The 72,089-nt window shown below is 44.1% G+C and overlaps 1 protein-coding gene across 1 annotated transcript; it reads right to left on the bottom strand.

Annotated features, from left to right (window-relative positions):
- Window positions 1-41,429: 41,429 nt before the first annotated feature.
- On the bottom strand, window positions 41,430-43,138 carry LOC127301214 (UDP-glycosyltransferase 90A1-like). Its single transcript, XM_051331436.2, has one exon. It carries the CDS (start codon window positions 43,055-43,057, stop codon window positions 41,576-41,578), a length of 1,482 nt encoding a protein of 493 aa, XP_051187396.1. The 5' UTR covers window positions 43,058-43,138; the 3' UTR covers window positions 41,430-41,575.
- Between the last annotated feature and the right edge of the window lie 28,951 nt (window positions 43,139-72,089).

Here is a 72,089-nt window from a genome sequence, read left to right as displayed (position 1 = left end):
GACAGAAAGGTCTAAGGTTGTGGATGTGTTGTTGCCACTAGGATAAAACATCGATGCTATGTCTAAGGATGTAGTTGTTGATTACATTACGCACCATACTTAATGCAATTGTCTGTTGTTTGCAACTTAATACTGGAAGGGGTTCGGATGATAACCTGAAGGTGGACTTTTTAGGCATAGATGCATGCTGGATAGCGGTCTATGTACTTTGTCATAATGCCCAATTAAATCTCACTATACTCATCATATCATGTATGTGCATGGTCATGCCCTCTTTATTTGTCAATTGCCCAACTGTAATTTGTTCACCCAACATGCTGTTTATCTTATGGGAGAGACGCCTCTAGTGAACTGTGGACCCCGGTCCATTCTTTTACATCGAATACAATCTACCGCAATACTCGTTCTACTGTTTTCTGCAAACAATCATCATCCACACTATACATCTAATCCTTTGTTACAGCAAGTCGGTGAGATTGACAACCTCACTGTCACGTTGGGGCAAAGTAATTTGGTTGTGTTGTGCAGGTTCCACGTTGGCGCCAGAATCCCTGGTGTTGCGCCGCACTACATCTCGCCGCCATTAACCTTCAACGTGCTTCTTGACTCCTACTGGTTCGATAAACCTTGGTTTCTAACTGAGGGAAACTTACTGCTGTACGCATCACACCTTCCACTTGGGGTTCCCAACGGTCGCGTGCTGTACGCGTGTCAGTCTCCTCAAGATGATGAGGATGAGTTGATGTTTCCTGAATTGGTAGATCGATGCAGTAAGCAGGCAATGGAGGATCAATACATGGAAGATATTGCTTTTGGTGCCAGATTTGATGACACTGATGATGAAGAGAAGAATGAGAACAATGACAACTTCGTTTTAGCTGATTACGAAGGTGATGACTTGCCAACAATTGAGTGGAACAGGGAGGATCCTCAGCTTGCAGAAGGCACGGTGTTTCAAACGATGATGGACTGCCGTAATGCAATTACTACATATTGCATTCTCTCTAAGAATAATTATGAGGTTATTAAAAGTGAGCCAGGTAGGTTCATAGCTAAATGCCCATACATGAGGTGTAAGTGGAGGCTGCATGCATCCACAATGCGCAGAAGCAGCTTGGTTCAGGTACTACGCCAACCAGTTGTGTATTTTATATCACGGTGTAAAATTTGTTATCTATTACTGACATCCCTTATCATTATCTTTCAGATAAAGAAGAATAAGGAGGTCCATAGGTGTCCACCTCTAGGGGGAGAGCCAGAGCTGAAAACAAAGCTAGCGAAGACTAGGTGGTTGGCAGATATAATCCTAGATTGGCTGAGAGAAACTCCTTCACTTGGTCCAACAGCACTCCAGAAAAAGGTGGTTGAGAAGTTTAAAATGAAAGTACCTTACATGAGGATGTTCTATGCAAAGGAAATGGCTCTTGACAAGATCAATGGTCCATGGAATAAAAGCTTTCAGTTGCTTTACACTTTCAAAGCTGAAGTGGAAATGGCTAGTCCGAGCAGTGTTGTATCGATAGACAAGCATACAGTTCCCTACAAATTGAAAAGCGGGAAAGTAATGCACAAGGAATGTTTTAGAAGGGCTTTTGTTTGTTTCAAAGCTTGCTGGAAAGGCTTTTTGGACGGTTGCAGGCCTTATTTGGCCATGGATGCAACAACTCTTCATGGCAGGTTTAAAGGACAACTAGTTACTGCTACTGCAGTTGATGGACATAATTGGATGTTCCCTGTTGCTTATGGAGTTTTGGAGGTTAAGTCAGAGGAAAGTTGGACTTGGTTTCTGCAGAATTTGCGCGACCTTATAGGTCATCCACCGGGACTTGTTATCCACACAGACGCTTGCAAAGGTTTGGAGAGTGCGGTAGAAGCAGTATTCCCTGGAGTGGAGCATAGGGAATGTATGCGACACTTGGTACAAAATTTTACAAAGAAATTCAAGGGTAAAGTTTTTACTGACAACCTATGGCTAGCTTCATACACATGTAGCTCTAGGAAGTATCTGTTTCATTTGGATGTGTTGTATAAACAAAAACCTGGGGTGAAGGAGTACTTGGATGAACATCATGGTAGGGTGTGATCAAGAAGCCAATTCAATTAAATTTGCAAGGTAGACTATGTAACAAGTAACCTTGCGGAGAGTTTCAATTCAAAGGTCTAGTCATTGAAAGGGCTTATGCTGTGGCAAATATTTTATAAGATTAGGCAGATGATCATGATAAAGATCGATCTGCGTCAAAGAATTGCATCCACAAAATATGTTGGCCATCTCATGCTCCCATCTTTGATTAAGTCTTTGCATGACAGGGCAAAACAATTGAGGATGCAATGCGTCGAAAAAGGAATGGAGGCTGAGGTAACCTACACTGACAGTAAAAACAGGTAGTGGAGGTATCCAGTGAGTTTGGTTGATAGGAAATGCCATTGTAGGGGATGGCAGATCCGTGGGATACCCTGCATACACGCATTGTTTTTCATGAGTGTTATAGGGGGTGAAGATGGTCAAGTTGATCAGTATGTGTCAGAGTATTTCTCTGTTGCCAAATTTAGGGCTGCATATGCTATGAATGTTCCTACCTTGTTGGGAAAAGACCAATGGATGAAAGTCGATCCAGGCTTCAAACTGAACTCTCCAGTATTGACTAGATCGGCAGGTAGGCCGAGGAAGAATAGGATCAGCGCTAGTGCAGAGGGTGGTGCACCGATTTGAAAACGTAAGTGCAAACATTGTGGAATCCCTAGACACACATTGCTAGGCTTTGTAAAAATGGAGTTGACCCAGCTTTTGGAATGGAAGATCAGGCGGGAGCAGCAAATGCTGAGGAGAATGAAGCAGCCATTCAACTTGAGATTGAAGCAGCAGTTCAACATGAGGAGATTGAAGCAGCAAATGCAGAGGAGATTGAAGCAACAATTGAACATGAGAAGATTGAACCGATGGATTGAGAGCAGAGGGAACAGATGGATGTAGAGCTGCTTGAACCGATGGATCGAGAGCAGAGGGAACAGATGGATGTAGAGCTGCTTGAACCGATGGATCGAGAGCAGAGGGAACAGATGGATGTAGAGCTACTTCAACCGATGAGTCCAGAGGAGAGGGAATTGTATAATCGAGATTGCTTCGAAAGTGGTATGGCCCAGACTAGTGCTAACTTCAAAGAGCTGATGGCAGAAGAAAAAGCACAAGCTTCGCAGAAGAAGAAGAAGAACAAGAAAGAGGGCAAAAGGAAGGTAGACACCGGTAATATCCCTGGTAGGGTTACCCGGAGTAAGGTGGTGGCCCCAGTGAGTCACACCAGGAGCAAGAGAAAGATTTTATTTTGAACAACTAATTTGAATTTGTATAAACAATTTGTATTGGGGTTCCCTTTGTATTGGGGATCCCTTTGTGTTGAACAATTTGTATTGGGGTTCCCTTTGTATTGGGGATGCCTTTGTGTTGAACAATTTGAATTTGTATGAACAATTTGAATTTGTATGAACAATTTGTATTGGGGTTCCCTTTGTATTGGGGATCCCTTTGTGTTCAACAATTTGAATTTGTATGAACAATTTGTATGCCACATTTAAGCCACATTTATCATTTTCTCTAGGTTTTAGGGTTTAAGGGTTTTAGGGTTTTAGGGTTTAGGGTTTAATTCAAAATAATTCAAAACCTGGTGGAACCTTCCCATGGAGTCTTGTTATGTTACCTACAACCTAGAGAAATGATAATGGAAAAGGAAATGTAGAGATATGAAGTTTTTATGCCAAAAGCTTCAAAATCACTTCTAGTCCATGAGCTACTAGCTATGAAGATGCAGGGCTTTCTGCTCAATACACCTCGCAAATACCCACTATGCTTACAAACTTTGTCCAAATGAGTCCAAATTCGTCACACTTGTGTATCTTTGAATTGCAAACAATATCACGTCGGCCAAAATGTAATATATTGTTCAAATAACACAATTTTACAATTTTTATGCCAAAAGCTTCAATTTCCCTTAGTCCCTTTATTATTTGGGTGCCCCTGTTTTACTTAGTGTTACTCAGTTTTCCCCTCCGGGCCCACTTGTTTTACTCAGTCCTACTCCGTTTTGCCCTTCCGATAAACATTTCCTCACTTTTACCCCTCTTAGTTCTACTCAGTTTTCCTAACTTGTACTCACCGGCTGATCTCTGATTGGTCGAGATGTATGTCACACGGATCTTGGTTGGTTGAAAGCTCAACGAACGCTTGCACCGTTCGATCATTTATGATCGGACGTCATGTATATCTCTCTCTACCACGATGGACGCATACGGAGAGAAGAGCAGAGCACATACCTACCAACACTGGCAGTCGCATATTCCAGTCGCATCTTCCTCTCTCCTATTTCCTCTCTTACTCCGGCGGTCGCGGCAGCACGGATCTAACCGTGCGTGCGGCGGCGTGCGGCGGCAAGGATCTAACCGTGCGTGCGGCGTGGATCTAAGAGTGCCGGTGAGGATCTAACTGTCAGAAATAGTTGAAATGTCTCTCTCTGTCTCACTTTCGTTTCTCTTCTCAGATCTGTTGAATGATGAAGAACACCAAGATGGCGGCCGTGCCGACAGTGGTCATCGATGCCATGAACATTGAAGCCATCGCCTACAACATCGCTTCGACGGCGCAGATCCAGCATTCAAAGTCGGGGCATGTTGATGTCTCACTTCCGTTGCCCTCCTCAGATCCGTTGCTGATGAAGGACAACAAGACGGCAGCCGCGCCGATAGTGGTCATCGATGCCACAAACATTGAAGCCAGCGCCTACAACATCGCTTCGACGGCGCAGACCCAACCTTCAATGTCGGCTCCTGATGATGTCTCACTTCCAGTGCCGAGAGTGCGAATCGATGCCAAGACGATTGAAGCCATCGTCTACAACCGCGCTGCAAAGCTGCCGATTCATCCCTCCGCAGATCCATCGGTGATGAAGTACACCAAGACAGCGGCGGTTCCGACAGTGGTCATCGATGCCACGAACATTGAAGCCATCGTCGACAACATCGCTTCAACGGCGGATGGCGCAGATGACCACCCCTCAACCGCCCATCGTCCCGGCCTTTCTTGCCCATCGCTGCGCGGCCGTGTTCGACGCCACAAATTGGGATAAATTATGATAAATTTGTATTTTCAATTTCCAATTGGGATAAAATTGTTCGAACTACTACCTCCATCTCAAAAAAAAGCTTTTCCACGTTCTTGATGTGTCCATGTACATCCGTACGTATGATTTGAATTCTATCCCTACTTGATTGGGAAGATATTGATATGTATTTGATTCGGGAGGCTGGTACATGCTTTCACTTGCGGAAAAACTTTTAAATTCACAATTAATAGAATAAATGAGGCCATGAGAGTCGCGAGGGTATATTGTATCATTGATTAGTGGATGTCTTTGACTTTTTGAAATTTAAATAAATTTAGTCTTAGCTTAAATAGTATAACCATCCAAATAATAGCACAACAATGAGGGAATGTGTATAAAAACCCGTTTGAAAATAATATTAGATACATAGGTATGGCAGGTTTGAAGGAAAAAAAGGTGTGCCATCATACATGTTGGAATTTTGGCCCATATTTGATCAATACAATAAATATTCCATAAATTCCTAATAAATCCTAGAGGCCCACTTGGCCCATTCATGCATGGCAGGGTGTGGGACAAAAGTTTAGTCCCACATTGCTAGTTGAAGAAGAGTTGGAGCAGCATATAAGGACAACTCTTCATACCATTTGTATGAGAGTAATAATAGGAGGAAATAGGAGTTCACCACACGTGTGCTCCTCCTCCAACGATGCCGCTCGCTCGCCTCGGCATGACACGACACGTCGCGCCGCGGGAATGCCTCGAGCCGAGAGCTTCTCTCTCTTTCTTTTTGACACTCATGAACGGGTATATGAACAGACGCAAGAATCTGAAACGTTTTTTAAGTGGGTTTTGAATACGAAGGTTGTTCTGCTTCGGTTGCTGCCTGTTCGGTTCACCTCCCTGACCCTTTGTTTCATCTCCTCGCGTGGCTTGTTCGGCTCCTCTCTCTGTGCCTATAAAAGAGGTCGCTCCTCTCCAGAAACACACGACGAGACACAACACCATATGCGCCTACCAGTCGGTTCTAGAGCTTTGCGCCGTCGCTCAAGACTTCTCCATCCCATCTACCGGCGTGCACCGCTGGACGGGACAGCAGGCCTCCGAAACCTCGTCTCTTGTGATCCTGTATGGGAGAGAGGTGATAAGGTTTTTGGGGAGCGCTCTAGCGCGACTGCTGGCTTCGACATCGACACAGAGGCCGACGACTACTTCCCCAACGACGACTTCTTCCCCGACATCAGCAACCTCTTCAGCGACATGGCTCTCAACGGCCACAACACCACCACTGGTTCCTCTTCTGGACCGTATGTGTTCTTGCCTTCTTTATATGAGATCATGATGTTCTTCCTTCTCCTACCAACATGTTTAGGCTCATTATCAGGAAACACATTGCTCTTATCAATCTGTTTAGACTTGTTGCTCCTTTACTCTATGGTGATTTGCATGACTAGTTTAGTCTCAAACTTTTTAGTCATGTTTTATCTACTGTTTTCTTTGATTAAATCATGGGGAAATATTCTAATATATTCCCAAAAACCTTATATGCATTATTCCCCGGTTAGCTTTGCTTCAACTCTCAAGCCTCCTCCTTTCGAGGGCGTGAATTACAAGAGGTAGCGTACGAGAGCTATTCTCTGGCTTACAACCATGAGATGCTTTGACGCCGCTAAGGGCAAGCCTGAAGGAGAGCTTACTCCCCTCGAGGAGAAAGATTTTGAGGATGCCAACACCCTTCTGAGGGGTGCTATCATCAGCGTTCTTGGCGAGGACATTGTTGGCTCGTATTTGTCCATCCCTACCGGCAAGGATATGTGGGATGCAATTGAGGCCAAGTTTGGGGTCTCGGATGCGGGCAGTGAACTGTATGTCATGGAACAATTTTATGATTTCAAGATGACTAATGAGCGCTCCATCGTTGAGCAGGCTCATGAGATACAGTCCATTGCTAAGGAACTTGAGCACTTTACTTGTGTGTTACCGGACATGTTTATTGCCTGAGGCATCATTGCCAAGCTTCCTCCTTCATGGAGGAATTTTGCTACTTCTCTAAAGCACAAGAGACAAGAGTTCTCCACTACGTATCTCATTGGGTCTCTTGACGTGGAAGAAAAAGAAAGGGCAAAATACACACGTGCTCGAGGTGTTGAGGGAGGTTCTAGTGCTAACGTGGTACAGAAGAACTTCCAATCCTACAAGTCCAAGAACAAGAACAAGTATGATGGCAAAGGAAAATTTGATGGGAAGAACAAGGCCTCACAATCTACCAATTTCAAAAGGAATACCGATAAGAAGAAAGGAGTATGTCACGTCTGTGGTGATCCTGATCATTGGGCTCCCAATTGCCCAAACCGCTTTGACAAGCGTCAGCAAGGAAAGGGCGGCAAGACTGCCAATGTTGTCATTGGAGACACTGAGATGAAGGATGCTGGGTATGGTATATTTCCTACTGTCCTTTCAATATGACATTCTCCTGAATGGTGGATTCACAAAGGTGCCAATGTACACGTTTGTGCTGATATCTCGACGCGTAGCTGACAGGTGGGACACATAGTGAATCCAGTAGGTCCCACGGTTGCATGTGGGTCCAACGTGGTTGGGACCAGGGACCCACAAGCTCTAACACATGGGCCCCACATATTCTGACATATCGTGTCCACACTCTGGCATGTTGGGCCCACCAAGCTCGGCCATGCTGGGACCCACCAGGATCTGACATGCAGACCCCACAGATCTCTGGCGTGCCTGACCCACTAAAATTGTCATACGTGGGTCCCACCAGGCTCTGACATGCGGCAACCATAGATCCCTGGCATGTCGGTCCCACCAAAACTCTTAGAGATGGGTCCCAGCAGTCTCTGACATGCGGCCCCCATAGATTTTTGTCATGCCGGACCCACCAAAACTCTCAGAGAAGGGTCCCAGCAGGCTCTGATATGCGTCCCCCACAGATCTCTGGCATGCTGGACCCACCAAAACTCTCAGAGAAGGGTCCCAGCAGGCTCTGACATGCGGCCCCCACAGATATCTGTCATGCCGGACCTACCAAAACTGTCAGAGAACGGTCCCAGCTGGCTCTGACATGCGTCCTGATGACCCACAAGTATAGGGGGTGTATCGTAGTATTTTCGATAAATAAGAGTGTCGAACCCAACGAGGAGCAGAAGGTGTTGACAAGCAGTTTCGATGAAGGATTCACTGTAAATGCTCACAGACAAGTATTCAGGGGGTTTTGATATAGCAGATGAATAAAGTACGAGTAAGTAAAATGCGAGAGAAATAATTGCAGCGAGTGGCCCAATCCTTTTTAGCACAAAGGACAAGCCGGTTTGTTTACTTATAATGACCAAACGTTCTTGCGGACACACGGGAATTTAGTCTAGTGCTTTCGCTTCATATAGCTGATTAATCTTCATTGTTTTGATAAGTGTTGTGTGGGTGAACCTATGCTAATGCACCGCCCTTCCTAGGACTAATACATACTTGTGATTATACCCCTTGCAAGCATCCACAACTGCAAGAAAGTAATTAAGATAAATCTAACCACAACCTTAAACTCTGAGATCCTGCTATCCCTATGCATCGATATACCAACGGGGCTTTAGGTTTCTGTCACTCCGGCAACCCCGCAATTAGCAAACGAGTACAAGATGTATTCCCCTAGGCCCATAAAGGTGAAGTATCATGTAGTCGACGTTCACATGACACCACTAGAAGAATAACACCACAACTTAAATATCATAACATTGAATATTACTCAACCATAATTCACTACTAACATTTAGACTTCACCCATGTCCTCAAGAACTAAACGAACTACTCACGAGACATCATATGGAACATGATCAGAGGTGATATGATGATGAATAACAATCTGAACATAAACCTTGGTTCAATGGGTTCACTCAATAGCATCAATAACAAGTAGAAATCAATACCGGGAGAGTTTCCCCTATCAAACAATCAAGATCCAACCGAAATTGTTACAGCGGTGACGATGTGCAGCGGTGGATGTAACACCCCAAATTTCAAAACAAAGAGGAAATAAATTTCCTTTTTCCAAAAATGAGAACCAACAAAAACTTTTCCTATATAGGGTGCTATGCTTAGTGCTCCTACCTATTACTTGTGTTTTTGCCATGATGAGTGTTATTATGCTTATGTGATAAAACCTAAAACCCTAAAGTGATCAAGTGAAGATCACAAACCAAATGAAATTAAAAGAGAAAGAAATCAAAATAAGAAAAACCCTAAACCCTAACCTTCTCAAAAATCATTTGGATCTATTTTGAGAAACCTAAATTAAAGAAAAAGCCATATGTGGGCCTATAGCCTTAATATGTAAATCTTGAACCCTACCTTTTCTTACTTTGCTAAATAATGGTGAACCATTGCAAAACTTATTAAACCCTAAACCTCATCCCTCTTGTCATCAATCTTTGAGAAATAAAATAAAAAGGAAAGATCTTATTTAAGAAAAAGGCATATGCAAGCCTATGGATACTTGTTGAAAATGATGAGCTTTGCCTTGTCTACCTTGAGTAGATGAATTGAAATACCCCAACACACTCAACAAAGCCCTTACCAACCAATTCAAGTGTGAAACAAAATAAAATCAAACATATGCATAGAGGCATATGTGCCTATGGCTATTTTTGTAAAACTCTACCCTAGGCCTTTCTACTTTATTTAGAGGATTGGAAAACCTTCATAAACCTTATCTAGTACTTCTCAAACACAATCCAAAGTGAAACAAAAGATTTTGAAAAGAAAGTAATAATGCCATAGAGGCATATGAGAGCAAAATATCAAATTTGTGAAATTGAGGATCTTGACCCTAAGACTTGTAGTGAATGGTTGGATCACTCCTATATACCATTTCAGCACTCAACAACATCAATTGGGTCAAGCCTAGTCAAATTAAAAATCAAATGCCACCTATGCATAGAGGCATATGTGACACATAGCCATTTTCACTAATTCTTGTCCTATGCACTTCTACTTTGACCAAATGGTGTGAAACCATCTCTAAACCTAATCTAACCCTAAATTGACCCTCAACCTTGCCCAAGTGAGGCAAGGGGAGCACATTACAAGAATAAGAAAAATTGACGTGTCACCTCTCATGTGTTATGGCCAATTTTTACAAATCTTTGAGCAAGACCATTTGAAATGGTTTCAATGGATTGAAAATGTTTCTAAACTAATAAGAATCACATTAGAGTCAAGAAAAGTCAAATCAAATGGAGAGAAATCAAATAGTGAGATAATTCCATTTTCACTCACATACACATAGGGCCAATTTATCAAATCTTGACCTAGCCACCTCCATTTGCCTCAAAATGGGTTGAACCTTGCACCTAACTCAATCTAACACCAAATAAACCTCACTCTTGTCAAAATGAAGCAAAGAAAAATAAAAAGTATAAAAGTTAGAAAATCACAAAACCCTCACATATGGCTTATGCCATTTTTATAAATTTTGACCCTAGACCATTTTGATCTTCACCATTAGTTGAATAATGTTACTAAACACTTATTACAACTTTTGGAATCAAAGAAACACAATTCAAATCAAATTCAAACTCAAAATTGGCTCACATACAATAATGGTCAAATCTACCATTAATAGCCTGATCACTACTTTGAGCCTCTCCATTTCAAGTTTTTCAAACTAAACTTTCCCAATTATTTGCATGTCATCCAAGAGCACATCAAGGTGAACAACTTTGGTAAAGACCACCATGCCAAATTCATCTTGGATCATAAACTATGCTCATGCAAAGTTGAGACTTTTTATTATGATCAACAATCTCACCTTGTCCATTTTTGCTATTCTTTGATTTTAAAAATTCCACCACCACACCTAGTTGTCTCTGGTCATTTGCAACTCAACCAAACCCACTACTTGCAAATTTTGAATCCATTTAAACTCAACCAAATTTGGGCCAAAATTGTAATTGACAATATGTAACTATTTGCCACTATTTAGAATAGTGACTCTACCCTCAACCCTAATGCTCCTAACTACTCTACCATGTCCCCTTGTCCCCTCTCTTCCTCACAACAGCACAGAAACCCTAGAGGAGCTAGCCAAGCATGGCATAGCCATGCCATGCCGGCCATGGCACACATGGTGCACCCTCCTCCCTTCTCCTCCCCCTCAACCCTGGCCCCCATGTCTCTGAGCTTCCCCTTGCATCCCTGAAGCTGCCTAGCCCCACCATTGCCGAAGAGAAAGTCCCTAGGGCTGGCACACGTCGTGCCCAGAGCGCCCAGGGCCATGCCGAGGACGTCGTGCGCGCGCCCGTGGACATGCCCTGGCCACGAGTCGCCTCGCCAGCACAACCTCGCCCTGGACCACCACTGAGCACGTTGAGCTTCGCCGTCGCATTGCCAACCCGCCAGACACGGCCCAGTGTCCTCGCGCCGCCTGTCGCCGTCGACCAGCTCGCCATTTTCCCGCGCCCGTGCCGCCAGTACTCGTCGTCGCTCTCGCTCAGCAGCCTGTCCCCCACCTCGCTCTCTAGCTCGCTAGCACCGCCTAGGTGCCCTCTACCTCGAGCCCACCTCACCGACCCCATTCCTTCGCCGAAGCCGCCGCGATGCTGTCGCCCTCGCCGAACCCCTCACGGCCAACTCGCCCCTATAAAAGGAGGACGATCCCGCCTCCATTTCTCACACCAATCGACCTCCCTCCTCTCTCTGACCCTTCTCCACCCCTCAATTTCACACTCCATCGCCGGAGAAGCTCCAATCGCAAGATCACCTCCGTCGGAGCCAGTACCTCGACGCCGTTGATCCACGCTTCCCCACGCCTCGCCACTGCTACCAGGAGCTTCAGCACCATCGACAACGTCGCCTCGCACACCGCAGAGCCCCGCGGGAACCTCCGTCGCGCCGCCGACCCCCTACCTCCGCCGCGGCAGCAAGCCCCTCCCCTCGACGGAGACGACGAACCCCATCCACTCGATCTGCTTCTAATCCGACGGCGCACGTTGAACGGTACCGATTCGGTAAGATAGAGTCGCTGACGCGTGGGCCCCATTGTCAGCTGGCCCGCAGCGCTAGTTGGGATGCCCCCTGGCTTTTTCAAATCTTTCGGCCCACTTCTTTTCCCGCCTAGCCCATTTAGCTAAATTCAATTAATTTGATTCAGTAAATTTCAAATACTGATGCCCACTTCAAAATTTAATAACTTTCAAACTACTGCACCAGATTTAGCAAACTACATATCTCTGGAAAGCCTATGAAATTATCTACATTTTCCCACTGGTCTCACCTCAAGATCTTGTGTATAATTAATGTGACATAAATAACAAGGCAGGGAGTTTTGTGACTTCACATAAATCTTAAAAATCAACCAAAATAGATATTAAGTTAATTCCAACTCCAACAGCTCACATTTGACTTACACTAATTGTTTATGCAAGAAAATGATGTGGTCAATTTGCATGATCATGCCCTAGTTTAATTAAAGGACTATACGGCTATTCTAGTTAGTTGATATTGTCCAAAACTATTATGTAAATTCTATGAATTGTTCACTTAATTTAAATCTTGTCCCAAATACTTTCATAATGAAGTATTGAACACTGGTCCAATACTCTCAAATGAAATGCTTGGTGAATTTAAATCATAATAGGCCTTATTAAATGGTATGAGGTATTCTACCTCATTTAAATCAATTCCTCAAATGATGATGATGAATGGTTGACTTATGTCAACATGATTTCATGTATAATTGTCTGAGGAAATTAAATCTTAAGAAGATTCAATGAGAGGAAATTATTCCTCCAAAAACTATATGGAAACTATCATTTACATATGTAAGGAGAGAAGTTATCCTCTAACACTAAGTAAGAAACCCTAGATTGATTCTAAGTAGCTATGTTAAGTAATGATGCTAGGTCCTTTGGAGTGAGCCATTAAGGCTAATTTAGGTTACTTAAGTGTTGTTTGGTGATTGTATCCTCGTATTCGTTTATAGACGCTAGTACCGGAGAATACCAGGAAGAAGAGGTCTTCTACCAAGAGGAAGAGCAAGAAAACTTTGATCACATCACCAACCAAGGCAAGCTATTACCAATGCAAGCTAGACTATTGCAAGTTATAATGTTGCAGGTTAACACCAATGCAAGATAATACTCTTGCAAAGTGCAAAGCTCCCCATGAGCAAGGCATTACCCCATTTACTTTATGCTTATGATCCTATTTCCCAGTTTTACTTTACAAGCTTTATTTACTTTTGTTTTATCAAAGTACTTTTTGATTCATGATTCACTTGGTTAGTATTGGATTAGTACAAGAGTATCAAAGTTAGCCTAGAAGCAAAGCAAAATACTTAGCACCCCACATACATAGATGCTAGTGCTAAATTAAAAGTGACTACTCTAGTTGGGAACTTGTGAAATGAAATGACTTTGAAAACCTTGGAATGATGAGTCATTCTATTGAAAGATTTTGAAGGTGAATATGATCTGTGAATGACTTGGTGAACTTTACAAAAACTGATGGTTGGGTTCGGATGCGATACCATTCCAATTTTACAAGTACCCCCACAATACCTGAATCTGGGTAAGGCTTAGCTGGAAACTTATGTATTTTAGTATGGGTTCCCTCTAAAACAAGCGTCATCGGGGTTATGCCGGTGGCTGCCTCTACAACAAAAGGAATGATGTGAAATGACGTGAAATGAGGTGAATGTCCGGCCCAAGCCCTGTGCAGTTCCAGTGGTATCTGTCTTCACTGGGAGGCCAAGCTCATGGGGAGAGGTGCCTATACTAGAATATGTAAATGAAAGGTTAGGATTGGTAGTTTGCGTACTGCGTACGATAAATCAGGGCCAGTTACCCCTGACGAGCTATTGCAATTGTTGTGGCACAAGTGTACAACCTCTGCAGAGTTAAAGCTATTCGAATAGCGCGTCATGATTATGGACAGTTGGGAAGGCCATACTGTTCCGTCATCAGAACTTTTCTAACACTATGAATGGTGAATGGTGACTTGTGAATTTGAACTTGAAAGGTGACATTGACTTTGAATCACAACGGAGTTGTGGGAATGACACTAATGTTCCCACTTGAGTTAGTTAGCACATGAAAAGTTGTTTACCAAAATGTTTGGGGAACTAAAATTGGCTTTATGCAAATAAACTAGAGCTTAGCACCCCTTACTAGAATTGTTAGCACTTACATTAGTATTAGTTTGCGAGTACTTTAAAGTACTCACGGCTGTGTCCCTGGCTATTCAAATGGCCAGACTATGAAGAGGAGCAGAACTATCAAGATGACGGCAACCAAGATGTCTACGACAACTAGGAAATCTTCTGACGTCCGACGTTGGCCTGTGGACTAGAGAGTCCCTTCCACTTACACTTCCGCTATGAAACTATGAACTTTGTGTCTGTTGATCAATAGATCAACTATTGGTGTAATATTGGATCATGTGATCTCTATTTGTAAGACGACTATGGTATGTAATGAATGATGACTTATGATATCCAACTGTTATGTCTCGCAACAACAATATTCATGGGATTACGATGTATGGCATAACAGGCATCTGGACTTAAAAATCCGGGTGTTGACAAGTTGGTATCAGAGCCATTGTTTGACCTTAGGAGACCCTAGTTAGAATGGACGTCTGAACAACTTAGTTTCAAAACAAATGAAGTGAATATTTATGAAAAACTTATTCTCACCCTTATCCTTGAGATCTTTTCAAAAACAACATTCATACTCTACCTTTCTTACTACATAAAAACTTGGCACACTTGGGCACTTCTCTAACTAACTCCTCCTCATTGTTCATAGATGGAGTACAAATGGGAGTTTTATCAGCTTGGTCACGGAGGAAACCTGATGTTCGAGAAAGACTTGAAGCAACTAGTGGAATATCTAGGACACCCGTATCCCGAGTTCTTCGGAATACCCCTCAACAACCACTCCGAAGAAACACCTCGGTGGGAAGTTTCTACTGATCTACGAAGAAAGCTTGGAGCCCCGGTATGGGAAACCATATGGATTTCTGTAACAGGAAACACTTGGAAGGAAGGACTAGTCAGAGCTATGCAAGAAGCAATTTTCCGTCTGTGTGGACAAAATGAAAACCAGGTCAAGAACACTCGCTTCATCTACTACCCAAGACATGACTCCATGGGACGATCGATGACCATGCCCCCACACACGGAGATGAACCCCTATGTAGCATACCAGGACTTCAGGCTGTACAAAACCCGCAGGGATTTGGACAACGCCCTCACCTCTCGCCAAGCACATCACCCGTGAAGACGAAGAATCCACTCGGAAGAGTAGTATCACCCCAGCACTTAAGTAGGTGTGAGTTGTATCAGGATCCCCTTGTATCGTAGAGCGAATGAATGGTTCTTCAAACCAACGGTGTGTTAGATTTGTAAGGTGTGATGTTTGGTATGAATGAAAAAGTGTTGTTGGTTATACCCCCCTCAACACTACTCGAATGTTTAAATTTTGAACTTCGTAAACTCCAATTCAAAACAAACCATAGAAATTTCCCTCTTATCTTATCATCCACTCCGATGTTCAGATGGCCCCACCAACCCGCAACGCCACCCAAGACGCCATGCTGCAGATGCTAGAGATGATGATGGCCGACCGAGAAGCCGAGAGAGCTGAACGCCAAGCCAACATTGCTGCACTGCAACAGCTCGCTCAGAACAACAACGGCCATGGGAACCACGACCACCCTGGGTCAAAACTGAAGAACTTTCAGAACACCAACCCACCTATCTTCAACAAGACCGAAGAGCCCCTCGATGCCGATGACTGGCTCCAGACGATGGAGAATAACTTCGAAGTAGCTGGAGTTGAAGCCAATGAGAAGGTCTTGTTTGCAACCCACTATCTTGCCGGACCAGCCCGCGCTTGGTGGACAAGCACCCGTGCCATGAACGGAGGTCAGTTCATGACTTGGGAGGATTTCAAGCTCAAGTTTAGCAAGTACCATGTGCCCCAAGGACTGATCAAGATGATGAGAGACGAGTTCCACGAACTCAAACAGGGCAGGATGTCCGTGGTAGAATACCGCGACAGATTTCTTACTCTGTCAAGGTACGCCCCGGACGAGACCGATACCAATGAGAAGAGGAAAGAAAGATTTCTGAACGGACTCCACGACGAGATGCAAACTGTACTGGTCAACATTCCCTTTGCTGACCTAGAAGCTCTGGTGGACTCCGCCATCCAGATGGAAGGGAAGCTTCACCAAGCCAATGAGAACCGCAAGCGCCGGATGATGAATCAACATGGGTCCAGCAATACCCAGAAGTACCGCAACAACTCATCTGGAGGATATACTCCAAAGTACAACAAGCCCTCTGCTCAGAGCTACCACCCAAACTACACCAACAACCACGGAGGACCCCCGAAGCCCGGAGGCAACAACAACAACACCAATCACACCAGAAACAACAACCCCAACAACAACCGCAACGGGAACAACCACAACAACAACAATAATGGCCCTAGGACTGGAAACAACGCCATCCCCGTCGCCAACAAGGACAAGGCCACCATCACTTGTTATGAGTGTGGAGTGGTTGGGCATTACTCCAATGAGTGCCCCAAGAGGCTCGCCAAGCTCGCCGGCAACACCGCTGCACCGGTTCAGAACCAACGCCGCTTTGCCGCAAGAAAGAACACGAACAACAACGGCTACTACTACAACATGACGGCCACCGAAGCTCAAGAAGCACCTCAGAACATGCCGAGTATGTCCCCTGTTAAATCATATCGCCCAATCTCTCTTAGGAACCTAACTTTTCTTAAAATCTCGGGACGAGATTTGTTTAAGGGGGAAGGGTTTGTAACACCCCAAATTTCAAAACAAAGAGAAAATAAATTTCCTTTTTCCAAAAATGAGAACCAACAAAAACTTTTCCTATATAGGTTGCTATGCTTAGTGCTCCTACCTATTACTTGTGTTTTTGCCATGATGAGTGTTATTATGCTTATGTGATAAAACCTAAAACCCTAAAGTGATCAAGTGAAGATCACAAACCAAATAAAATTAAAAGAGAAAGAAATCAAAATAAGAAAAACCCTAAACCCTAACCTTCTCAAAAATCATTTGGATCTATTTTGAGAAACCTAAATTAAAGAAAAAGCCATATGTGGGCCTATAGCCTTAATATGTAAATCTTGAACCCTACCTTTTCTTACTTTTCTAAATAATGGTGAACCATTGCAAAACTTATTAAACCCTAAACCTCATCCCTCTTGTCATCAATCTTTGAGAAATAAAATAAAAAGGAAAGATCTTATTTAAGAAAAAGGCATATGCAAGCCTATGGATACTTGTTGAAAATGATGAGCTTTGCCTTGTCTACCTTGAGTAGATGAATTGAAATACCCCAACACACTCAACAAAGCCCTTACCAACCAATTCAAGTGTGAAACAAAATAAAATCAAACATATGCATAGAGGCATATGTGCCTATGGCTATTTTTGTAAAACTCTACCCTAGGCCTTTCTACTTTATTTAGAGGATTGGAAAACCTTCATAAACCTTATCTAGTACTTCTCAAACACAATCCAAAGTGAAACAAAAGATTTTGAAAAGAAAGTAATAATGCCATAGAGGCATATGAGAGCAAAATATCAAATTTGTGAAATTGAGGATCTTGACCCTAAGACTTGTAGTGAATGGTTGGATCACTCCTATATACCATTTCAGCACTCAACAACATCAATTGGGTCAAGCCTAGTCAAATTAAAAATCAAATGCCACCTATGCATAGAGGCATATGTGACACATAGCCATTTTCACTAATTCTTGTCCTATGCACTTCTACTTTGACCAAATGGTGTGAAACCATCTCTAAAACTAATCTAACCCTAAATTGACCCTCAACCTTGCCCAAGTGAGGCAAGGGGAGCACATTACAAGAATAAGAAAAATTGACGTGTCACCTCTCATGTGTTATGGCCAATTTTTACAAATCTTTGAGCAAGACCATTTGAAATGGTTTCAATGGATTGAAAATGTTTCTAAACTAATAAGAATCACATTAGAGTCAAGAAAAGTCAAATCAAATGAAGAGAAATCAAATAGTGAGATAATTCCATTTTCACTCACATACACATAGGGCCAATTTATCAAATCTTGACCTAGCCACCTCCATTTGCCTCAAAATGGGTTGAACCTTGCACCTAACTCAGTCTAACACCAAATAAACCTCACTCTTGTCAAAATGAAGCAAAGAAAAATAAAAAGTATAAAAGTTAGAAAATCACAAAACCCTCACATATGGCTTATGCCATTTTTATAAATTTTTACCCTAGACCATTTTGATCTTCACCATTAGTTGAATAATGTTACTAAACACTTATTACAACTTTTGGAATCAAAGAAACACAATTCAAATCAAATTCAAACTCAAAATTGGCTCACATACAATAATGGTCAAATCTGCCATTAATAGCCTGATCACTACTTTGAGCCTCTCTATTTCAAGTTTTTCAAACTAAACTTTCCCAATTCTTTGCATTTCATCCAAGAGCACATCAAGGTGAACAACTTTGTTAAAGACCACCATGCCAAATTCATCTTGGATCAAAAACTATGCTCATGCAAAGTTGAGACTTTTTATTATGATCAACAATCTCACCTTGTCCATTTTTGCTATTCTTTGATTTTAAAAATTCCACCACCACACCTAGTTGTCTCTGGTCATTTGCAACTCAACCAAACCCACTACTTGCAAATTTTGAATCCATTTAAACTCAACCAAATTTGGGCCAAAATTGTAATTGACAAGATGTAACTATTTGCCACTATTTAGAATAGTGACTCTACCCTCAACCCTAATGCTCCTAACTACTCTACCCTGTCCCCTTGTCCCCTCTCTTCCTCACAACAGCACAGAAACCCTAGAGGAGCTAGCCAAGCATGGCATAGCCATGCCATGCCGGCCATGGCACACATGGTGCACCCTCCTCCCTTCTCCTCCCCCTCAACCCTGGCCCCCATGTCTCTGAGCTTCCCCTTGCATCCCTGAAGCTGCCTAGCCCCACCATTGCCGGAGAGAAAGTCCCTAGGGCTGGCACACGTCGTGCCCAGAGCGCCCAGGGCCAAGCCGAGGACGTCGTGCGCGCGCCCGTGGACATGCCCTGGCCACGAGTCGCCTCGCCAGCACAACCTCGCCCTGGACCACCACTGAGCACGTTGAGCTTCGCCGTCGCATTGCCAACCCACGAGACACGGCCCAGTGTCCTCGCGCCGCCTGTCGCCGTCGACCAGCTCGCCATTTTCCCGCGCCCGTGCCGCCAGTACTCGTCGTCGCTCTCGCTCAGCAGCCTGTCCCCCACCTCGCTCTCTAGCTCGCTAGCACCGCCTAGGCGCCCTCTACCTCGAGCCCACCTCACCGACCCCATTCCTTCGCCGAAGCCGCCGCGATGCTGTCGCCCTCGCCGCACCGCTCACGGCCAACTCGCCCCTATAAAAGGAGGACGATCCCGCCTCCATTTCTCACACCAATCGACCTCCCTCCTCTCTCTGACCCTTCTCCACCCCTCAATTTCACACTCCATCGCCGGAGAAGCTCCAATCGCAAGATCACCTCCGCCGGAGCCAGTACCTGGACGCCGTTGATCCACGCTTCCCCACGCCTCGCCACTGCTACCAGGAGCTTCAGCACCATCGACAACGTCGCCTCGCACACCGCAGAGCCCCGCGGGAACCTCCGTCGCGCCGCCGACCCCCTACCTCCGCTGCGGCAGCAAGCCCCTCCCCTCGACGGAGACGACGAACCCCAGCCACTCGATCTGCTTCTAATCCGACGGCGCACGTTGAACGGTACCGATTCGGTAAGATAGAGTCGCTGACGCGTGGGCCCCATTGTCAGCTGGCCCGCAGCGCTAGTTGGGCTGCCCCTGGCTTTTTCAAATCTTTCGGCCCACTTCTTTTCCCGCCTAGCCCATTTAGCTAAATTCAATTAATTTGATTCAGCAAATTTCAAATACTGATGCCCACTTCAAAATTTAATAACTTTCAAACTACTGCACCAAATTTAGCAAACTACATATCTCTGGAAAGCCTATGAAATTATCTACATTTTCCCACTGGTCTCACCTCAAGATCTTGTGTAGAATTAATGTGACATAAATAACAAGGCAGGGAGTTTTGTGACTTCACATAAATCTTAAAAATCAACCAAAATAGATATTAAGTTAATTCCAACTCCAACAGCTCACATTTGACTTACACTAATTGTTTATGCAAGAAAATGATGTGGTCAATTTGCATGATCATGCCCTAGTTTAATTAAAGGACTATATGGCTATTCTAGTTAGTTTATATTGTCCAAAACTATTATGTAAATTCTATGAAGTGCTCACTTAATTTAAATCTTGTCCCAAATACTTTCATAATGAAGTATTGAACCCTGGTCCAATACTCTCAAATGAAATGCTTGGTGAATTTAAATCATAATAGGCCTTATTAAATGGTATGAGGTATTCTACCTCATTTAAATAAATTCCTCAAATGATGATGATGAATGGTTGACTTATGTCAACATGATTTCATGTATAATTGTCTGAGGAAATCAAATCTTAAGAAGATTCAATGAGAGGAAATTATTCCTCCAAAAACTATATGGAAACTATCATTTACATATGTAAGGAGAGAAGTTATCCTCTAACACTAAGTAAGAAACCCTAGATTGATTCTAAGTAGCTATGTTAAGTAATGATGCTAGGTCCTTTGGAGTGAGCCATTAAGGCTAATTTAGGTTACTTAAGTGTTGTTTGGTGATTGTATCCTCGTATTCGTTTATAGACGCTAGTACCGGAGAATACCAGGAAGAAGAGGTCTTCTACCAAGAGGAAGAGCAAGAAAACTTTGATCACATCACCAACCAAGGCAAGCTATTACCAATGCAAGCTAGACTATTGCAAGTTATAATGTTGCAGGTTAACACCAATGCAAGATAATACTCTTGCAAAGTGCAAAGCTCCCCATGAGCAAGGCATTACCCCATTTACTTTATGCTTATGATCCTATTTCCCAGTTTTACTTTACAAGCTTTATTTACTTTTGTTTTATCAAAGTACTTTTTGATTCATGATTCACTTGGTTAGTATTGGATTAGTACAAGAGTATCAAAGTTAGCCTAGAAGCAAAGCAAAATACTTAGCACCCCACATACATAGATGCTAGTGCTAAATTAAAAGTGACTACTCTAGTTGGGAACTTGTGAAATGAAATGACTTTGAAAACCTTGGAATGATGAGTCATTCTGTTGAAAGATTTTGAAGGTGAATATGATCTGTGAATGACTTGGTGAACTTTACAAAAACTGATGGTTGGGTTCGGATGCGATACCATTCCAATTTTACAAGTACCCCCACAATACCTGAATCTGGGTAAGGCTTAGCTGGAAACTTATGTATTTTAGTATGGGTTCCCTCTAAAACAAGCATCATCGGGGTTATGCCGGAGGCTGCCTCTACAACAAAAGGAATGATGTGAAATGACGTGAAATGAGGTGAATGTCCGGCCCAAGCCACATGTGCGATTCCAGTGGTATGCTGTCTTCACTGGGAGGCCAAGCTCATGGGGAGAGGTGCCTATACTAGAATATATAAATGAAAGGTTAGGATTGGTAGTTCGCGTACTGCGTACGATAAATCAGGGCCAGTTACCCCTGACGAGCTATTGCAATTGTTGTGGCACAAGTGTACAACCTCTGCAGAGTTAAAGCTATTCGAATAGCCGCGTCCGCGGTTATGGACAGTTGGGAAGGCCATACTGTTCCGTCATCAGAACTTTTCTAACACTATGAATGGTGAATGGTGACTTGTGAATTTGAACTTGAAAGGTGACATTGACTTTGAATCACAACGGAGTTGTGGGAATGACACTAATGTTCCCACTTGAGTTAGTTAGCACATGAAAAGTTGTTTACCAAAATGTTTGGGGAACTAAAATTGGCTTTATGCAAATAAACTAGATCTTAGCACCCCTTACTAGAATTGTTAGCACTTACATTAGTATTAGTTTGCGAGTACTTTAAAGTACTCACGGCTGTGTCCCTGGCTATTCAAATGGCCAGACTATGAAGAGGAGCAGAACTATCAAGATGACGGCAACCAAGATGTCTATGACAACTAGGAAATCTTCTGACGTCAGACGTTGGCCTGTGGACTAGAGAGTCCCTTCCACTTACGCTTCCGCTATGAAACTATGAACTTTGTATGTGTTGATCAATAGATCAACTATTGGTGTAATATTGGATCATGTGATCTCTATTTGTAAGACGACTATGGTATGTAATGAATGATGACTTATGATATTCAACTGTTATGTCTCGCAACAACAATATTCCTGGGATTGCGATGTATGGCATAACAGGCATCTGGACTTAAAAATCCGGGTGTTGACAGTGGAGACGGCGGTGATGATGATGAAGATGATGGTGATGATGATGGAGATGATGTCCAGCTTGATGACGGTGACGATGGCATCGATTTCCCCCTCCGGGAGGGAATTTCCCCGGCAGATTTCAGCCTGCCGGAGAGCTCTTTTCTCTCTGGTGTTTTCCGCCCCGCAGAGGAGGCTGTGACTCTTCGCGACTATCCTCTGGAGCTTAGGTTTTCGAGACGAAGAAGTACGCGAAGGAGGGGAGGCCACAGGGGGCTGTGGGCCCCCTCCCCACAAGGCGGCGCGGCCAGGCCTGGGCTCGCGCCGGCCTGTGAGGGGGGCCCATGGCGGCCCTCCACAGCTCCTCCTTTTGGCTATCTTCGTCTTCTGGAAAAATAGGATTTTTCATATAATTTTTGTCAATTGTTGATCTTCCGAAATATTGCATTCTGACGGTGCTTTTTCCAGCAGAATCCTGACTTCGGTGCACAATTCTCCAACAATCATGAAACATGCAAAATAGATGAAATAACATAAGTATCACCTCTAAAATATGAAATATATCAATGAATAACAGTAAGTTATGATATAAAATAGTGATGCAAAATGGACGTATCAACTCCTCCCAAGCTTAGACTTCGCTTGTCCCCAAGCGAAACTGAACTCGGTAAACAGGACCACATGTTTATGGAGTGAAGAGTCGATAAATAAAGGGATTTCTATTTTTGTGCCCCTGGCTCCTTAGTTGTGCTCAGTTTTCCCCAGCCCCTTAGTTTTTCCTCAGTTTTCCCCAAGTCCTTGTTTGAAACCTGCAGAAGGAGCTCCGACGGCAGGAATCCCGTTTAGTTGATGTTGGTTGGTGCTGGCAAGTGGGGCTGCTATTGGTGCCCCGCAGTGGACACGTCTTCACTTATCCAGATCATCGTGGGACCCACAACTTGTCCACGTTAGTGCGCCGGACCCACAGCTTACCCAGGTGACCGTTGCAAAATGGGAGCCCGAGCCAGCCCCGCGCCCGTGCCATTGCTTCCCATTTCTTTCCCCGCGCCCCATTGTTCTTCTTCTCCGCCAGCGGCAGCCCTTCTCCGGAAGGCAGGTGATGTCTAGTTTCTCTTCGACCTCCCGTTCTTCATGGCCGCAGTATGGACCCGTGCCTTTGACAAGATGCCCTGACTGCCCACGCCAGGAGCCTCTGAAGCGGTCAATCTGTAAGATGGACGAGAACGGCAACCGTGGACGTGAGTTCCTTGCATGCGAGAGCTTGCCATATAGAGAGGGGGATAAGGTTAGATCTCGCTCCAATTTCTCTGTTTTCTCTCGATTTTCTTGCTATTCCCTCGAATTTGGGATTTAGGGTTCCCGTTGTTGTTTTCAGATCCTGAAGAAATGCAGGCATTTCGAGTGGATCGATGTGTACGTTCAGAGGCTTCAATTGCAGGAATCAATTGGCGCTACTGGGGAGCGCAATTTGGGAGGGGGGGACTTGTTGTAGAGAATGCAGCGGAGAGAGGAGCCGTTCCGATTATGCCTAATGCTCCCAATGTAGGACTGGTGGAAGTGAAGGGAGAACTGAAGAAAATGAACAAGCAGTTAAGGCAGCTGATCGAGTTGAAGAAGCAAGCTAATCTGATGGCTGGTTGTTTTTTCTGTTGTATAATTGCGATCGGATTCGATCTTATCATTGCTCACCAGGCGCTAGAAGTTGTTACAAGGGATACCTTGTTACAAATTCATTATTCAGTTACATGTACTTATAGTTGTTTTCATGGTTAGTGTGTGCATTCACCGAAATTACCAACTATATTGGAATGCTTTATGTATGCCTCATGTTTACACAAGGGATTCTTATCATTGCTCACCGAACTATATTAGTGTGTGCCGTTTCAAATTACCGAAACTATATGCCAAAACTATATCCCCTGAAAGAAAAAGGAAAGCGAAAGATAGTTGATAATTGTTAGAGGGGTGACAATAATGCATTCACCGAAATCCGCAAATATGTATGCCTCATGTTTATACCGAAATTATACCACTTTTGGGCCGTTTCAAATTACCAAAACTATATGCCAAAACTATATCCCCTAAAAGAAAAAGGAAAGCGAAAGATAGTTGATAATTGTTAGAGGGGTGAAAATAATGCATTCACCGAAATCCGCAAATATGTATGCCTCATGTTTATACCGAAATTATACCACTTTTGGGCCGTTTCAAATTACCGAAACTATATGCCAAAACTATATCCCCTAAAAGAAAAAGGAAAGCGAAAGATAGTTGATAATTATTAGGGGGGTGACAATAATGCATTCACCAAAATCCGCAAATATGTATGCCTCATGTTTATACCAAAATTATGCCACTTTTGGGCCGTTTCAAATTACTAAAACTATATCCCCTAAAAGAAAAAGGAAAGCAAAAGATAGTTGATAATTGTTAGAGGGGTGACAATAATGCATCCACCGACAGAGAGAGAGGGGGGTGGCCATGAAGAGAGAGAGGGGTGGCCACGAAGATACGGGGAGGGGTATACTGCCCGTTAGATCAGTTGATCAACGGTTCGTGGAGTCGATCCGTGTGACAACGGCTCAACCAATCAGGATAAGTTTGGGCTTCTGAGAGCATTTGTGACAGAACTTGAGGGCAAAACTGAGTAGTACTAACAATCCAAGGGCACATAAATAGTAAATAGACTAAGGGATTCAAACAAAAAGAATTACAAAATGAAAAATGCATGTTTTGTACAATATAATTCATATTGGGCTACATCAAATTATTTGCAATTCAAATATACATGAGTGTGACAATTATGGCATCATTTAGACAAACTATGTTTTTGGGGAAGATGTTTTGCAAAGAGGTTTGAGTGGAAAACCATGCATCTTCATAGCTACACTAGTGAGTCTGAGAAGTGGACATTTGTGGTAAAACTTGATTTATATATGTTTGTTAAGGTTTTCTTGGTGGCAGGTTGCGTAGGAAGACTCCATGAGTAGGTGCCACTATGTTTTTATTTTTTTGAATTTTTTGCGCATGAAATGCCTCAATTAGATATGTTAATCTCATTTGTTGACTCTCTGTTGACCAGCTACTTGAGGGTAAAAGTGAGTATATTGCACTTGCTAGTCTAAGTACTCGAGGGGAAAACTGAGTACATATAAAATTTCTGTATAAGGCCCGAGGTTATAACTGAGTACACCAAACGTCCCAGGGTTAGACTCGTGTCGCGGTGCACGCCGCATCCGTGCATAGCGGACGCGTGTTGCGGTACACGCCACCTTCATCTTTATAGAGCCCCTCTTTCTCTCCCTCGACGCACGTTCTCACTGCAACCGCCTCTCCTGTCCCATCATCTTCTCCACAACCGAAGAAAAAGCCCGAAGAAAACCGCCGGCGATGGACAAGAATGAGATGCCCATTGCCGGCGCATCGGCCGCTGCCCCCGTCCAGGCCCCTGTCGCTGCTTCCAACGTAGCAGTCGGCGCATCAGCCGCCGGCGCATCGGCCGCCGCCACCGTCCAGGCCCCCGTCCAGGCCCCCGTCGCTTGGGACCCGTACGAACCAGTGTCGTACGTCGCGCCGGAGAACCCCTACGACACCAGCATCGTCGACGACAAGCCGGAGGTAACCCTTTGCTCCCTTGTTCTTATCCCATTTGAATCCTTTTGTGTTAGATCTAGTGTTATTAGGGTTCGCCTGTTCCTAGTTCAATCCATTTGTGTTAGATCTAGCATTATTAGGGTGCGTCTGTTCCTAGTTCAATCCTTTTGTGTTAGATCTTGCGTTATTATTGCTTGTGATTTGCTTTTGTTTAAGATTTGTGCTGATGATGATGAATATTTGGGCACAAATTGATTCAGCGTTTGGTCAGTAAACAATTGGTGTGTTCAAATTTGTTGTGCATGATCTTTGGTTTACTGACTCAAATCCTGGATATAAGTGTGTCCAATGTAACTGAGGCTACCTTTTTTTTTTCGAGCCCATATTATCATGCATGATCTTTGTTCACTCTCTGTTCCATCATCGTTGCAATTGACTCCATGTTTTTTGCACGATCTTTGGTGCTACGTGATAGGTGCAGAGTAGCGTCGTCGACAGCGACGATGAGTCCTTCCACACCAAGACTCGTCACGTCCTCAGGAGGCTGCAGTCCGGCCATTATGATGGCCCCTTTGATCGAGGCATTTACAAGTGCCCCTTCTGCAACAGGAAGCTCCGCGCCACCGACTTCAACTGCCTTGTGAACCATGCTGAATCCATTGGCAGATGCGGCGCTAGAGTTGGAACGACGGTGAACGTGCATGCGTTCATGGCCAAACACAAAGCACTTGGGATTCACCTGCGCAACCTCCAGGCGAGTCACAAGCGCAACCTGGAGGCGTTGAACATGCCTACTGCACTCTCTGTATGTGACTGCTCTATCTGTAGAGCAGCTTAAATTCATGTAAAATGTAGCTTATGTTGTAGGGTTCTATCGGTACTATATTGGTTGCTGTATGCAGCTTATCCTATATTTTTTCTGGATTTGTGCCCTAGATTTCCTACCTGATTGGGTAAAAACGAAGGCATAAAGAAATGAATGTCGTTAAAAAACAGAAGGAGAAGCTGCTCTAGATTTGCTACCAATTTGGGCTATCAAATATCAATGAGATCGAGCGAGAGAGAGGAAAAAGGTACATTGAAAACTGCTAATCTGGGCGAAAGAGACAGAAACCACTCGTGCCCACGTCCCGGACCCACACGGCTCCACACGCTACGGCTCCACACGCTACGGCCCCACACGCTACGGCCACACAAACATGGTCTCGTCCTGTCCCACGCGGTTCTTTCCTACCAGCCCCACACGACGCGGCCCCACAAATGACACGACCCCACTCGTCAGCACGAAACGGCCAACTTAACGGATTCCTTCCGTCCGAGCTCCTTCTGCGGGTTTCAGACAAGGTCTTGGGGAAAACTGAGGAAAAACTAAGGAGCTGGGGAAAACTGAGCACAACTAAGGACCCGAGGGCACGAAAATAGAAATCCCATAAATAAAATATGGACAAGAAGCATCATATTAATTCACACAAGACATTCTAGTGAACAACTTCCTCATATAATTCAACTTGAAACAAGTAGAAGGTAATCACAAATAAAGGTGCATAAGAAATCATAATTGATGATGGCAAACTTTGTTCTTGGTCAGAGAACAATTAACAGATTATGTTAAAGCTTATATGGCACAACTTGCATACTCAATCATAATAATCTCCTCATAATCATTGATAACTTTCAAAGCTATATTCATTCAGATAAAACTTGTACTAAACAAGGAAGAGTAGAAGACATGATTAAGCAGATCAAAATATAAATGGTTTGATCACAACAACTCAAATGCTTGCTTAAGATGGAGGGAAATAGGTTTACTGACTCAACATAAAGTAAAAGACAGGCCCTTCGCAGAGGGAAGCAGGGATTAAATCATGTGCTAGAGCTTTTTCAGTTTTGAAATCATATAGAGAGCATAAAAGTAAAATTTTGAGAGGTGTTTGTTGTTGTCAACGAATGGTAGCGGGTACTCTAACCCCCTTGCCAGACAAACTCTAGAAGAGCGGCTTCCATAAAGTTTTATTTTTGGTTGACACTCCTTCCAACCTTTGCTTTCACAAACGATGGCTAACCGAATCCTCGGGTGCCTTCCAATCATTCTCATACCATGAAGGAGTGTCTTTTTATTTTAGTTTTATTTAGATGACACTCCTCCCCACCTTGCTTTCTCAAGCCATGGCTAACCGAATCCTCGGGTGCCTTCCAACAATCACATACCATGGAGGAGTGTCTATTTGTAAGATTATGAAGGTTAATTAATCGGGGCTGGGAACCCCATTGCCAGCTCTTTTTGCAAAATTATTGGATAAGCGGATGAAGCCACTAGTCCATTGGTGAAAGTTGCCCAACAAGATTGAAAGATAAAACACCACATACTTCCTCATGAGCTATAAAACATTGACACAAATAAGGGATGATAAATTTTGAATTGTTTAAAGGTAGCACACGAAGTATTTACTTGGAATGGCAGGAAATACCATGTAGTAGGTAGTTATGGTGGACACAAATGGCATAGGTTTGGGTTAAAGTTTGGATGCACGAGAAGCATTCCCTCTCAGTACAGGCTTTTGGCTAGCAAGGTTAATTAGCAAGCATAAGAGTTGAGGGAAACAAACAAATATACATGTGATAGAAACAATCATGCATCTTCCTTGTAAGCAAAAACAATTTTAATTTCAGAATAATAAGCTAAGAGCTAACAAGAAAGGAAGACAATGAAACAACTACATGTATTTCTCTTTTCTACTAAAACCTCAAAGTGTTGTTGCTATTGACCAATGCTAAGTTTGCCAAAACCAAATAGATTTACTCAATGCTCCCATAGTGATACCAATACTAATAACAAGATCAATCATATAATAAAGATTGCAAACTAAAATGAGATGTGCAATATGTAAATGATAAGACTTCTCATTAATATTCCATAATGATAACTCACACCAAGGGATACATAGACAACCAACTAAAGGAGAGATACTTCCACACTGCAACCCATCTTATAAGATAACTTCCCTACTCATGATATGACACTACTTGATAATAAAAAAGTAAAAGATAGTGATGATGTGATACCGCGGCACTCCCCCAAGCTTGGAACAAACCAAGGGGATGCCAATACCGATGATGAATTACTCCTTCGGCGGTGGTGGTGATGATGGAACAACCTCGATGGGAGTGAGGAACCGCTCTAGCATTCTTCGAAGTCGGTGATTCTCCTCCTGAAGTATCCCCACTTCCCTTCTCAGAGCACGATATTGATCACAAAACATGTCTGTAACCCGTAAAGCTTCTTCCAAAACAGGGAAAGAGTCGAGGCTAGGAGCAGGCGGTAAGGGTCCCTACAAGTTATGAGAAAAAGAATGTCGAGTGTCAACAGATCCCACCAAGATTTGCTTACTCCCAGCGGCCTGCTGCTCTTGCTTTGACGACATCTTCTTCACTTCTTCCTCCGAAAGCCCCTTGCCCTTGTTGTTAGAGGCCATGGTGCCTCTAGATCAAAAACAGATCCTGGCAGAAAACAGCTCGAAACAAAACACGTCGAGAAAACGATATACGGACCTCCAGGGGTCCGGGGGATTATATAGCAGGAATTTTTACGACAAAAGGAAAGTACCAGGTCAAACCAGAGTCGGAGAGGGGCCACGAGGGACCCACCTCATAGGGCGGCGCGGCCAGGCTGGGGCCCGCGCCGGCCTATGAGGGCACGCCCTCGTGCGTCTCCTCCACTCCGTTTCGATCTCGTAATTTTTCATATTTTCCAAAAACAGCAAAAACATTGTTCGGAAAGTAAAACGCGAACTTTTTATTACCAGTACTGTTACCTATTCAAAGTCGAACTCTGCCGGACTGTCAATTTGACCTTTGATGAAAGCTTCCGGAGTCACCACTCGAATAACATCAACATCTTCATTATAAGAATCACCTGAGATATAATGCTTGAGTCTTTGTCCATTCACCACTTGTGTGGCATTGCCTTGGAGTGAACTAATTTTAATTGCTCCTGAACGATACACCTCCACAATGACATATGGTCCTTCCCATTTCGAGAGTAATTTCCCTGCAAAGAATCTGAGACGAGACTGATACAATAGAACTTTATCCCCAACATTAAATTCTCTTTTGATAATTCTTCTATCGTGCCATTTCTTAACTTTCTCTTTAAAGAGTTTAGCATTTTCATAAGCTTCACTTCTCCATTCATCTAGAGAACTCAATTGTAGCAATCTCTTCTTACCGGCAAGTTTAGGATCTTTATTTAGTTCTCTTACAGCCCAATAAGCTTTGTGCTCTAGTTCTAAAGGTAAATGACAAGCTTTTCCATAAACCATTTTATAAGGTGACATACCCATGGGATTTTAATAAGCAGTTCTATAAGCCCATAATGCTTCCTTCAATTTACTAGCCCAATTCTTCCTAGATTTATTAACAGTCTTTTGCAAGATAGATTTAATCTCTCTATTTGATAATTCTACTTGCCCACTAGTTTGAGGATGATAAGCAGAAGCAATTCTATGATTAATACCATATTTAGCAAGAGTTTTTCTAAAACCACCATGAATAAAATGAGAACCTCCATCAGTCATAAGATATCTAGGAACTCCAAATCTAGGAAAAATAATATCTAAAAGCATTCTTAAAGAGGTCTCACCATCAGCACTTTTTGTGGGTATGGCTTCCACCCATTTAGTAACATAATCAACAGCAACAAGTATATGAGTGTTACCTTCTGAAGAAGGGAAAGGACCCATGAAGACAAATCCCCAACAATCGAATGGTTCAATAACAAGAGTATAATTCATAGGCATTTCATTGCGTCTGGAGATATTACCAACCCTTTGACATTCATCACAAGATAAAATAAACTTTCTTGCATCTTTGAAGAGAGTTGGCCAATAAAAACCTGATTGTAGAACCTTTTGCGCGGTTCTATCTCCGGCGTGATGTCCTCCATAAGCACTACCATGACATTTACTCAATATCTCTTGTTGTTCATATTCGGGAACACATCATCGCAGAATACCATCCACTCCTTCTTTATATAAGTGTGGGTCATCCCAAAAATAATGCCTCAAGTCATAAAAGAATTTCCTCCTTTGCTGGGCTGAAAAGGTTGGAGGCAAGTACTTGGAAACAATAAAGTTAGCATAATCAGCATACCAAGGACTATCTCGCGAGCTCACATTTATTACAGCCAATTGTTCATTTGGAAAACTATCTTAATAGGAACAGGATCATAAGCAATATTTTCCAATCTAGACAAATTATCAGCAACAGGATTATCAGCACCTTTCCTATCTATAATATGTAAATCAAATTCTTGCAACATAAGCACCCATCTAATAAGCCTTGGCTTAGCATCTTTCTTTTGCATTAGGTATCTAATTGCAGCATCAGTATGAATTGTAACTTTTGAATCAACAATATAGGATCTAAACTTGTCACAAGCAAAGACTACAGCTAACAGTTCCTTTTCAGTAGTAGCATAATTTCTTTGAGCAGCATCAAGAGTTTTACTGGCATAATGAATAACATTCAATTTTTTATCGACTCGCTGTCCAAGAACAGCGCCTACAGCAAAATCACTAGCATCACACATAATTTCAAAAGGTAAGTTCCAATCAGGAGGTTCAACTATAGGAGCAGTTGTCAATGCTTTCTTTAGAGTTTCAAAAGCTTCCTTACAATCATCATCAAAAACAAAAGGTACATCTTTTTGAAGAAGATTAGTAAGAGGTTTTGAAATCTTGGAAAAGTCTTTAATAAATCTCCTATAAAACCCAAATAAGTGACCAAGAACACTACGAATACCTTTAACATCCCTAGGATAGGGCATCTTCTCAATTGCTTCAACTTTAGCTCTATCAACTTCAATACCTCTCTCGGAAATTTTATGTCCCAATACAATTCCTTCATTAACCATAAAGTGGCATTTCTCCCAATTAAGAACAAGGTTAGTTTCTTCACATCTCTGCAAAACTTTATCAAGGTTCCGCAAGAAATTATCAAAAGAATTCCCATAGACAGAAAAATCATCCATGAATACCTCTACAATATTCTCGCAAAAGCCATGAAAAATAGCAGACATGCATCTTTGAAAAGTAGCAGGAGCATTACATAAACCAAAAGGCATATGTCTATAAGCATAAGTTCCATAGGGACAAGTGAAAGTGGTTTTCTCTTGATCCTTAGTTTTAACAGCAATTTGTGAAAACCCAGAATAACCATCAAGAAAGCAAAAATGAGTATTTTTAGACAACCTTTCTAACATTTGATCAATAAAAGGTAAAGGGTAATGATCTTTCTTAGTAACCTTCTTAACTTTTCGATAATCAATGCACATTCTATACCCTACAACTACTCTTTGAGGGATGAGCTCATCATTATCATTAGGTACAACAGTCATTCCTCCTTTCTTAGGAACACAATGCACATGAGTAACCCATCTACTATCAGCAATAGGATATATGATACCAGCTTCAAGAAGTTTTAATACCTCATTTCTTACCACATCCTTCATCTTAGGAATTAGACGACACTGATGTTCAACAACAGGCTTTGCATCATCTTCCATATTAATGGCATGTTAGCAAATAGAGGGAGAAATCCCCTTCAAGTCATCAAGAGTGTAGCCAATAGCTCCTCGGTGTTTCTTCAATATTTCCAATAACCATTCTTCCTCGAACTCTGAAAGCTTAGAACTAATAATAACAGGATATATTTTCTTATCATCAATATGAGCATATTTAAGATTATCAGGCAATGGTTTTAAATCAAAAAAAGGATCTTCCTTTGGTGGTGGTGTTGTACATCTTCTACCGGTAAATCATGCTTAAGAATAGGTTGACGAAGGAAAATTTCATCAAGCTCATTTCTTTCTTCCCTAAAGACTTCACTCTCACTATTCTCCAAATGTTGCTGCAAAGGATTATTAGGAGCAAGAGCAATAGATGCACATTGTTCAACTCTAAAATCATTATTAGGCGAGTCAGCTTTATAAGGAGTTTTGGCAAATTTAGAGAAATTAAACTCATAAGATTCACTAGCAAATTTAGTCAAAATTTTCTCTTTCTTGCAATCTATAACAGCTCCACAAGTATTTAGAAAAGGTCTACCAAAAATGATAGGACAATACTTACTAGCAGCAGAACCAAGTACCAAAAAGTCAGCAGGATATTTAATCTTACCACATAGAACTTCCACATCTTGAACAATACCAATTGGAGAGATAGTTTCTCTATTAGCTAGCTGAATAACCACATCAATATCTTCGAGTTCACAAGAACCAATTTCATGCATGATCTCCGTGTAAAGCTCATAAGGAATAGCACTAATACTTGCACCAATATCGCATAAACCATAATAACAGTGATCACCAATTCTAACAGATAGCATAGGAACACTAGTTTTCCTAGACTTATTAGGATGTGAAACAATATTAGAAGCATCTTCACAGAAAATAATATGACCATCTTCCACATTTTTAGTCACAAGATTGTTAACTATTGCAATAGCAGGTTCAACCTTTATTTGCTCTTCAGGTTCTATAGGTTTCTTTTCACTTTTATTAACCGCACTATTTATAACAGAATACTCCTTCATTTTAGCAGGGAAAGGAGTTTTTTCAATATAAGCTTCAAGAAAGAATATGATCAACAGTTTCAATTACAACACATTTATTTATAGATGAGTCAATTTTATCTTTATACGGTTCATGATACTTATCAAAATTCTTCTTAGGCAATTCATAATGAGAGGCAAAAGCTTTATAAAGATTTGCAATGACTTGAGAATCAAGACCATAAGTAGCACTCATATTATGAAATTTATCAGTATCCATAAAAGCTTCAATGCATTTATAATCATAATTTATACCTGACTCTCTATCTTTGTCGTTCTCCCATCCTTCAGTATTCTCCTGAATCCGATCAAGAAGGTCCCTTTTAAACTTTTCTTTGTTGCGTGTAAATGATCCAGAACAAGAAGTATCCAGCAAGGTCTTATCTTGAAAAGAAAGTCTTGCATAGAAATTATCAATGATAATATTACCAGGAAGCTCATGAATGGGGCATTTGAGCATTAAAGACTTCAATCTCCCCCACGCTTGGGCAATACTCTCTCCATCATGAGGCCAGAAATTATATATGCGGTTCCGGTCTTTGTGAATTTCACTTGGAGGATAGAATTTAGAATAAAATAGGGGCACAATATCATTCCATTCAAGAGAATCCCCATTATTCAGTAATTTATACCAATGCGACGCTTTACCAGACAACGATATAGAGAATAGTTTCTTCCTAACTTCATCCATAGCAATACCTGCACACTTGAATAAACCGCATAATTCATGTAAGAACAGTAAATGATCTCCAGGATGGACAGTTCCATCCCCTGCATAACGGTTATCCACAACACGTTCAATAATTTTCATAGGTATTTTGTATGGAACCTCTTTCTCACCTGGCGCCTCATCCACTACCTTTGCAGTAGTAGTAGATTTTCCAAATAAAAATTCAAGAGAGGATCTCTCCATAATGAATTATAGCAGCAGGCAGAAATAAAATCAGCACGAACAGTAAAAGTTTCCCTTACCAATTCCACTTACCAATAGCCCTTCACTCCCTGGCAACGGCGCCAGAAAATAGTCTTGATGACCCAGAAGTATAGGGGGTGTATCGTAGTATTTTCGATAAATAAGAGTGTCGAACCCAACGAGGATCAGAAGGTGTTGACAAGCAGTTTCGATGAAGGATTCACTGTAAATGCTCACAGACAAGTATTCAGGGGGTTTTGATATAGCAGATGAATAAAGTACGAGAAAGTAAATGCGAGAGAAATAATTGCAGCGAGTGGCCCAATCCTTTTTAGCACAAAGGACAAGCCGGTTTGTTTACTTATAATGACCAAACGTTCTTGAGGACACACGGGAATTCAGTCTAGTGCTTTCGCTTCATATAGCTGATTAATCTTCATTGTTTTGATAAGTGTTGTGTGGGTGAACCTATGCTAATGCACCGCCCTTCCTAGGACTAATACATACTTGTGATTATACCCCTTGCAAGCATCCGCAACTACAAGAAAGTAATTAAGATAAATCTAACCACAGCCTTAAACTCTGAGATCCTGCTATCCCTCCTGCATCGATATACCAACGGGGGTTTAGGTTTCTGTCACTCCGGCAACCCCGCAATTAGCAAACGAGTACAAGATGTATTCCCCTAGGCCCATAAAGGTGAAGTATCATGTAGTCGACGTTCACATGACACCACTAGAAGAATAACACCACAACTTAAATATCATAACATTGAATATTACTCAACCATAATTCACTACTAACATTTAGACTTCACCCATGTCCTCAAGAACTAAACGAACTACTCACGAGACATCATATGGAACATGATCAGAGGTGATATGATGATGAATAACAATCTGAACATAAACCTGGTTCAATGGGTTCACTCAATAGCATCAATAACAAGTAGAAATCAATACCGGGAGAGTTTCCCCTATCAAACAATCAAGATCCAACCCAAATTGTTACAGCGGTGACGATGTGTAGCGGTGGAGACGGTGGTGATGATGATGAAGATGATGGTGATGATGATGGAGATGATGTCCAGCTCGATGACGGTGACGATGGCGTTGATTTCCCCCTCCGGGAGGGAATTTCCCCGGCAGATTTCAGCCTGCCGGAGAGCTCTTTTCTCTCTGGAGTTTTCCGCCCCGCAGAGGCGGCTGTGACTCTTCGCGACTATCCTTTGGAGCTTAGGTTTTCGAGACGAAGAAGTACGCGAAGGAGAGGAGGCCACAGGGGGCTGTGGGCCCCCTCCCCACAAGGCAGCGCGGCCAGGCCTGGGCCCGCGCCGGCCTGTGAGGGGGCCCATGGCGGCCCTCCTCAGCTCCTCCTTTTGGCTATCTTCGTCTTCTGGAAAAATAGGATTTTTCATATAATTTATGTCAATTGTTGATCTTCCGAAATATTGCATTCTGACGGTGCTTTTTCCAGCAGAATCCTGACTCCGGTGCGCGATTCTCCAACGATCATGAAACATGCAAAATAGATGAAATAACATAAGTATCACCTCTAAAATATGAAATATATCAATGAATAACAGTAAGTTATGATATAAAATAGTGATGCAAAATGGACGTATCACGGCCCCCTCAGATCTATGGCATGCCGGACCCACCAAAACTCTCAGAGAAGGGTCCCAGTAGGCTCTGTCCTGCGGGGCCATGCATCCAGAATTGACGGCAGGCAGACACATGTGCTGACACGTGCGCAATTTTTTTTGGCATGGCAACTGACATGTGGAACCCATGTTGGTGATATTGACAGTTCTGGGCCACTTCGCATGCTGGGAGGCTGTCGGAACGGGCGGCCCCACGCAGGTTGGTCGTGTTGGCACCTAACATGCGGGCCCGAGTGGTGCAGGCCAGGTACATCTGTGCACATAGTGGTTGTCTCCCCTTAGAAATATGGGTCCCAGTGCTGCAGGCCCTGGACTGTTGTGCGGGCAGACACAAAAGTACGTGAACAGAAGCATGCAGAGTGTGGGTCAGGTGTGTCCACCGGCCTGAATCCCACTTGTTGTGACGCGCGCCCACTGCTGACTCAGCAGTTCGGGCCGCTAACCACCCGCGAAAATGCCCTATCGTCATAGAAAAAGAAAATCACTGACGGATTTCCAAACCATCAGTATCATACCGTCATTGAAGACCCATATGTTACTAGTGTAGCCTCACTGTCTGGCACCACCACACCTCAACAAAAATACCACAACATCATCATCATCCCCACACGAGCATCACCCCACCAGTACCAGTACACGGACGCCGAGGTTGCAGATCTGCAGTATCGTCCCACCGACGTCTGGGTAAAGGTAGAAGAACAAAGGGCCAGAGGGAGGCACACCGGTGTGCGGCATCATGCCGGCGACCGAGCCAGGCCTAGATAGGGTTAGCTGCAAGGGCGCAGGTAGATGCAGGGAGGCGGCAGAAGCGGCTGCAGGGAGGCAGTGCCGTGAAGGGGATCCAGTGGAGGAGTTTATGGAGGAGCCACGCCGACAGACAGCGACAACGGAATCGGGCGGCGATGGCTGGTGTACCTCCTGGAGGTGGGTTAGGGTTTCCATGGGAAGAACTAGGGGCAATGATGCGAGGGTACGAGGCTAGAAGAGAAAATGGCGGAGGTCAGCCGACCTGCGGCAGCACCGGAATCGGCCGGCACCGACCGGAATAGGAGGAAGCTAGGGTTCGTAGAGGGGCGCGCGTGGGGGCGAGGTAGAGCGCCACGATGGCGGGGAAACATCAGAGGATAGGGAGCCAGAGGTTTATCGGTGGCATCGACGACGGAGTTGGCCAGCGGCCGGCCAAAGCGGTATCGGCGCCATCTTAGGGAGAGGGGAATCGACAAGGAGCTTGCATGCATGTGTGCCGTGTGCGTGAAAGACGAGAGAGAGAGAGAGAGAGAGAGAGAGAGAGAGAGAGAGAGAGAGAGAGAGAGAGAGAGAGAGAGAGAGAGAGAGAGAGAGAGAGAGATGAATGAAAGAGAGAGGAGTGGGTCGATCGGGCCGACTTGGCCAAGCCATGCTGGGCTGGTCAAGCCGCACCTGGTGGTCTGGCCCAGCCAAATTAGGTGGGTTTGACCCAATAATTTTTGTCCATTTGTTTTCGTTTAGGAAATTCTTTTGAATAAAATCAATGCTAGAAATCAAAGGACGTAATATTATTTGATACCAGAAAATATTAAATATAGTAACATGTATTTAAATGGTTACTTATTAACTTTAATCCATTATTCCACACTTGTGTTTTTTAAAGTTATATTTAATCGAAATTCATAACTTCAACTTATAACCACTTAAAATGTGATTTTAAAGTTTATGAAAATATCAAAGGAATTGATACTATTTTCATTAAATTATATTTAACTTCTATGAAGTACAACAAATATAGAGGCTCATCTTCTATTAAATGCTTACAAATCCTAGATGCAAATTAAATCGTTCATTTCATGTCTTCACCCTAATACTTGTTCTTTTATAATAGTGGAGAATTATATGAAGCCCTAAATTAACTAGCTCTTATTCTAAACAATTTTCAATTAACAATTATCTTCATGAAAAGTTATTATTTTAAAGTACCTATAAAATAATCATTAAACCATTTCAACTAAGTCCTAAAGTAATGTAATAAAATTATTATCAACCATTAAACCACCATATACTACTATAATGTTGTTATGCTTTACTCTTACACATTTCATCTCATGTTATACTAAATATCTACAAGTCTAAAATGCAAATAAAATTGTTTCGTTCATGTCTTCACACTATTCATTAATAATAGAAAAGAATCATGATAAGCCGTAAAATAAGTATCTCTTGTTTCAAGTCTTTACTCTTCAATCCAATTAATCCAAAACCCTAATAAATACCTTGACAGTGAAACAATGCTAAAAGTAAAACACATAACAAAGAACTCACCAAACTCAATCAACTCACAACTATCGGGGTTATAGCGGGGTTTTACCAAATGCATAGCATATATTATGCATAATAGCATCTTGCAGTTCTTTAAATATTTCCCTTAACGGATAATGATGCTATTTTCAGAATTTGGAGTTTCACCATGAGTAGAAGCTTTTGATTACATTCTACCTCTATCACAAGGCAAGTTCATCACTTGCTCATGCCATTTGATTATTTTTATCAAATTACTTGCAAAGTACTATTTGTATTATTCTTGCATTGAAAAAAAATATTACTTTTACAATTATGAATATGACTATGTGGTGAACAATGGAACCACGATTTGAGTGATGGTGGAGGTTCCATTGCAAATGGATTTATATTCATCTAGGATTAACAAAAAATGTCGTCCAATGATTCTTGCTCCGTATATTACACGTTAACCATGAGATCTATAATGGCTACGGGGAAGTTAGTTGTACCTTTTTCCTTTCACTTATCAACAGACACTATGCCTTGCTGTGAGTCTAGAGAGGCCCAGCGGTTGGGAAATCCTTTAAATCCCCACCCGACAGGATGAACTGGTTTTTAGTGTCTATGAGGTATTGTAACTGGCTGGCTCGAGACTGGATAAGAGAATCCGTTCGTATCCAGTGGTTTACAAAAGGGTGGGTATGCGGGTCACGAAGAAGGGAAGTGATTGGCTTGGATCTTATACTAGGCCTCACACCATGGAAGTGTGGACGGGAATACCGGACCCGGTTGATAACAAGGATAAGAATCTCTCATGGGAAAAGTAACGCACATCTGCACAGTGTATTGAATTGTGGCTTGTCACTCCCTATTCTGGGAAAGAACTGCGAACGCGGCAGGAAATGAACTCCGTGAAGTTCTAGTCAACCTGTGAAGACTGGCGGACATAGCTTTTTCAGAATAAAAGAAACATTTTGAAGAAATGATTACAAAAACTTGCATTTTCCTAATAGTTTCTAGTCTGTGGCTATAGCTAGTGCATGATACACCTATTTCTATTATTGAACTTGCTGAGTACGCTCGTACTCACCCGTTCCCTCTTGAACCCCCGTCTTAGATTGGGGAGCCACTGAAGGAGAATCTTCCATGGAACTCGAAGATGGAGGAGTCAACTACTATGAGGAATTGGATTCATTCAGCAGAGTCAAAGGAGTCAATTTCTACATCAACCAAGAGGAAAATATAGATGAGTAGTACAAGGGAAGCAATTCTCTAATCTTAGAACCTAAATAGATAGGGTTCAGCTATAGTAGCATCAACAAGCCAACTAGTAATAAAAGTAGATCTAGTTGTACTCTAGTCTACGAGTTGTTTTTCTAGAGTTTTATTTGTAATTTTACCTCACTGTAAATTAAGAGGTTGTGCTGATCGTTTGTAAATTAAGAACCGGAGTTGTAGTTCTATAGACATGCATTGGACTCGCATATGTTTCTGTTGTACCACTCTGAGGGATGTAATACTAGTGAAACGGTGTTTCATTGGTGTTATGTCAATGACATGCGTACTACAACATGCAGTGGTATGTTGGGTTACCGCAATTGGCCAATGACTGAACAATGGCATAATGGAAGGCAAGGTGCTTCCTTCAAACTTAGTCGTGTGTGCCAGTTTCCCTGCACACTAGACTTAGTTTGAGGACAGTCCCTCTGCCTTCCATGTGATCAAATCTATGAGGCCTCTTTTGCGTTGGCCAATGATTCGACAAAGGCACAATGGAAGGCTAGGTGGTGGCATCAAACTTAGGCATGTGTGCCACAGTCGTTGCACACTACACTTAGTTTGTGTCACTCCCTATGCCTTCCTTGTGAGCCAATGTATGAGGCCTTGTGTGCTTCTTCACTTCTGCATTGGCATGTGATTCAACAAAGGCACAACGGAAGGCAAGGTTCTGCCCTCAAACTTAGTCGTGTGTGTGACATTACTTGCACACTAGACTTAGTTTGAGGGCAATTCCTTGAGCTCCCGTGTGAGCCAATGTATGAGGCCTCACTAATATTTTTAATGTCCATTTTCATCTATACTTGTGAGCAGGTACAACTCTAATGGCTTGTGTTCTTGTGGCAGACTAAGAAGTTCAAGCTTGGGTCACCTACTGAGACCCTCGACGAGGGACCGTCGAAGAAGCGAAGGGCGGCTAACGTCGGCCACTTATAGGACGAGGTAGGGTCGGACCAGTTCCTGCGCATCGTCTTCAGGCCCACCTTAGGCCGGCTCATGATCCCTAAAGATTTCGTCAAGTGGTTCGGAGAAATCCCTTAGAACATCATCGTCCGCACCAACTAGAGGATGACTACGATGAGAGAAGGCGATGACGTATACATCGACCAGGGGTGGGCGGGCTTCGCCGTCGCCCATCAGCTCAAGGTAGGCGAGTTCCTCATCTTCAAGAAGGTGTCCTCCTTCGAGTACAGTATGGTCATCTTTGACCACAACTGCACTAAGGTGATGAGAAGATGCATGTACCATGGCGATGCCACCAGGTGTGTCGTCTTCGAAAATCATGTCTGAAGCTTACCTGGTTGTGTGTCGCTGCTACCATATCATGTCTAGTTGTTGTTAGTGTTGTGTGCTGAACTATGATCGTGTCTGTTGTGTCCTAAACTATGACCGTGTCTGAACAATGGTGTGTTGTCAACTTGTGTCGTTTATAATCAGTGCTAAGTTTGTCTGAACTATGATTGTGTTCTTGCTTGTGTTGGTGTTGTTGATCGCTCGTAAACTCACCACTGAAGATTAGATGTAACTAGAAGCAGATTTTAGGTTGCAACCAAACAACAAGGACACCGTTCTAGGCTGCTACTAAGCCTGAAAACCAACTTACCAAAAGGTAGAGTCCAAATCTCCACGAAACAAAAAAAAATTTATGCAAGCCACCAAACAATGTGACTTTTCTGGCATATGCCCATCTAGAACGCGCACGTGCCTTCTTCACACTAAGCCAATGATACATGAAAATGCTGCAAGCTACCAACACGCCCCTCGTAATTTCAGGATAGGTTGCCGACTGCCGCTAGGTTCTTCTTCGTATTTCGCCACGCCACAGATTTGTCACCACCTACTAGTCCCTTGGTAGCGCAGGCTGTCGGCTCGGCTGTCACACACAGCTCACTGATCATCTCCTCCACCATTTTCCACGACGAACCACCAGCGGAAACGGCACGCCGTGCCTGCCCTGCCAGAACCGCCGCGTTCTTCGCCGCCGGCACCCTTGCCTCCCCTAGCATTATCTCCCGCACCGCCCTCGAAATCTCCTCGCTCTTAACCAGCCCTTCTCGAACGGTTTCACCACTTCTCTTCACGCCGACGCCGACCCTTAGTTCGTCGACGACCAGCTTCGCGTTGAACGGCTGGTCAAACTCCATGGGCCACGCCGCCAACGGCACGCCGGCGCTGACGCTCTCCAGCACCGAGTTCCACCCGCAGTGGCTTAGAAATCCTGCAACACATTCGTGCTGCAGGATTGCCTGCTGGTTCACCCACCCTCTCGTCACCATGCCCCTCCCTCGGACCCGCTCCTCGAATCCTATCCCAAGGCCGCCGACGCTATCATCTTCTGACCGCAGCGCCCACAGGAAGTTCACCTGCGCCTCCTCCAGCCCCCGGGCGACCTCCTTCAGCTGCGCCTCTGGTACCGCCAACAGCGTCCCAAGCGCGACGAAGAGCACGGACTGGCCGGCCGCTGCCTTCTCGTCCAGCCACTGCAGCCACGAGGACTCCGTGCCATTGACGGCGACATGATCGTCGACGTCGGCGGAACATTCCCGGGCTAGACGTAGCGGGCCGAGGGGCCAGGCCCTGGGCCCGATGTGCCGGTTCCAGCGCTCGATGTACCGGCTCTCTAGCCCGTCGAAGGTGTTCATGATCACGCCGCGGCTTCCGGCGACCGCCATCGCCATCTTCGCGTCAAGGGGTAGCATCGAAACGGGGGGCGGACGGACGTTGGCGAGCAAGAACCGGACGTCGGGGAACTCCGGCACCGTGTAGGTGCCGTCACCGGCGCCGTCGCAGCCCGGCATGTCGCGCACGAACGCCTCCCGCATGACGTGCGCGAACGCGGATGTGCCCAGGAACGACACCCTGGGGACGCCGAGCGCGGCGGCCGACGCTGCGGTCCAATACATGAACGGGTCGGCGATCAGCAGGCTGGCCGCGGGGCGCATGGAGGCGAGCGCCTCCTCGAAGCGCGGCTGCAGCGCCAGCGTGGACTCGGCGAAGTCGGCGAAGGCGGACGCCGACGCGACACCCTCCACGTTCTCCGCGCCCTGCGAGGCTGGGAACGGGAGCTCGACGACGTCGGCGCCGGCAGGCAGGAGGGACCGTACGAAGAGCGCGTTGCCTGGGGTGGTGAAGAAGGTCACGGAGGCGAGGCGCCGGCGGAGGAGGACGTGTGCGAGTTGGGTCAGCGGGATGGTGTGGCCTCTCGCCATGAGCGGGAAGATGGCCACGTGAGGCAGCTCAGCTTGTGCCATGGCGCTTATCTGCTCTCTTCAGCGGCTTGATCGATGTGGTCATGTGATTCTCGGTTGTATATAGGCGGGCTGGGGTACGTGCCTTCGCGCTGGATGCCTTCAGGAAATAAACAACTTCCCCTTGTTTACCAATCATACGACATTTTAGATACTACTTTGTAAGGAGTAGGTCAAATGTGGGTGAATCTAAACACTAAACCGCGTGTCCAGTAGGTTCTAATTAAGCCAGAAAAAAGTGACCAATTCGATCTCGACTTAATGACATTAGTTTATTTTTTTCCGACAATTCATGTTGCACCTTATGACTAGCTCAAGTTAGGAAACATGTATGTGGCATTTTTCTTAATTACGACCTATATGTGTAAAATCTCACTGAAAATATCATGTACAGCAGCTATATCTCAGATGCATATTGTAACTCATAACTAGCTCTAAATCCACTAATCATGATACTAGTACAATGTTACGCTCTAGGAGTTAATAGAGAATGGCAAAACCGCGAAAAAGAACACTTTGTTCAGTTAAGTATATATATAAAACGGGGCAGTTAACCATGATTGATCAACTAGCCAATAGGTCGTATGTCGTATCTACACATACTTCCACGACAAGTAATGTATATATTCATATGCTATGAATATATGTGCTAGCATCATGTTAATATAGTAGGAATAGATTAGTTCAGCCCCTAACCATTTTGTACTCTGAACGATCTGTAATTGATCCTCGATCTGGTCTATGACCGTTGACCGATATACTACTATATTTATATACGGAGTATATGAAAACGATGCCACGAGAGACCAAAGACCTGTTTCGTCCTGCCCGCTCCCGCGAGCGGCAGGGCGAAACCCTAGCGCCGCCTCCTCCTCCCACCCTCCGCCTCCTCGTCCCTCCCTCGCCGCCGCCAGCAGGCGTCGCCGGGCAAAGCCCCGGGGCGCCGGCGGCGGCGAGGCCTCTCCTTCCCCCTCGCGGCGGCGGCGCGCGGCGCCGAGCCGCTGTCGTCGGGGCGCCGTCTTTGGTCGGGGCGCGCGGTGGTGCGGCGGCTGCGTCCGCGGTGTGGAGGCCCCAGTGCCGGGCGTGCTCGCGACGGCGGCGGCGCTCGGTGCGGCCGACGGCGGGCGACGCGCGAGGTCCAGATCGGACTGTGGGGGCCCGTCTCCGACCCGACGCGGGGGCGTGCGCGGCCTTGGCGGCGCGGCGGCTCCGGGCGGCGATTCTGACGAGGCCGGCAAGGTGGTCTTCTGGCTGCCGTGTGCAGGGCCGGGGCAGGGGCCCCGAGCCCTTGTGCTTGCCTGCCTCCGTCCCAGATCCATGACGCTGGTAGCCAAGGGGGCTGCTTTTCGTCGATCTGGAAGGGGATCCCCTCTCCGGCATCTCCGGTCTCCGGAGACCTCTCGGCGGTGAAGACCGGTGCTTTTCAGTTCGTAGGGTTGCCTTGCGTGGTTCCCAGGGCGGCGGCTGCGGACGGTGGGTGGCGGCGTCGGCCGGAAGGCGGGTGGCGCTCGGCGGTGTTGGCTGGTCTTCTCGGTCGTGTGGACGGCGAGGAGGCGCGGAAGTCTTGTCACGGCATAGTGGTGCCACTGGCGCTCTCTATGTCTGTTCTGTTGATGTCTCCATGGCTCTTCTTCTCCGCGCCAGATTCAGCTCAGATGGTCCTCGGACGGACTGATCCGCATCCGTGCGAGGCGTGCAGGTGGTTTTCCGGGGGGAAACCCTTGGCTGGCTTTGTCAGCCACATCCGCAACGACGATTCCGGTTGCCGTTCTCCTTCTTGAAGGGCGGATGAGGTTACCTTACCTCTCCCTTCCCCTCCACCCCGGGTGAAAACCTAGGCTTTGGCCGAGCGACGACGGCGCTCCGCGTCGTTCTCCTCCTTGGAGGCGCCGCTTTTGGATGGGGGGACGGAGGGGTCGACAGTATGGAGTCTATGACGATGGTGCGGTGTGGGCATGGTGTTGGCAAGGTCGGAGACGCTTCCCAGCAAGTTCAAAGCTTTTTAGGGTGCTAAAACCACCTCTCTGTCCTGTGATTGCTGGTGGGTCGACACCCTCGAGCCTGGGTGAGGAGGGAAGGGTCCCTCCTCCGGCAGCAGCACAGCGAGGTGGTCTTTGAGCCGGTTCTTCATCCTTTTGGCGCGGGTGCTTCTCCTCTTCGCTTGGCCATGTCCCTCTCGTCCGTGGCAGTTCTTCGTGGCTTGTGCAAGGTGGTGTTTTGATGGCGCGGCTTCATGGAATTCGGTTCCGAGTGCCAATGTGCAGTCTCCTCCACACAGCAGAGGTTGGGCAGTCTAGGGACGCAGGTTAATTCCTGCCAATGTCTAAACCTGCATTGGATGCGCAGGGGCGCTCTAGGACTTGCTGCTGTTGCTTCGGCCCTGCTTGCGGCGCCCGGTGCTTTTAGTTCCTATAGGGCTTTGCTTTTCTTTTAAACTTGTTCAAGTGCGTGTAAGCAACACCATTGTATCCTGGCCGGTTGAGGGCTTTATTAATTTAAAGTTGGGCTCTATGGGCCTTTTATCTAAAAAAACGATGCCACGTGAGGAAGATGGCCACGTGAGGAAGCTTACGGCTGGCATCACAGGAAACGGCAGATTCAGCCATGCTTATCTGCTTCCTTCAGCGCCTTAACTAGGTGTAGTCGTGTGCAGCGAGCTAGCGAGTAGCTTCTCACTTTTATATAGGCTGAGATCCCTCGGAAACGCTCAACGGAACCTGGCAACGGACGAGGATGAAATCGTGCCCGTGCAATGATTGGAGATTAGGAAGTACTAATGTACTTATTGCACTTAGTATGTGCTATGTATTGATGGATTTGCCAGCTGTGTATGTGAGCTAAATTTAATGAACCTGGTCTGCATGTTGACTAAATCAACCGCAATCATTATTATCACCGAGACATGTGTCACCAACAAGTCTACAATTTAATTAGAGTTAGATTCATCTCTTAATATCATAGCAACAGTAAAAAATCAAGCTAATTAAAAATATTTTTCAATCAACGAAAATTTATAATTATCATGGCTTAGAAAATAGTGTCATTATATATTCGCTTGAGAAATCAAATTTAATATCTTGAATTTTTCCTATTTTGCACATATTCAAAAATTAACTATTTTCAAACATGATTTCATTTTTTTTGCATCAGATAGTTTAAAACTTTGTATCAACCCCCATTTTGAGCATTTAAAATTCTAGGGAGACGAAACTTTAATGCTCTAAAATTTTGAACAGCCTATAATGGACGGAGTGCAAACTAAAAGTAGAAGGTAAAGACATTCAGCGTGTGTTTACTGTGAATGAAAATATCTGATTGCAAACCTGGAACAATTTTCTTGACCGGTAAATAATGGTATACAACTACATTAGAAAATTTTCACGATTGGAAAATTTTTCCTAGGTCAAGGTTCGGAAACACAAATGTGTTTGTGCTAAAATAAAGTTCACGAGTTCAAGGGCGTGGTTTTAAATAAAAATGGTACAAAAAATATTCATGATGTTTAAATTTTTTTATGGTTTCAAAATGTTATTAATGTATTAGCCAAAAAATTAAAAAGAAATCGTGCAATGTAACCACTTGTATGCACTATGCAAAATGAACACCTATTTTTTTGAATGCACAAGACCACTACTAGACTGCGTCTATGTTCAACGACCACCTAATCTCACAAAATTTGCACCAACAAAAAAGGCAAAATCTGATAAAATGACAAAATCAACAAAAATTGACAAATTTTGGAGGTTTGAATTGCACTAATTCAATACTTTACCTATCAGATTTTATCTTTTTTAGTGCAGCCAATCATGCGGTTATTTTAAGTAGAGATTTTTTTCACGTTCTTAGAGTACATCATTTTTTATCTCTATATATTGTTTCTCTAATTTTGAAGAACTTCAAAACACCATTTTTATGCTGTTTCAAAACATCCTCTACAAGAATCGCGCGAGATCCGAAGGATCTTTTTTTTTTTTTTGAGACCCCTCGATCGAGATCCGAAGGATCTGATTCCTGAGATTAGTAGCCCGTGCCTAACCAAAATCTGCCCATGAAGCTAACAGGTTTGATTATGCTACTGCCACTACCAGCCAACGATTCATTAAATTCAGTACGTGGGATAAATATGGTCAATAACTGCACCGTGATTCACTACTCAGATTAGCTCTATGATTATGGGTGTGAACCAGCCCATAATTATCCATGATAATCAAGGTTTAGTACATGCAAGGCTGCTGGTCGCTCCTTGCATTAAATGGAACGCATTGAATTCGCTAGGCCCCTATACTGAATGTGCAATCAAAATGCTCCCACTTGCATACTGCCAGGAGTATATCATGCGTATCCAACTAGATAAGGAAATTTAAATCATGTGTATTAATTTGACGCTATATTAGGTGCTAATCAGATAGCAATCATTAACGCCAGGGATTTCGACCTCGCGCGTAGCCGGGTCCCAAACGTGCGGGTCGGAGATCCCTTCGCTTTGGATGCAATCGCGCTGTAGGCCTCTCCATCATGAAATAAACTACGAGTATCTCGGCCCCATGTTTAAAAAAAAAAACTAGAAGTAGTTTTTTAATTTAGACACCAAAGTAGACTAGCTGTTGTCAAACTCGGTGGTGTAAAGTCCCTGCTAACTAAAATCCTATACTTAGTATTCTCGATGCACCCCATGTTTTTCCTCTCTACACTGACCCACAATTTAGGAGTTCAAAGAAATTATCCTAAACATACGCACCTTTTCTTTCTGCTGGCGAACTATGTAAACGGGGGGTAGTTAACCTAGATTGATAAAGTAGCCAATAGAATGCATATCCACTCTATAGGATATACTGCCTCCATGCATAAAAGGATGGCTTAACTTTAGAAAAATTTAGATGTATCTGGATATAAAATATAACTACATATATTTAAATTTTAATAAAGTTAAGACATTTTTATAGGCGGATAAAATACTTAATTTAAACCGTGACCAATTTATTTATATAGTCCTCCTAATCTAAAATACTTGCTATGGTTTTAGTTCACGACGATTATTTTGGATCGGACTGTTGGTATATATGAGGTATCTGACATAGTAGGTGTAGATTTTTTGTGTGTGGATATAGTAGCTGTAGATTAGTTCGGATCCTAACCATTTTGTAGTGTAAACGATCTGTAATTGATCCTCTGGTCTATGACCGATACATATGAAAATGGTGCCACGCCTAATGCGTTGACAATCTCTCCCGCAAACCTTATCTCTCTCATTGTTTTTCATACTAGCTGATACGGGCTGTGACCCATGGCTGGCTAGTTGATCGTTAGAAGCCACCCTATGTGTACATGCCCCGTATATGTATCGGGCTCATGGCGACAACTCGCATTGTTTAAGTACTGTCGTTTGACAATTGACATGGTAGTAGCCGCCAAATCTGCCTGCTGTTCCGCTTCTCATTTTATGCTCCCGTTTGCATCTCGTGGCTAGTAGTCTACTAGTGGACTACGGTATCCCGACTCAGTTTCACGGCATTATATGCGAAAGAAAAGCAGAAAACCAAAACTGATCATGGGTGCATATGCACCCTATATGTATAAAACATATTTCAAAAAGTAAAAAATTAGGAACAAAAATTTAGCATGTAGAGGGACACGTTCTATGAGTACACGTAAAGTTTCACGTAAAACCGACAATTTTTGTACCCTATGTAAAAAAGACAAATAATGTCTCGAGAAATAGACTATTTTAACACAAAAGATTTGTCTTTTTAGTACAAGACACAAAACATATCAGTTTTTTCTGAAACAACTTTGTGAATATGTAACATGTCAAGATATACACGAGGCATTTTTATTTGTATTTTTTTGACATTTAGAAATATATTTAATATGCATTTCAAATAAAGGGTGCATATGCACCCAGGTGTAGAAACACCTTGTCCAAAAGCACTGCACAGAAAAAACGATCCAAGAATACTGCTAATATTATCTAGGGTATTAAAAAAGGTGGACCTTAATTACCGGTGAAGCACCTGCTAAATCCATGCGCCACAAGTAAGTGGGAACATGGGTGGCCGGGTGCACCCACGTACTAGTGGTGCGTCTCATTTCGGTGCGCCACTAGTATATTGGTCACCCTCATGTTGATCGTCGCATTTTCAATTTTGGGAAAAACGATGAAAACTTCAAAATTTTATTATTTTGAGATATAGCCGCAATCTAGTTGTTAGGGAAAATAACAAATATGAATTTCAACATATTTTGCAAAAAAAATGTTATATTTTGGTAAAACGGATGTAAATTTTGCATACAATGTCGAATCCAAAAGATTTTTATACGAAAAAAGCATCTATATGAAAAGTTAAATATGGATTCAACCGCCTACGGCCATTTGTGACTTTTTTAGAATCCTCCAATTCAAAAGGGAAAATAGAGTTTTCAGCTGTTTTAGATTTCGCTGCAAAAAAGTCAATAAGGCGCGCATCACTTACCCGTGGCGCACCCCACAATGGTGCGCCACGGGTAGCAACACATCTAGATGCACAATCCAACGGCTTCTAGTGTTTGCAAAGAAGCACACTATCCATGTGCTCTTTCACGCACACATCTTATTGGTCGAAGCATCCACACACACATCAATCTCTCTTCTTCCTCACCCTCTCTCTCCCCCTCTGTTCTTCCTCCCTCTCTCTCTCTCTCTCTCACCCAAGCTCACAAGAGCTCCTCCATCCCCGAGCTCTTTCGCCACGCATGGAGATCCGTAGCCCCCGGCTGCCATGGCTGACTTACCCTGCAACACCATCGGCGGGAGCCTGATTCGGGACGGTGGGGCGCTCAACGCTAGCCTCGGCCTCTCCTGCAATGCTACCGGCTGGAGGCCTAACTCGGGGCGGCGGCACGCTCAACGTCGACCTTGGCCTCTCCTGCTATGCCTTCCATAGGTTGCTCCATGCCAGCCTCGCCTCCCATTCTACGCCGTTGATGGGGTGCTCTACATGCCCTGGATGGACGGCAGCACCGCGACGGAGTTTGTCGGCGCCTCATTCTGCATACCTTGCCTCCCCGAGCTGACCGGGGCGGCGGTGGCAATGACCTAGGCGATGCCTTTGGTTTTTTTCTTTTCCCAGTAACCAGTGGCACACACACATGGTGCACCACTGGTATGTGTACATTCCAGTGGCGTGATAGTAGCAGTGCAGAGCCATGCGCCAGGGGTAGAACACATATGTGTGCTACGGGTAAGGGTTTTCCTACTAGTTCCACAATCAATCTTGTTGCCCTATCCTCTCTATCACCTTGCTAAAGTAGCTCAGTGTTTCTCCCGCGAAGCCAGGCCAAACCGAGGCCACTCCTACTAGTGTTGCTAGTCTGAGTTGGCTGAGGGGATGAGTTGTACTATTTTTATAGCTAGGAGTAGAGTTTTTTCATCTTTCCATTAGTTTCGAGTAGGGCTCTGTGTTCTTCTCACCAAATCCCGAGCAACTTGATGTGTTGTTCCACTATTATTTTGCTTCGACAGCGGGATCACGGTGGTGACTTCTACATTAAGGATCTCTAAAAATAAGGCATGTTGTAGCTGCCTCTTGATCTGGGGCATTGCAGTGCTGCCTATTCCTCTCCTGGCAGGTCGTGGAGGCGAGGGGGAGAGAAGGGCAACTCGGTGGCAGCGAGATCTAGAGGTGCGCAAAAATGCTCTGCCCTACTGGTGGTCTGACGTGACCATGGATGAGTGCGCATGGAGGTCATGCTTCTGCTTCCAAGGTAGAATTGGGTGGATGGTGCTCTGATGGAAAATCCCCTCAATAAGTGTTGTCTCCATAGTCCTCTACCTGCTTTTGGTGTCTCTACTCTCGACTGGTTGTGGCGGCGAGGAAGAGTGGTGAGGAAGCTTCGATTCTTTTGGTGCTTGGTGATGGAGATGGGAAGATAAAGAACAATATTATGCTTGTGCTTCCGAACCTGGATGATGTGGAGTTCATCAGCAGAGGCCACATTTTTCGATGATACCCATGGCCGAGGAAGTCCCTACATGCCCGGTTGCATGTATTGTTTGGGATCCTTCCTTAACTGAAATATCTTTGATCTTCTCGTGTGGGAATAAACACCACCATCAATCCCTCCAAGTGGTTTCGTCCCCGGTGGTGATGCCGGTGCTCGTGCCTGGAGTTCGGCGACATCGAGAGGTGAAGATGAGGGCCTTGATTGCTTTTTCTACGAAATTATTGAGGGCTTGATTACAAAGTTTGATGGCTAGTTTGTGGTTTCCTCTTTATGTCAGATTCCTCTTGTATCAGTAAGATAACCGCTGAAAAAATAGATGCTTCGAGGCTCTCTTGGGGCTTTCCTGTTGAAAACAAGTTACACTACCCCACATTCTATATTATGAGAGTTGCAAAATATTCAAAAGGAGGACATAATTCCCTACAACAGAATCCTACACTAGAGACCATTTCTACGGTGACACGCTCTGATGTGTGTCCCCACCACTCTACCACCAATCTCAACTTCTTTTAGGATGGACATACTGGATAGTACTACCGAGTCGTATATGATATTTGTTTATGATAATATCTCTATAATGGATATTATCATAGAGTGTCGAGATTAATGTCCCATAAGGAACAAGGGGTGTCTCCAAAACCCTTGATGTCGAACACATGGTGTTGAACACGCTTCTCTCCGGCCTCTCAATGATTGGCGATGAGAAGTACGGAGAGCACGACATAGAACATGGTGGTTTACCCAAGTTCGGTCCCTCATGAAGAGATAAAGACCTAATCCTGCTTTGATGTATTGATGTCTAGCTTCACGAGGTTACATAGCTTGGTGCTTCTCAATGGAGAAGAAGACCAAATATGATCTGGATCTAATCTATGGTTTTTCTGGGATCAAAGAGAGATCCCCTCTACGGTGTGTCTACTGCACCTTATATAGCTGAAACCTTCAACGGGAAGGGATACCACATAGCAACAACAGCAAGGACAACTTTCATGCCTACTTTCCCAATGTACCAATAAAGCTAAGCTTCGTGCAGGACGTGGGCTAGCCGTTGACGTCCTCCTCTGTCTCGCGGCGCCGTCCATGGCTATATTTCACCGAGACGGCATGCCTTGGGGGCGTGCCTTGGTCTCTATGGCAGTTTGACCCTACTTTATTCGTGCAAGTGGATGGAGACACTCTATATATCTCTACTCTTATCTTCTGACACGCCACAGTGCCACGAGCCCGCTGACGAAAGGCCCCCTTCCCAACGGTCACGCTCCACGATGTTCCCCGCGAGGGGATCCTCGCGAGGGCGCTCCGCTCCGGAGGCTAAGTGTGGATTCTCTCTCCGAGGAAACCTTGGCGAGGTTTTTGTCTTCGTGAGGATCCTCCGTGAGGAGGTTCCAGGACTTGTCGAGAAATCCCCTCTAGCTTTCCAGCTGGGCCTTCCCATCATGGCCCGGTAGCAAGTGGGCCGTGGTACCTGGTTCCTACTGGACCGACATAGAGTAGTATCATAGTCTTAGTAATCTCAATGAAAAATTATGTACACAATCTATTTTAACATTAACTTTTCTCGTAATATGCGATGCGATACAATATCCACCTATGATACTCTAATTCTCTCTCTTCTCCTTAATTAGCTGCCACATTAGCATTTTTGTGGGATAGAGTACATGATATTCCCTTTGTCATGAAATAAGTGTGTTAAAACATGTCTTAAGTCAAACATTATTAACTTCAACTCTCTAGAAAAAGTATCAGCATTTTTAACACTAAATTAATATTGCTAGATTCATCTTGGCATGTAGTTCAGTAATATTAGTAATTTTATGTCACGTATGTTGGTACTTTTGTGTAAACATTTGGTCAAATTTAAATATATTTTACTTTAAAAAAGGAAAAGGCGTACACTTATTCAAAGACGGAGGGAGTACTATCTAAGGCCATTCACAATGGGTGTCTACTAACGCTGTATCCAATGTACTTTACTGATGTATTTGATTAGGATTTAGGAAGAGGATTAGAAAGAGAGAGGTAGTTATTGTATCTTAGCTAAGATACAATCTTGCACAAGATTAAAGGCAAAAATATTGGCTAATCTAATTACACACATGCATGCATGAGTCTAACATCATTAAATGCAACCTTCCTAAGAAACAGCATTCTAATAAGGCGTCTTTTTTGCATGATTGGGCACCAAGTGGACTCGTCTTCCTTGGCAACGCTGCCTAGGCTCTACGGGACGTGTCCATGGCAGACGTGGTGCTGCGAGGGCAGGCACGGGAAAGTCCATGCGTGCAAGTGTGTGCCACGTGCCCTCCCGCCGGCTATAAAAGTCGTCCTGTGCGTCCTCGCTGTCTCAAACCACTCGCAGACAGGCCCCGTCCACCTCCTCCTTCCACAACGGCATCTCCTAGACCTCCACGACATGCCTCACATGATGCAGTCGACGTGGGCCAAGCTCACGTTGGTCGCTCGCAAGCGATTCCCACTGACCGATGAGCTAGGCGAGATACAGGAGCATGAGGCGGCATGTGTGGCGGCAGAGCGGGCGGCGGGGGAGGAAGAGGGCGCAGAGGAGGAAAAGGTGGACCCGGCCGTCGAGTAGGAGGACAACGATGGTGGCGGCTGGTACGATACTGCTGAGGACGTGCCACCGCCCGGCCAACAAGCCGCCCTGCTTGCCTCGTTCGAGACCGCGCGCCATGATGTGGTTTATGACGGCGTCGAGTGAAATCCTTAGCTGACAGCAATGTCCTAGGCTAGTTAATAAAATTGTAATGTGTTTTATGGTAATAAAAATAATTCTCCCCCTATAACTGGTTGGCCAGGGGAAAACATACGTGTCCACGCAAAGCCATCCTAGATTTGAGTCAGCTTTAGACCACCACATACATAACGATGGACACATCCGATTTTGCCTCACCATGGAGAACTGAGTTCTAGCTCAGTGGCAAGGCAAGCGAGTGCACAGCCAGCCCACCCGGGTTCGAATCCCCATCCGCGGTAATTTCGTAGGAGGGGCGAATACACCGGGTTATCATCCATCCGCGTCCATCCGCGGGGAGAGTCTCATCCTACCTAACAACGTATAGCCAAGGGAGGGATCATTCCCCCGTTGGTTAACGTTTTTTTTTGCCTCACCATGATTGAGCCGCACGTTTACTTATACTATGGCTGCGTTTGGTAGGTTGCATGCAGTTCGTGGCTTACTGCGCTAGCGAGATGGACTCCCATCTCGTTCCGGACGAGCTCCGGTACAGAAATTGCACATTGTTTGATTGCCTGGGTTGCATCGGGTGGCACCCATGTGACACTTTCATTGGTTGGTCGCATGGTTTTCCTATCCTCACCTATATGGCAACATGGTGACCTTACCTCACCTATCACAAGACCACCATGGCACCGCCGTTTACAAGTTTTGGCACGTCGGCGATGGCACCGCCAGTTACGCCGGTGAAAAGCATCACCACGTCGCCGACCATGAAGGCGAAGACCACCATGACACCGTCGGTCACACCGGTCACAAGCATGGGCACGTCGCCGACCACGAAGATGAAGACCACCATGGCACCCCGGTCTCGCCGACCACGAAGATGAACACCACCATGACACCGTCGGTCACGCCGGTCACAAGCATCACCATGTTGCCAACCACGAAGACGAAGACCACAAGGACACTGCCGGTCACGCCGGTCACAAGCATCACCATGTCACCGACCACGAAGACGAACACCACCATGACACCGTCGGTCACGACATTCACAAGCATCACCACGTCACCGACCATGAAGACGAACACCACCATGACACCGCCGATCACGCCGGTAACAAGCATGGGCACGTCGCCGACCACGAAGACGAACACCACCATGACACCGTCGGTCACGTCGGTCACAAGCATCACCACGTCGCTGACCACGAAGACGAACACCACGAAGCCTGCACCACTATGGATTATCACCTCTCACTTCTCACACATCATCACCACGTTGCCATCCATGAAGATGGCGAGCGAGAAGTTGAGCAAAAGTACTCCAAACTATACTCACACATACGTACATTACAGTATACTAGCGAGTCATTTATCTATCCGTGTATGTACACCGAAACAAAAACCTGATAACATGAAAATCATGCGAAATGCTGAGGTGAACATACTCCTCAAAGGAAATTTCAAACGGTTAAGCGTGTGCGATGAATTTGGCAAAATTCGTTTAAAACTTGGGATTTCTATTTTCGTGCCCTTGGTTCGTTAGTTGTACTCAGTTTTCCCCAGTCCCTTAGTTTTTCCTCAGTTTTCCCCTCCTCTAGTTTGAAACACCCACAAGTGCTGGAACGGCCGGTAGCCGTCAGGTCAGAGGCCTTGATCGTTAGTCTGACCGGGTGGGGCCGCACAGGGGCAGCTCCTCCCTGACCGTCTCGTGCTGACGGGTAGGGTCAGGAGACACGTCGGAGCAGCCATCCATCTATCGCTGACGTGTGGGCCGTTTTATGTCATGATAGCCAATGACAAATGGGGCCGTTCTATAGGGCTGCCGCAGTCAATGACCAGTGGGGTCGTATATTTTTCAGGAAAAGACATATATTGCCGCTCTGTGGGGCAGCCAGAGCCAATGACCAGTGGGGTCGTCTATTTATTTAGAGAAAATCATATATTGCCGCTCTGTGGAGCCTCCGCAGCCAATGACCAGTGGGGTCGTATATTTTTCAGGAAAAGACATATATTGCCGCTCTGTGGGGCTGCCGCAGCCAATGACCAGTGGGGTCATCTATTTATTTAGAGAAAATCATATATTGCCGCACTGTGGGGCCGCCGCAGCCAATGACCAGTGGGGTCGTATATTTTTCAGGAAAAGACATATTGCCGCTCTGTGGGGCTGCCGCAGCCAATGACCAGTGGGGTCGTCTATTTATTTAGAGAAAATCATATATTGCCGCTCTGTGGGGCCTCCGCAGCCAATGACGAGTGGGGTCGTCTATTTTTCAGGAAAAGACACATATTGCCGCTCTGATATATTTCTTTAGAGAATATCATAGAGAGAAGCAACAAGTTCGCTAATTAATTATTCTTAAGCTAGACCGGAGAACCGCTGGCAGCTCGTTCCCCACCGTCGGACGGAGCAGCCATCGCCGGCGCCTCGTCGCGCCGCCGGCTCTGTCCCCCGGCGGCGTCAGACGGACTGCGGCGCTGCACATCAACCACGGCTCCAGCACTTGTTTCATCCGCACACATTGTACCCACCGCAGGAAAGTCCGCCGCAAGCAGATCCACCGCCCACGACGACCGGGATTTGTTCCGCGCACCAATTGGTAGTATAGCTTGGTAAGACCTCCGCTTCTGCCTCCCCCGCCCCCTAATCGATTCGGTTCCCATAATTTATTGGAGTTTGCAGGTACGAAATAGTCCTCAATGTCTGGTCGTAGCGGGTACACCGGCGAGGGTGGGGATTCGATCATGTCGTGGCCACGTTCTACTTCTCCTACCTCGTCGGAAGTGCAGGTATCTAGCTTCAGCTCTCTGTACTACCGTTGAAAGTTCCGCCATGGCCTGTTGGAGTGATTTGAGTTGTTCTTTTTTCCATTATTGTTACAGTTAGCCAGGCAAGCCGATGATCCATGGTACATTGCATACCAAGATGAATCAACCCAGTGGTGTAGCCAGAGGATGGATTTGGAGGAGAAGGTGGCCAATTTAGGTGATGAATTGGCCCGTAAAAACCTGATGATATTCGAGCTGAAGCGTATTGTGGAGGAAGAAAAGAAGAATTCAGAGCTTATTCGCAAGGAGAAGTTGAGAGTTGAGACAGATCTTGCCGTATTTGATCAAGTGGTAGAAAATCTAGAACATGAACTTAAAGTGATGGGAGAGGAGAAAAGTAGATTCATCGGGCAGTTTTATTAGGTGTCATCCCTGTCCTAGCGGTTATGTGGTTACGGTAGACGATTTTGTATAGAATTGTTATTCAGTAGATGGCTCTAACCACTGTATTTTGTTGTGGCTCTAAGCACTGTATTTTGGCGTACAATTTCCTAGTTGTGCTATGTAATGCGCGCGATAATTTTAGCATGCATGAACATTTTATAAAAGTGAAGGGATCCCAAAAGTGAAAGCATGTACCAGCCTCCGGATCAAATACATATCAATATGGGACAATATCTTCCCAATCAAGTTGGGATAGAATTCAAATCATACATACGGATGTACATGGACACATCAAGAACGTGGAGAAGCTTTTTTTGAGACGGTGGTAGTAGTTCGAACAATTTTATCCCAATTGGAAATTGAAAAATACAAATTTATCATAATTTATCTCAATTTGCGGCGTCGAACACAGCCGCGCAGCGATGGGCAAGAAAGGCCGGGTCGACGGGCGGCTGAGGGTGGTCATCTGCGCCATCCGCCGTTGAAGCGATGTTATCGGCGATGGCTTCAATGTTCGTGGCATCGATGACCACTGTCGGAACCGCCGCTGTCTTGGTGTACTTCATCAGCGACGGATCTGCGGAGGGCTGGATCGGCGGCTTTGCAGCGCGGTTGCAGGCGATGGCTTCAATGTTCGTGGCATCGATGACCACTGTCGGCACGGCCGCCGTCTTGTTGTCCTTCATCAGCAACGGATCTGAGGAGGGCAACGGAAGTGAGACATCAACAGCCTCCGACATTGAATGCTGGATCTGCGCCGTCAAAGCGATGTTGTAGGCGATGGCTTCAATGTTCGTGGCATCGATGACCACTGTCGGCACGGCCGCTGTCTTGGGGTTCTTCATCATTCAACAGATCTGAGAAGAGAAACGAAAGTGAGACAGAGAGAGACATTTCAACTATTTCTGACGGTTAGATCCTCACCGGCACTCTTAGATCCGTGCCACCGCACGCCACCGCACGCACGGTTAGATCCACGCCGCTGCACGCACGGTTAGATCTGCGCCGCCGCGACCGCCGGAGTAAGAGAGGAAAGAGGAGAGAGGAAGATGCGACTGGAATATGCGACTGCCAGGGTTGGTAGGTATGTGCTCTGCTCTTGTCTCCGTATGCGTCCATCGTGGTAGAGAGAGATATACAGGCCGTCCGATCATAAATGATCGTACGGTGCAAGCGTTCGTTGAGCTTTCAACCAACCAAGATCCGTGTGACATACATCTCGACCAGTCAGAGATCAGCCAGTGAGTACAAGTTAGGAAAACTGAGTAGAACTAAGAGGGGGAAAAGTGAGGAAATGTTTATCGGAAGGGTAAAACTGAGTAGGACTGAGTACAACAAGTGGGCCCGGAGGGGGAAAACTGAGTAACACTAAGTAAAACAGGGGCACCCAAATAATAAAGGGACTAAGGGAAATTGAAGCTTTTGGCATAAAAATTGTAAAATTGTGTTATTTGAACAATATATTACATTTTGGCCGACTAGATATTGTTTGCAATTCAAAGATACACAAGTGTGATGAATTTGGACTCATTTGGACAAAGTTTGTAAGCATAGTGGGTATTTGGGAGGTGTATTGAGCAGAAAGCCCTGCATCTTCATATCTAGTAGCTCATGGACTAGGAAGTGGTTTTGCAGCTTTTGGCATAAAAACTTCATATCTCTATATTTCCTTTTCCATTATTATTTCTCTAGGTTGTAGGTAACATAACAAGGCTCCATGGGAATGTTCCACCATGTTTTGAATTATTTTGAATTGAACCCTAAAACCCTAAAACCCTAAAACCCTAAACCCTAGAGAAAATGATAAATGTGGCTTAAACGTGGCATACAAATTGTTCATACAAATTCAAATTGTTGAACACAAAGGCATCCCCAATACAAATTGTTCATACAAATTCAAATTATTCATAGAAATTCAAATTGTTCAACACAAAGGCATCCCCAATACAAAGGGAACTCCAATACAAATTGTTCAACACAAAGGGATCCCCAATACAAAGGGAACCCCAATACAAATTGTTCATACAAATTCAAAATTAGTTGTTCAGAATAAAATCTTTCTCTTGCTCCTGGTGTGACTCGCCGGGGCCACCACCTTACTCCGGGTAACCCTACCAGGGATATTACCGGTGTCTACCTTCCGTTTGCCCTCTTTCTTGTTCTTCTTCTTCTGCGAAGCTTGTGCTTTTTCTTCTGCCATGTACTCTGCGAAGTTAGCCTCTACCATGGCCTTAGTACTTTCGAGGCACTCTCGATTATACTGTTCCCTCTCCTCTGGACTCATCGGTTGAAGCCATTCTACATCCGTCTGTTCCCTCTGCTCTTGATCCATCGGTTCAATCTCCTCATGTTCAATTGCTGCTTCAATCTCCTCTGCATTTGCTGCTTCAATCTCCTCTGCATTTGCTGCTTCAATCTCCTCTGCATTTGCTGCTTCAATCACCTCATGTTGAACTGCTGCTTCAATCTCAAGTTGAATTGCTGCTTCATTCTCCTCTGCATTTGCTGCTCCCGCCTGATCTTCCATTCCAAAAGCTGGGTCAACTGCATTTTTACAAAGCCTAGCAATGTGTCCAGGGATTCCACAACGTTTGCACTTACGTTTTCGAATCGGTGCACCACCCTCTGCACTAGCTCTGATCCTATTCTTCCTCGGCCTACCTGCCGGTCTAGTCAATACTGGAGAGTACAGTTTGAAGCCTGGATCGACTTTCATCCATTGGTCTTTTCCCAACAAGGTAGGAACATTCATAGTATATGCAGCCCTAAATTTGGCAACAGAGAAATACTCTGACACATACTGATCAACTTCACCATCTTCACCCCTATAACACTCATGAAAAACAATGCGTGTATGCAGGGTATCCCACGGATCTGCCATCCCCTACAATGGCATGTCCTATCAACCAAACTCACTGAATACCTCCACTGCCTATTTTCTTTGTCAGTGTAGGTTACCTCAGCCTCCATTCCTTTTCTGACGCATTGCATCCTCAATTGTTTTGCCCTGGCATGCAAAGACTTAATCAAAGATGGGAGCATGAGATGGCCAACATAATTTGTGGATGCAATTCTTTGACGCAGATCGATCTTTATCATGATCATCTGCCTAATCTTATCAAATATTTGCCACAGCATAAGCCCTTTCAATGACTTGACCTTTGAATTGAAACTCTCCGCAAGGTTACTTGTTACATAGTCTACCTTGCAAATTTCATTGAATTGGTTTCTTCACCACACCCTACCATGATGTTCATCCAAGTACTCCTTCACCCCAGGTTTTTGTTTATACAACACATCCAAATGAAACAGATGCTTCCTAGAGCTGCATGTGTATGAAGATGGCCATAGGTTGTCAGTAAAAACTTTACCCTTGAATTTCTTTGTAAAATTCTGTACCAAGTGTCGCATACATTCCCTATGCTCCACTCCAGAATAATGCTTCTACCGCAGTCTCCAAACCTTTGCAAGCGTCTGTGTGGATAACAAGTCCTGGTGGATGACCTATAAGGTCGCGCAAATTCTGCAGAAACCAAGTCCAACTTTCCTGTGACTCAACCTCCAAAACCCCATAAGCAACAGGGAACATCCAATTATGTCCATCAACTGCAGTAGCAGCAAGTAGCTGTCCTTTAAACCTGCCATGAAGAGCTAATGCATCCACGGCCAAATAAGGCCTGCAACCGTCCAAAAAGCCTTTCCAGCAAGCTTTGAAACAAACAAAAGCCCTTCTAAAACATTCCTTGTGCATTACCTTCCCGCTTTTCAATTTGTAGGGAACTGTATGCTTGTCTATCGCTACAACACTACCTGGACTAGCCATCTCCACTTCAGCTTTGAAAGTGTAAAGCAACTGAAAGCTTTCATTCCATGGACCATTGATCTTGTCAAGAGCCATTTCCTTTGCATAGAACATCCTCATGTAAGGTACTTCCATTTTATACTTCTCAACCACCTTTTTTACGAGTGCTGTTGGACCAAGTGAAGGATTTTCTCTCAGCCAATCTAGGATTATATCTGCCAAGCACCTAGTCTTCGCTAGCTTTGTTTTCAGCTCTGGCTCTCCCCCTAGAGGTGGACACCTATGGATCTCCTTATTCTTCTTTATCTGAAACATAATGATAAGGGATGTCAGTAATAGATAACAAATTTTACACCGTGATCTAAATACACAACTGGTTGGCGTAGTACACAGACCAAGCTGCTTCACGCATTGTGGATGCATGCAGCCTAAACCTACACCTTGGGTATGGGCATTTAATTGTGAACCTACCTGGCTCACTTTTAATAACCTCATAATTATTCTTAGTGAGAATGTGATATGTAGTAATTGCATTACGGCAGTCCATCATCGTTTGAAACACGGTGCCTTCTGCAAGCTTGGGATTCTCCCTGTTCCACTCAATTGTTGGCAAGTCTTCACCTTCGTAATCGGCTAAAACGAGGCTGTCATCATTCTCATTCTTCTCTTCATCATTAGTGTCATCAAATCTGGCACCAAAAGCAATATCTTCCATGTATTGATCCTCCATTGCCTGCTTACTACATCGATCTACCAATTCAGGAAACATCAACTCATCATCATCATCTTGAGGACACTGATCCTCAATGTCTGCATCGTCCTCCACATCGACCGTATGAACGATCTGGCTACCACTAGCACTGGAGACAGATGGTGCTGCTGTGGACCTACAAGGAGCGCCACGGCGCACACTATTAGCAGAGGCAGCAGCAGTAGAGAGACATGATGCCCGACCACCTGATGATGCCCCAGCACCAGATGATGCCTAGCCCCTGTCCACATGGATACGAATTTTACCGAACCGGCAAGAAGCATTCAAAGCAAAAAAGAATTCCCAGATCGTCTTCGGAAATTAGTGGAACAAATCTTCCCTCCGGGCTGTTGAAATATTCGAAATGAACTGCATCGAAAGGGCTCCGAAGTGCGATCGAAGATGTTAGCTTTGAAATCCCTTAACGAGATGGTGGTTGCAACCACCGCAGGGAAGTCAAACCCAGTCTTACAGCGTTTAGAATCACGAGTAAAGCTAGAATCCAGCCTAACCACCAGCCGAAAAGCCAGCACTGGATCCATCCTATTCGAAAAGCAACGCAGTTAGTTGAGCAACAACGATTGGCGCTCAAAAACTGCCTACTGTTAATTCACATAGGCAGACGATGCTTACCCAGATGGAATCCATGCGTTAGATCCCTCCGATTCCCAATCTTCTCCACGGCTGACGGGAATAGGCGGCACACCAGAAGGAACTACAAAGAGGACAGGGGTAGATCCAGATCTGGTGGAGGCGGAGCCCGGGGGTGTGTGGTGACCCGGCATACCACTGCATGGTGTAGTATGCAAGTCTGATATAACACCAATGAAACACAGTTCCACGGGTATTATATCGCTCAGAGTGGTACAACAGAAACATATGCGGGTCCAAGGCATGTCTATAGAATTACAACATCGACTCTGTTACATAAGATCATCACAGCCTCCTACTTTACAATGAGGTAAAACTGCAAATAAACTCCAGAAGAACGACTCGTAGTCCAGTCTTATCACGAACTCTATTTGTAGAGTATTTGACTTAACTACAGAGGCTAAGAATAGACTCTAGCTAAATAGGAGCTAGGTTTAGGAAGCTAGTTCCCTTCTATGGCTAAACTAGGTTTTCTCCTTGTTGGATGTGGTATCTGACTCCTCCGATAGGGTCCTGTCTCGTGAAGTAGTTGTTGACTCCTCGGCCTTCGAGTTGCACTGTAGATCCTCCATCGTGGCCTCCATATCTAAGCAGGGGATTTAAGATTGGGATGAGTACGAGCGTACTCAACAAGTTCATTATAGGAAAGAGGTGTTTAATGCACTAGCTACAGCATTAGACCAGAAAGTCTAATACCAATGCAAGTTTTCATAACCATTTCTTCAAAAGGTTGCTTTTATTCAGAAGAACTATGTCCGTCAGCCTTCACCGGTTTACTAGAACTTCATGGAGCTCCTTTCCGGCCGCGTTCGCAGTTCCATATCCCAGAACAGGGAGTGACAGGTCACGGTTCTTTACACTCTGCAGAGGTGTGTTGCTTACCCATAAGAGATCTTAACCTTGGTGCCAACCGGGTGATCTTCCCGTCCACACTTCCTATGGTGTGAGGCCCGGTATAAGGTCTAGCCAATCATGTTCCTCCGCTACCTCGAACACCCACCCGTTGTTGCATGCCCCGACCCACAGGTCCACGCCGGTCCCATTATTCCTGTAGATTTCAAGGTGGACCCCGACCACGATGACAAGTCTTTGGGCTCTACCATACACTCCTACGCCGGTAGCTGCAACCCATCATAGACCGCAATACCGTGGGGACTTAAGGCTTCCCCAGCCTACCGCTTGTTCTTCGAGCGACAAGTGTCTACGGACAGTGCCGTGGGGACTTAAGGCTTCCCCAGCCTACCGCTTGCTACCGACAGATACAAGTGTCTACGGTAAAGCGCATCCGTTGATGAACGAGAGGTGGAAACACTTTTGACTACTCCGTCCCACTCCGGATCTTATGGTTAACACGGGTATTACGGCACAAGAATCACTGGCGACATTTGTTGTTTAATCCTAGATGGATATAAACCCTTGCAATGGAACCTCCACCATATCAACACAATCCATGGTTCCATTGCCCACCACATAGTCATATTCATAGTTATGAAAGTAGTGGTTTTGGTTTTTATGCAATAGTGATAATCATAGTACTTTGCAAGTAATTTGATAAAGATACTCAAATGACATGAGCAAGCGATGAACTTGCCTTTCTTGACTGCAAGATTATGCAGACAAGGTCTTCGTTACGCAATAACTCCATATTCTGAAATAGCATCATCGTCCGTGGGACGATGTTTAAAAGATTGGCAAGGATGCAATAATGCATAAGTATGAGATGCAATCGCTCTAAGCGTGACCTAACTCCGATGATTTAGGATCAGTAAGTTGTAATGATTGGTTCAGGGTGTGTTGCACTTTTAGAGTGATTCACATACAAGGTTCTTATTCAGGTGTGATTACTTGGTATTATAAACAGATAGATAATAAAGCATAATAATCAATTGAGCACACAAAGAATGATAATTGGCATAATTTTAACAAGTAAAGAACAGTGGTCAGTTTTAGTACTATATGGCATGGTTAATGATTAATTATCATATACTTTAAAAGAATAACTTTTGAAGAACATGTTCTTTAATAAAGAACAAGTATGATAATTAGGTTGAGGGGGTTCTATGGTTGACTATGATTTCAGTTAGTTTCTGGAGTAAGTATTAGATGGATCACAACCTAGTTGCATTCATCAATAGCTAGAACTTGTAGGGTTGAGTTAAGCCTAAGCCTCCTAAGCAATTATTTATACAAGGTTGCTATCAGGGTTGGTTCATCTTGTTGGTGATAGCTAGCTAAGGTTGATAGGTCCTTATAAGCAGGGTTGGTGATGATTCTTTATTTACTTCAAAAGAATAACTTTTGAAGAACATACTTCTTAAATAATAAGAAGTATAACAATTAAGATTGAGGTTGTCTTGTATTAGCTATTGGATCTCTAAGTAGAGAATGGTTGGTTCCTTAATAGGATGGTTCACAAGTATCTCACACTAGTAGGGTTTAGTGGAATAGGGTTATGTAATGTAAAATAGTAGGTATAGTTGCTATTAGGGTTCATCACAATGGTGTGATGCTAATTAGGGTTAAGTAATGATGATGGCTTTGGTAATAGGATCTAGGGTTTTCACTTGGTTAACCCTACTTGATTATTTAGGTCTGATGAACACATGGGATACCCATATATTAGTGATAGGTCTTCTACATTTTATGTGGCAGGACAAGTATTTAGTTGCTACTATGTATCACTGGATACAAAGTAGGTATTATGATCATAAGTTCCAACCTAGGGTTTAGGTTGGAGGAAATTTAAGGTTCTCATGTAATAATAAAGCTAGGTTTCTAAATGAAACTAGGGTTTAGGATTACACATGTAATGATGGATTCCTGTTTTTTCTACCATATGGAACTAGGGTTTTCTGGTTACCCTATAATTCTTTGATTAATAACTTCATTAAGGAAATTGAAGTTATTAATAACTTAGAAATAAAAATGATGTTGGATTTGGCATTTTATTATTTTTAATGAATTAATAATTAAGGTAATTATTAATTAGGGTTTAAATTTCCACTAATAAGGATTTATCAAAATAACAAATTAAGAAAAATAGCTTTAATATTTTCTTTATTTTCTTACTGGTTTTTATTTATTTTAGAAGGTTTTCCTAATTATTGAATTTTAATTCAATTTAGAATTAAAGAAAAGGCTTATTTAATAAATATTAAATAATTAAATTTTTATTAAAAATAAAATTTTCATTTTATATTTTTATTGGGTAGAATTTTCTTTTATAGGAATTTTGATATCTCATTTGTATTTTTCTGAGCTTTTATGAATTTCCTATAATTATCTAAAGTTGCAGCAATTTATTGAATTGAAATTAAAACAGAAGAATTGCTAAATGTACCCGGCCAGCATATACCCACAGTCTATGACTGGTGGGGCTGCTGCCAGGTCAGCTGCCACGATGGCTTGACCAAGTCCAAATTGCCACCGTGGCAAGGATGTTGCTGGCCGGCGACCAGACGAGATCATCGCCGGCGACTGAGGTTTTCCGAGGCGCTGTGCGTGGGCTCGTTGGAACCGGGGCGACGAGACGAACCTAGTGCTAGCGGCGCCACCCCCTATTGGTCACCGGCGTAACTCCGGCGAGCTCAAACAGCGGCGACGGTCACGGTTTCACGGCGGTAAGGCGCTACGGAACAAATTGGGACGCAAGATTAGCATCAACCGACGGGAAATCTTACCCTGATGCTCTATAGCTGATCGCTGGAGTCGATTGAGGATGGTAGTGAAGAGGCGGGCACCATTTCCCTCGCAGTACTGCGAAATGGATCGGCTCAATTCTTCCTCCTTCGAGCTCCCCTCGGCGTGTATCTGCTCCAGATGAACGAGGACGTCGAGGCGCTCCTCCTGAGCTCAACGGCGGTTCCAGGGATGGTCTGAATGGACGGTTTGCTAGGGTTGCTGGCGGTTTAGGGTTTTGGTCATGGCGACGAAAAGAAGAAGAGAGGGGCTCCAGGGTTTCCTCCGCGTATTTATACGGCCACTGCGGTCGTCGGTGTTCGTGGAGGTCAGGAACGGCGGCCGGGACGTGGCTCTCGTCGTCGCCGTGGCGGTCTGCTGCGCGTCGAGGGGGAGAAACGAAGACGACGACGTCTCCCCATCTTTATCCAAGTGAAAGGGTACCTGGGCATGTTTGGGCCGTGCTGGGTGATACGTCTCCGACGTATCGATAATTTCTTATGTTCCATGCCACATTATTGATGTTATCTACATGTTTTATGCACACTTTATGTCATATTCGCGCATTTTCTGGAACTAACCTATTAACAAGATGCCGAAGGGCCAGTTGCTGTTTTCTGCTGTTTTTGGTTTCAGAAATCCTAGTAACGAAATATTCTCGGAATCGGACGAAATCAACGCCCAGGTTCCTATTTTTCTGGGAACCATCCAGAACACCCGAGAGTCGCCAGAGGGAAGCCCTGGGGGCCCCACACCACACCCCGGCGCGGCCAAGGGGGGGGCGCGCCCCCCTATAGTGTGGGCCCCCGTAAGCCCTCTGCGCCGCCTCTTCGCCTATATAATGCCCCTGGATCGACCACCCTGATACGGTCGACGAAAACCACAGCAGCCGTCCAGAGCCGCCGCCAGCGCGAGGCCAAGATCCTGGGGACAGAGTCTCTGTTCCCGCACACCGCCGAACGGGGAAGTGCCCCCGGAAGGCTTCTCCATCGACACCGCTGCCATCTCCACCGCCATCATCATCACCGCTGCTGCTCCCATGAGGAGGGAGTAGTTCTCCATCGAGGCTCGGGGCTGTACCGGTAGCTATGTGGTTCATCTCTCTCCTATATGCTTCAATACAATAATCTCATGAGCTGCCTTACATGATTGAGATTCATATGATGATGCTTGTAATCTAGATGTCGTTATGCTAGTCAAGTGAGTTTTACTTATGTGATCTCCGGAGACTCCTTGTCCCACGTGTGTAAAGGTGACAGTGTGTGCACCGTGTGGGTCTCTTAGGCTATATTTCACAGAATACTTATTCACTGATGAATGGCATAGTGAGGTGCTTATTTATATCTCTTTATGATTGCAATGTGTTTGTATCACAATTTATCTATGTGCTACTCTAGCAATATTATTAAAGTAGTTCTATTCCTCCTGCACGATGTAATGGTGACAGTGTGTGCATCCGTGTTAGTACTTGGTTTATGCTATGATCATGATCTCTTGTAGATTATGAAGTTAACTATTGCTATGATAGTATTGATGTGATCTATTCCTCCTACATATGCATGAAGGTGACAGTGTGCATGCTATGTTAGTACTTGGTTTAGTCTTTTGATCTATCTTACACTATAAGGTTACTTAAATATGAACATCTAATTGTGGAGCTTGTTAACTCCGGCATTGAGGGTTCTTGTAATCCTACGCAATGTGTTCATCATCCAACAAGAGTGTAGAGTATGCATTTATCTATTCTGTTATGTGATCAATGTTGAGAGTGTCCACTAGTGAAAGTCTAATCCCTAGGCCTTGTTCCTAAATACTGCTATCGCTGCTTGTTTACTGTTTTACTGCGTTACTACTGCTTGTTTACTGTTTTACTGTGTTACTACTGCTGCAATACTACCACCATCAACTACACGCCAGCAAGCTATTTTCTGGCACCGTTGCTACTGCTCATATATATTCATACCACCTGTATTTCACTATCTCTTCGCCGAACTAGTGCACCTATTTGGTGTGTTGGGGACACAAGAGACTTCTTGCTTTGTGGTTGCAGGGTTGCATGAGAGGGATATCTTTGACCTCTTCCTCCCTGAGTTCGATAAACCTTGGGTGATCCACTTAAGGGAAAACTTGCTGCTGTTCTACAAACCTCTGCTCTTGGAGGCCCAACACTGTCTACAGGAAAAGGAGGGGGAAGTAGACATCAAGCTATTTTCTGGCGCCGTTGCCTGGGAGGAAAGGTAAAAGGTACTCACACTCCGGACCTCGGCTACTAAGCTATTTCCCGGCGCCGTAAGTACTCAAAGCTATTTCCTTTAGATCCTGCAATTGCAACTTTTTGTTTCTTGTTTACACTAGTTTGGCATAATGGACAAGAATGAGCTTCTTATTCTATTTCCTGATTTAAAACATGGATTGTTTGATGCGAAAGTTAAAAAACCTATGGAATCTTATTTGCATGCTGGTAGTAATATTAGTATGAACGCTTTGAACACCATTGTTGATAATGATATAGAAAGTTCTAAGCTTGGGGAAGCTGGTTTTCATGATCTTTTTAGTCCCCCAAGCATTGAGGAGAAAATTTTCTTTGATGATACTTTACCTCCTATTTATGATGATTATAATGATAGTGGTCTTTTGGTTCCACCTGTTATGGAGGATAAATTTGATTATGATTACAATATGCCTCCTATATTTGATGATAGCTACTTTGTTGAATTTGCTCCTACTATTACTAATAAAATTGATTATGCTTATGAGGAGAGTAATTATTTTATGCATGAGACTCATGATAAGAATGCTTTATGTGATAGTTATATTGTTGAGTTTGCTCATGTTGCTACTGAAAGTTATTATGAGAGAGGAAAATATGGTTGTAGAAATTTTCATGTTACTAAAACACCTCTCTATGTGCTGAAATTTTTGAAGTTACACTTGTTTTATCTCTCTATGCTTGTTGCATTATGCTTCTTGAACTTGTTTATTTACAAGATTCCTTTTCATAGGAAGCATGTTAGACTTAAATGTGTTTTGAATTTGCCTCTTGATGCTCTCTTTTGCTTCAAATACTATTTCTTGCGAGTGCATCATTAAAACTGCTGAGTCCATCTTAATGGCTATAAAGAAAAGAACTTCTTGGGAGATAACCCATGTGTTATTTTGCTACAGTACTTTGTTTTATATTTGAGTCTTGGAAGTTGTTTACTACTGTAGCAACCTCTCCTTATCTTAGTTTTGTGTTTTGTTGTGCCAAGTGAAGCCTCTAATCGAAGGTTGATACTAGATTTGGATTTCTGCGCAGAAACAGATTTCTATCTGTCACGAATCTGGGCTGTTTTCTCTGTATAAAAATCAGAAAAATATGCCAATTTACGTGCGTGTTCCTCAGATATGTACGCAACTTTCATTAGTTTTGAGTTTTCTGATCTGAGCAACGGAAGTATTTATTAGAAATTCGTCTTTACGGACTGTTCTGTTTTGACAGATTCTGCCTTTTATTTCGCATTGCTTCTTTCGCTGTGTTGGGTGGATTTCTTTGTTCCATTACCTTCCAGTAGCTTTGAGCAATGTCCAGAAGTGTTAAGAATGATTGTGTCACCTCTGAACATGTGAGTTTTTGATTATGTACTAACCCCTCTAATGAAGTTTATGAGAAGTTTGGTGTGAAGGAAGTTTTCAAGGGTCAAGAGAGGAGGATGATATACTATGATCAAGAAGAGTGAAAGCTCTAAGCTTGGGGATGCCCCGGTGGTTCACCCCTGCATATATCAAGAAGACTCAAGCGTCTAAGCTTGGGGATGCCCAAGGCATCCCCTTCTTCATCGACAAATTATCAGGTTCCTTCTCTTGAAACTATATTTTTATTCGGTCACATCTTATGTGCTTTGCTTGGAGCGTCTGTATGTTTCTTATTTTTGTTTGTGTTTGAATAAATTGGATTACATCATGCTTGTGTGGGAGAGAGACACGCTCCGCTGGTTCATATGAACACATGTGTTCTTAGCTTTTAATTTTCATGGTGAAGTTTCTTCTTCGTTAAATTGTTATATGGTTGGAATTGGAAAATGATACATGTAGTAATTGCTATAATGTCTTGGGTAATGTGATACTTGGCAATTGTTGTGCTCATGTTTAAGCTCTTGCATCATATGCTTTGCAATCATTAATGAAGAAATACATAGAGCATGCTAAAATTTGGTTTGCATATTTGGTTTCTCTAAGGTCTAGATAATTTCTAGTATTGAGTTGACGGTGTAGAGTCTTATAATGTTTTCAATATGTCTTTTATGTGAGTTTTGCTGCACCGGTTCATCCTTGTGTTTGTTTCAAATAAGCCTTGCTAGCCTAAACCTTGTATCGAGAGGGAATACTTCTCATGCATCCAAATACTTGAGCCAACCACTATGCCATTTGTGTCCACCATACCTACCTACTACATGGTATTTTCCGCCATTCCAAAGTAAATTGCTTGAGTTCTACCTTTAAAATTCCATCATTCACCTTTGCAATATATAGCTCATGGGACAAATAGCTTAAAAACTATTGTGGTATTGAATATGTACTTATGCACTTTATCTCTTATTAAGTTGCTTGTTGTGCGATAACCATGTTCACTGGGGACGCCATCAACTATTCTTTGTTGAATTTCATGTGAGTTGCTATGCATGTCCGTCTTGTCTGAAGTAAGAGAGATCTACCACCTTATGGTTAAGCATGCATATTGTTAGAGAAGAACATTGGGCCGCTAACTAAAGCCATGATCCATGGTGGAAGTTTCAGTTTTGGACAAATATCCTCAATCTCATATGAGAAAAATTATTAATTGTTGTTACATGCTTATGCATAAAAGAGGAGTCCATTATCTATTGTCTATGTTGTCCCGGTATGGATGTCTAAGTTGAGAATAATCAATAGCGAGAAATCCAATGCGAGCTTTCTCCTTAGACCTTTGTACAGGCGGCATAGAGGTACCCCTTTGTGACACTTGGTTAAAACATGTGCATTGTGATGATCCGGTAGTCCAAGCTAATTAGGACAAGGTGCGGGCACTATTAGTATACTATGCATGAGGCTTGCAACTTATAAGATATAATTTACATGATACATATGCTTTATTACTACCGTTGACAAAATTGTTTCATGTTTTCAAAATCAAAGCTCTAGCACAAATATAGCAATCGATGCTTTTCCTCTATGGAGGACCATTCTTTTACTTTCAATGTTGAGTCAGTTCACCTATTTCTCTCCACCTCAAGAAGCAAACACTTGTGTGAACTGTGCATTGATTCCTACATATTTGCATATTGCACTTGTTATATTACTCTATGTTGACAATATCCATGAGATACACATGTTATAAGTTGAAAGCAACCGCTGAAACTTCATCTTCCTTTGTGTTGCTTCAATGTCTCTACTATGAATTTATTGCCTTATGAGTTAACCCTTATGCAAGACTTATTGATGCTTGTCTTGAAAGTACTATTCATGAAAAGTCTTTGCTTTATGATTCAGTTGTTTACTCATGTCATTACCATTGTCTTGGATTGTTGCATTCATTACATGTGTTTACAATAGTATGATCAAGTTTATGATGGCATGTCACTCCAGAAATTATCTGTGTTATCGTTTTACCTGCTCGGGACGAGCAGAACTAAGCTTGGGGATGCTGATACGTCTCCGACGTATCGATAATTTCTTATGTTCCATGCCACATTATTGATGTTATCTACATGTTTTATGCACACTTTATGTCATATTCGCGCATTTTCTGGAACTAACCTATTAACAAGATGCCGAAGGGCCAGTTGCTGTTTTCTGCTGTTTTTGGTTTCAGAAATCCTAGTAATGAAATATTCTCGGAATCGGACGAAATCAACGCCCAGGTTCCTATTTTTCCCGGAACCATCCAGAACACCCGAGAGTCGCCAGAGGGAAGCCCTGGGGGCCCCACACCACACCCCGGTGCGGCCAAGGGGGGGGGGCGCGCCCCCCTATAGTGTGGGCCCCCCAGAAGCCCTCCTGCGCCGCCTCTTCGCCTATATAATGCCCCTGGATCGAAAACCCTGATACGTTCGACGAAAACCACAGAAACCTTCCAGAGCCGCCGCCATCGCGAGGCCAAGATCTGGGGGACAGGAGTCTCTGTTCCGGCACGCTGCCGGAACGGGGAAGTGCCCCCGGAAGGCTTCTCCATCGACACCGCTGCCATCTCCACCGCCATCATCATCACCGCTGCTGCTCCCATGAGGGGGGAGTAGTTCTCCAT

The sequence above is a fragment of the Lolium perenne genome, chromosome 5 (assembly GCF_019359855.2).
Source record: "Lolium perenne isolate Kyuss_39 chromosome 5, Kyuss_2.0, whole genome shotgun sequence".
Taxonomy (NCBI): domain Eukaryota; kingdom Viridiplantae; phylum Streptophyta; class Magnoliopsida; order Poales; family Poaceae; genus Lolium; species Lolium perenne.
Note: the sequence above shows the minus strand (reverse complement) of the source record. Positions and strands in the feature narration are given on the sequence as shown.

Bases quoted from the DNA above. Each gene is read 5' to 3' on its own strand.
- LOC127301214 (XM_051331436.2), bottom strand. From the start codon at position 43,057: ATGGCACAAGCTGAGCTGCCTCACGTGGCCATCTTCCCGCTCATGGCG.